This window comes from Desmodus rotundus, chromosome 3 (assembly GCF_022682495.2).
Source record: "Desmodus rotundus isolate HL8 chromosome 3, HLdesRot8A.1, whole genome shotgun sequence".
Classification (NCBI taxonomy): domain Eukaryota; kingdom Metazoa; phylum Chordata; class Mammalia; order Chiroptera; family Phyllostomidae; genus Desmodus; species Desmodus rotundus.
Window position 1 is genome coordinate 139359981 of NC_071389.1, and position 72089 is coordinate 139432069.

Sequence of the window (72089 nt, forward strand, 5' to 3'; positions counted from 1 at the left end):
TGATATTATTTGGGAAGAATAAAGAGCTATAAAGGTGCAAATTAGAATTTTATATTATTTTTATTGCTGTTATTATTATTATTACTCAAGCTTTTACCCATTTCAGAGTTTCCATCTTCCTCCTAATCTGAGACAAATTGCTCCAGGAAGAATGTAATGATAGACTAACAGTTTCTATTTCTTCTTCCTAGCTTCCCTGCCTTGTGCATTCTTCATCCCAGAGACATAAGCAAAGGTAGTTGCTATTCCCTTTCCTCAACTGAACAGCTGTTCATTGAGCAGTTACTACAGACTAGATACTAATCTAGCGGTTAGGGAAAATGTGAAGATGATAGAAACTGTTTAATCTAGCGGGGAAGACAGACTGTAACCACACAATTATGTAATTAACTAAGTGCAGTTGAGACGGTTACTCTGAACTCAGACAAGTGTTCTCAGGTTGCTGACGTGTCCAGGTCGGCCGCTCTCCCTCATTTTGGGGCCTGGTCAGTGCCTTCTGCAGCCACCCTCCGCCTTCTTGTTACATGTGTTCCTGCCATCAGCTGCTAGGTCAGCGGTTCTCTGGAACCTCAGCCAGCGCCAGCCAGCCCCCATGATGTCTCTGTGGTCACTCCACTTAAAATAGCTTCCGGGTCCTTTGGAACTTAGACAGCTGTGTGTTTCCTATGCTGCCAAAAAGCAAACTTGTTTCTGGACCTTCTAGCAGCCACAGCTATGAGTCTGCAAACGGTTTTCAGAAACTTGCTCAAAGCCCTCTCTCTCCTGTTGCATTGGGGGTGTCGGCCCGGGGAACCCCTGCAGGGTCTGCCACTGGGGATCAGGTTCTTGACCTCTTTCTTGGTTCAGGGTGAGCAGCCTGACTCCCAGAGGTGTAGAGTCTAGGCTCACTCCTCAAACTAATATGATCCAGGCCTATGACAAAACTTTATTTTAGTCTTTCACACTGGTATGCGTATATATTTTTTCCCTATTCTGCTTTCCACTTTTTCAAATCACGATGGGGACTATAAAGGCCATTTGTAGGTGCAATTTCATAGCTCATTTAAAAATATCAGCAAAGAAAACATTTACCCTTTGATCTCCTGCATTCTTTCCTCTTTCTTTGGTCTACCAAGTTTCAGTTTGGCAAGGGAGAAGCAGGGGGAGAGACGGTGGCAGATGAAAACTGTGGAGCTCCTGGGGCTGATGAAACATGCTTTGTATCCATTGCATGGGCTTCTCAAATTAAAACAGAGGTAAAAGTAATGTGCTGGGAGTTTTTCATGTGTAAAGAAAGAGTTTTCTAGCTTACATTGAATGTTTGTTGGGAAGGTAGTTAAAAGAATGTATCTCTTTTTAATAATGGATGGTTAGCTTTTTTTGGAGAGAAAGATGAGTGAAAAGATAAATGCATAGATGCCAGTTATATTCCACATTGTCTTCTCTACTTTTCCCCCATACTCTGCATTTTCTTCAGTCATTGAACTTGACTTTATACATGTTTCCTTTTTCTTTTCTAAGTCTCGATTTGTGATGTAAATACCAACCTCATATTAACAAAGGAAACTTTTTCTCAGTTTTATTTTGTGACTTTTGTAGCCTGAATTTTTAGTTTATCAAGGGAGAAAATGAGAACATTAAGCTCTCATACCAAATAAGAGTTAATTTTTTGGATATGTGAATTAGTTAAATGGCTAGTGGTGGAAGCCAGCCTGTTTAAGATAGTCACAGAGGCTGAAACTATTGTTGATATTTTTATACACATGGATATTTTCTTCCCCAAACTAAATATTAAACTGCCAGCATAATTGTAATCTCATATGAGGTGACTGTGTACAGAGGAAGAGCTGTTTCAGGGTTTGCTTTCTGAGTCAGACAATCAAACGACAGAAACCTCCCTCCACACACACACCTGCCCCATTCCAACTCATCAGAGCTCTTACTGTTGTAACAACGCCCCAACGCCCCCACACCCACACTTTACTTGTATTTTCATGTACATGCAAATGTAAAGGTATTGATTGCAGGGTGTTTTCCATATGGAAACATCTCAATCCCTTTTCCTTTGGGGCCTTTGGACAGATCAGCCCACTTATGATATAATGTCACATGTTTAACAGAGGAAATATTCTCTCACTTTCATGTGAAACGTTTATAAATGTTTCTCTCCACATTAGCATCTAAATTCTATCACCATCTATACTTCTCTCTCTTTTATTCTTTTTATATTTATTTTCTGGAATCTTCTCTGATTTACATGGCATAGCTCAAATCCAGCGACACTGAGCTGATTTCCCAGCACAGAGAGGTGGCATTTCATTCCAGGCCACATTTATCAAAAGGAAGAGCAACTTAGAACTTTGACTTTCTGGTTGATATGTAGCTGCTGAAAGGATTTCAAATCCTTATAATCTAATATTTTCTCCTTTCATCCAAGTCAGTTGACTTCTCCCCTCTACTATTCTTTGCCTTCTTTTTCATCAGCTTTCTCCTTTCTTTTAGTCACCTCTTTGCACCAGAAGCAATCTATCAGTTAAGGAATGCCTACCTGCTTCCCTGAGTTAGGATCCTGAAGTGAAGGCTGGATTCTATTCTTCAGCCAGCTGAAATCTGCTCATACATATTTTGGTCTGAGCTGAAGCTTTAGATTTTCACTGCAGCTGGGATTCAGTCATTCAGTAAATATTTATATGGCAGGCTCTGGGCCACGTACACAGTGGGGATCAAATGGACACGTTCTCATGTTCTCATGGGTCTGTGTTCTGGTGAGGGAGCCGGCCAGCAAACCAGTGCACGAACTTGTACTGTGACAGGAGGAACAACCCAGCAGGATCAGTTAGGCAAGAGGAGGCAAAGTCTATCTGAGGAGATGAGCTTTGGGCAGAGGCTGAATGAAGGGGTGGGGGGTATTCATTCAAACATCTGCAGGAGGAATATTCCAAATGAGAACACAGATTCACAGTGTCTGGGTGGGGGCTCAGCAAGAGTGTTTTAGAACCAACAAGGAGGCCGGTGTGTCTATAAGGCAGTGAGGGGGAATGTGGGCAGAAATCGGGTTCTAGACACAGCTTGGGGCCAGATCCTACCCTTGAGGAACACCATGCTTGGGGAAACAGGCAGACCGAGACAAATAAAAACAGGAAACTTTGTGTGTTAGAGAACAATATACCATCCAGAAAAAAAATAAAGTATCATACCCAAGGATGCTATTTGATAATCAAAAAGGGGTCCCCTGTGGCCTGAATATAAGTGAGGAAGGCTTACTGCAAGAGGATGACCTTGAGTGTTCTCATTCATTTATTTACTCAGCTTGTATTTATTAAGTGTCACGCTCTGTAGTAGGTGGTAGAGATATAACGACAAGCAAAACAAACCAAACACTGTGTCCATGAACTTACTAACTAGTTGAGGAGAAAGAGGCAAAGCAAAGAATCACACAGGTAATTACTACAAACTGTGAAGAATATTCTACAAGAACAGTGTAGCACGTGGTGCTGAAAGAACCTAATACTTGATGTAACCTGGTGTGGCGGTGGTAGGGGGCACAGGGAAGGTGATGCTCAGGAAGTGACTGGGTGTCTGGGAGCCGGCCAGGCAGGGGTGTGCAAGAACCATCTGGGTAGAGGCAGCAGCACATGGAGAGGGCACAGGTGGAATGGGTCAGGCCTGATCAGGGAGCCAAAATGCAATTAGTGTGAGTGGGGACAGTGAGGATAGCTTGGGGAGGTCGGGTGGGGATTCCCCAAAGGGGAATATGTGGAGCAGCAGATTTTAAATTTTATCCTGAAAACACTGAGATGCAATGGAAAATGTTAAGTAAGGGGTGTCATCATCAGATAGATGGTTAAGATGCTCGTGCTCTAAGCTTAATGGGGAGAGGTATGGGAAGGGATCAAAGAGGAAGCAGGGGCCAGTTTGGAGCCTGTTGCGGGAACCCAGGTCGGGATGGTGCTGGCTTAAACAAGAATGGCAACAGTCACTGGCGAGGTCAAGAGAAAGGGTGGGTGTGTTTTTGAAGTGTTTTCATTAGGTACCTCTCAGGTGACGTGCAGAATTTGCATTCATCTGTGTTGTGAAAAAATTAAAATGCAAGCAAACAGAAGCCACAGCTTATACTTTCTAAAATTCTAACAGTGAAGTATACTTTAGCCGGTAAACCAGGCATTCGCACTGCAGATCTTGCATGTCAGCAATACGTGTCTTTTGTTCCTGGAAGGCCTTTGGGAGTCTGATTTGCTGCTTTCATGCAAACTGCCCAGTAATGGTGCACATATTTGTATAACAAATTGAGCATCTACTATGTGATAGGAACAGTTATGGGGACTGGGGAAAAAACAGGTTAGATCGCTTTTCTCAAAGAGCTGGCTGGTATTCTAGTAAAGCTTGCATTCCTGTGTACTCTTTTAAGAAACATTCTTCTGACCAAAAGAAAATAAATGAATGATGTTTCTTAAATACTTTAGTTTGATATAGGAATTTTTAATGAGAAAGCCTCCAAAGCTTCTGTTACAAAATATTTAAAAAGGAAACAAATTAATAGGCAAATAACTTACTGGAAAATCACTTTCCATCTAACTAATCAAAGAATAATGTTATTACTATATAAATATCTTTCATAAGTCATTAAATAAAGCAGAAATCCTGACAGAAAAAAATGTGTTAAGACATAAGAAATACTGCTAAAATAAATAATACAAATGGCTTCCAAAATATTGACTTCAGTAGTAATAAAAGAAATTCAATTTAAATCAACAAGATAGTATTTGCTCCTCTAATGGCAAAGATTTTTCTTTTTTAATCATAATACTTAGTGGTCAGCTGGTGTGGCTGAACCAATGTGAATTGTCATAACTTCTCTGGAAAGCAGTTTGTCAATATGCATGATGAGGCTTAAAATGTTAAATCATTTTCCCCAATTCTGTTTATAGGGGTATAATACAAAATAATCAGTGATATATCAACAAAGATTTGTGTACATACAAGTGGGTAAAGGATTCAAGACAAGGCACAGATATTGAACTTAGGCGGTTAGAATACTGACTTTGTGACCTGCATGGTTACTAGGTTTTCAGAGCTTCTGGAGATCTCATTTTGACTCTACTGTGAGTGGACTGAGCAGCCTCTGCAAGGACTTACATCATAAGGGTTGGAGTCTCCATCTATCTCTTAGTTGGGAGAAAGCATATCCATTTAGAACCCAGACAGAACTGTGATTCTTAGAATTTCCTTACTCTCTGGTCATCAGGGAGCTGTACAAGCTTCCTATAGTCACTGATCCATCAGGTCAAAGTCTAAATATACCTTCCAGAATCTCTCCACTACATCTCTGGTCCTTTCTTTTCTCTGTTTTACCTTCCAGATCCATCACAGAGTTTAGAATTCTAACACACACACACACATACACACACACACGGTGGGAAGGTATGTAGAAATAAAACATCAGTGGATTTGAAATCAATAATAATAATAATAGGCAATGTTTATATAGTATGTATATCAGATGCTATGTTTTATATGTATTAACAAATTCGATCCTTACAATAACAATAAAATAAGCTAATATTACCATGTGGTAGACATTATGATTCCCATTTTACAGATGAAGAAACTGAGGCACAATGATTTGACCAGGGTCATTCATACAGTTAGTGTGTGGCAGAGCTGAGATTTTTGTGTAAGCAGTCTGAGCCTGGAATCTGGCTTTTTAAATCACCATGGAATCCTGCTTCGTTAATCAAATGACTGGAGTTTACATTCTCAGTCTTTCACCTACCAGCTGGTAACTAGGAGAGACACCAAACATCTTAGAGCCTGGGTTTCCTACTGTGAAACGGGCACAGGAATACCAATTGCACTGAAGTGGTGTGATGATAGAGTGAGATGATGTATGAGAAGTTTCTGACCTGTAATAAACATCCAAACACTTATGACATTACTATTCATAAGTATATTATTACTACATAAAATCCTGTTCATTGACTTTGCCATGATATTTAACTACCATTTAAAAACGCATTGCAAAGACAAAGCTGTACTCCCTCCCTTGCAACATCTTTGAGCCCATTTCTTGTGTTGCAGCAATTGGTGGTCATGCAGCTCACGAAAGAATTCTTACCCCTACTTCTTCATCAAGTTGTCCAGACCACCTGTCTGATTGGACACCTGAGGATTTTATCCCAGGCCTGTGCCCGCTGTGCAGTCCACAGCAGTGACTTTGACAAAACTGTCAGCAGTTGCCTGTCAGCTGAGGTGGGGTACAAAGGGGCTCACCAGTATGCTCTGATATAGAACACCATGGGGCTCTGAGTGCAGAATTTAGAAGTGGCTGGCCTGCTTGTTTGATTCCATCAGCTGGCTTTTAAGGAACGGCTGTGGTGTAGAATTTTATGCCAACCACAAGAATGCAGTTACACGCACATCTTGGTCCACCTTCTCACTTACGTGGTCATGACTTGCTCATTTTGATCCTGTAGAGTAAGCATTCTAAGAAAAATAAAAATAGATTCCTCATATACTCCAAAGTATAAGTGCAAATGGAAACAATTTCTCTTGGGTAACTGTACAATTTTTAATAAGTGTCTGTGTTTATTCTTGCAAAATGTACATCTGCTGGTTTTCTTCAATTTCCTCTTTTTTTAAAGACATGAATTAACTTTATTTGTAACTCTTTCCCTGATCTCCCACCTCTTGTGTTTTAGAGCTGTACAGATCTGGGTATATCTGGACCCAGATGCACATCTGTCTCTATTGCTGGCTACAGATTGTGAACAAGTTACTTATTCTGTGAGCTTAGATTTCCTTATGTGCAATTTGAAAACAATAATGCCTAGCTTATGAGTTTAGTAGGATGATTATATGAGATAATGTGTAATGCATTTTGAAAAATGACTAACTTATAGTAAGTGAGTTATAGAGTTAGGAGAACAGCATGTAAAAAGAGAAAACATATCCCTGACCAGTGTGGCTCAGTTGGTTGGGCATTACTGGTTCGGTTCCTGGTCAGGGTGCATACGAGAGGCAACCGACCACTATTTCTCTCTCACAGTGATGTTTCTCACCCCCCCTTTTTCCCTCCCTTCCCTTCTTTCTAAAAATAAATAAATAAAATCTTTAAAAAATAAAACAAAAGTGAAAACATAGATAGGCATGAAAAATAAGAGACAGGAGCCAAGAAAAGGAGCAGAAATTTTAGGAAATAACCAAATCATATATACATAAAAGAGAAATGGATTTTCTTGTGAAAAAGAGATACAGGTTGAGAGTTCAAAATAAGATTTCGTCATTTACCAAGGATTGCATAATGTCAGAAACTAGACTACAAGCACATCTAATTTCCTTAAGATCTTAGTACATCTCAGATGTCTGCTCTGCCCAGGAATCTTGCCTTGATGTCAACATGGGAGGAAGACCCTTAAGGAAGTCAGATACAAGAGTAGAAATATTTGATGCTTATTGGGGGAGGAGAAGGTGGGCATGTTAGCCAATTTTGAAAGGCTATTTGAATGGAGTATTGATAGTAAATTTTAAAAGGGAACAAGGTTATTGTCTAGTAATTATCTGTCTTTGTTGGCAAATAATATTTTTCTCTCTTGCCATACAGTTTTATATTATTATGAAGGGGAATATTTTATCATCATAAGGAATAGATGGGTAGGTTTTGCTTTAAGGAAGCACTGAAACCTCCCCCCCAATATCCGTTCTATCCAGGATGTATTTATTGGGTACCTATCCAAGTATTGTGAATATACAGGTGAATTAAATATGGATGTTGACATGGGAAACTGTTTAGGTTAATATAAAATTTTTCTTAAAAAAACAATCCTGGAGATCCAAGATGGTAGAGGACTAAGTGGAAGTGACCCTATCCTCCGCCCAGGACCAATCTGGAATTACAACTAAATTGTAGAGCAATCATCCTAAATAACCAACTGAACACTAGCTGGAGAGAAGCCTTATAACCACAGACAAAAAGAAGAAACCACTTCACCACACATGTGACTGGTAGGAAGTGTGGAGATATGAGACAGCTGGCTGGGCTCCCATGGGTGGCTGTTGAAGACACAGAGGGATATTTCAGTGCCTGGGGGAGTTTCCCCTGAGAAGTGTGGGGTCTAAACCCCAAGCTGAGCTCCCCAACCTACAACACCAGAGCTAGGAAAGGAACCCAGAAAACATCCAGCTGTGAAAAGAAGCAGGGTTTCTGTCTGCCAGGGAGAGATGGCTGGAGACTCAGAGAGTCTCTTAAAGGACCAATGCAAAAAATTTCATTTGCAACCACTTATCCTGGACTCCAGCAATGGAGGGCAGAGTGGACTAGAGATGTTTGAGGAGAGTCTGGGGTTGGTGGCTCTGGGGAGAAAACTGAAGGAACAGCCACCAGGATCCCTGTGCTGAGTCCTTCCCCATCCTACAGAAGCCATCTTTCTCAAGCAGAGACTCCTCTCCAAGTGGCATCAGCCTGAGAGGAAACAAGAGTCCTGCCCCCTAGGAATTACTGCCCCATCCTGTGCTGCTTAAACCTAGCTGCTGATTACAGCCTAGTTAGTTTAAAGATTGTTCAGCTTAAATGGCTGTTCAGTTTAATGACTAAGGAGGAAAATACAAAGAAGCAGCCAGAATGGGAAGAAAAAGAAACAGACCCCAAGTGAAAGAACAAGAGAATTCTATAGAAGAAGACCTAGATGAAATGGAGGCAAGCAATTTTTCAGATTGAGAGTTTAGAGTTATGATTATAAGGATACTCAGAAACGTGAAAAAATACATAGAAATCATAAAAATGGACCAGTCACTCAGAGGTAAAGAATTCAATATCTGAAATAAATAATGCACTGGAAGGAATAAACAGTAGGTTAGATGAAGCAGAGGATCACATCAGTGATTTGGAAGACAAGGCAGGAAAAAACACCCAAGCAGAAAAAAGAACTTAAAAAATGAGGAGAGTTTAAGAAACATTTTGAACATGAAGCATAACTACATCTGCATCATGGGCATATCAGAAAGAGAAGAGAATGAGCAAGAGATCGAGAACCCATTTGAAGAAATGATGACCAAGTATTTCCCTAATCTGGTGAAGAAAAAAAGACACATAAATCCAGGAGGCTCAGAGAGTCCCAAACAAGTTGGACCCAAAGAAGTCCACATCAAGACACATCATAATTAAAATTACAAAGTTTAAAGACAAGAAGAGAATCCTAAAGGTGCAAGAGAAAAGCAGGTAGTTACTTAAAAGGGAGCACAAATTAGACTACCATTTGATTGCTCAACAGGAACATTTCAGGCCAGAAGGAGTGATGTGAAATATTCAAGGTGATGAAAAGCAAGGACCTACAACCAAATCTACTTTACCCAGCAAGGCTATCATTTAAAATTGAAGGAGAAATAAGGAGCTTCCCAGACAAGAAAAAGCTAAGGAGTTTGTTAACACCAAACCAGTAGTGCAATAAATCTTAAAGGGGTTGCTTTAATTTAATAAGAAGAGAAAGAGAAAGCACAAAAATAAAAATAAAAACAAACCAGAGGAAAACAGTCTAAAAATAAAATGGCACTACATATGTATCTATCAATAATCACCTCAAATGTAAATGGCTTAAATTCTCCAGCCAAAAGACAGAGAGTAGCTGAATAGATAAGAAAACAAGACCCATATACATGCTGCCTATAAGAGACTCATCTCAGATTGAAAGATACACAAAGACTAATTGTAATGGGATCGGAAAAGATATTTCATGCAAATGGAAAGGGAAAAAAGTTGGAGTAGCAGTACTTATATGTGATAAAATAGACTTTAAAACCAAGGCTATATAGTAAGAGACAAAAAAGGACACAAAATAATGATAAAGGGAACAGTCCAACAAGTGGATATAACCCTAGTAAACATTTACACACCCAACATAGGGGCACCTAAATATGTAAAGCAAAACTTGATGGACATAAAGGGAAAGATGGACAGAAATACAGTCATAATTGGGGATTTTAACACAACACTGACATAATGGATAGATCTTTCAGGCAGAAAATCAACAAGGAGATGGCGCCATTTGATCTTGTTTGTTTAATGGGTTAATTGCTATCTTCAGAGCATTTCACCCCATAGCAGCAGAATATGCATACTTTTCAAATACACATGGAATGTTTTCTTGGATAGACCACATGTTAGGACACAAAACAATTCTAAATAAGTTTAAGGAGATTGAAATCATATCAAGCATCTTCTCTAACTACAATGCTATGAAACTAGAAATCAGTCACAAGGAGAACACTGAAAAACATGCAAAGACATGGGAGCTAAATAACATATTATTTAATAAACAATGAATGGGTCAACAATGAGATCAAGGAAGAAATCAAAAGATACCTTGAAAAACATGAAGATGAAGACACAACAGTCCAAAATCTGCGGGACACAGGGAAAGCAGTCCTAAGAGGGAAATTCATAGTATTACAGGCTTATCTCAAAAGCAAGAAAAATCTCAAATAAACAATTTAACTTCACACCTAAAGGAACTTGAAAAAGAACAACTAACAAAGCCCAAAGTGAGTAGAAGGGAGGAAATAATAAAGATTCGTGCAGATATAAATGAAATGGAGTCTAAAAAATACAAAAGATCAATGAATACAAGAGCTAGTTCTTTGAAAAGATAATCAAGATTGACAAATTTTTAACCAGATTCATCAAGGAAAAAAAAGGAGCCAGATAAGTAAAATAAAAAATGAAAAAGGAGAAATAACAGGTGACATCGAAGAAATACGAAAGTTTGTAAGAAAATGTTATGAACAACTGTATGCCAACAAACTGGACAACCCGGATGAAATGGATAAATTCCTAGAAACATACAATCTTCCAAAACTAAATCAGGAAGAATCACAGAATCTGAATAGACAGATTACATCCAGTGAAATTGAAGCAGTATTCAAAAAACTCCCAACAAACAAAAGCTGTGGACCAGATGGCTTCACAGGTGAATTTTACCAAACAATCTGAGAAATAACAGCTCTCCTTCTCAAACTATTTCATAAAATTCAAGAGGAGGAAAGGATTCCAAACTCATTTTACAAGACCAGAATTATCTTAATTCCAAAACCAGATAGAGACACTACAAAGAGAGAAAATTATAGGCCAATATCTCTGATGAACATAGATGCTAAAATCCTCAACAAAATATTAGCTAACTGCATACAGTAATACATCAAAAAGATCATACATCATGACCAGGTGAAATTTATTCTGGGAATGCAAGGTTTGTACAACTTTCACAAATCAATAAATTGATTTGCCACATAAACAAAATGAAGGATAAAAACCACATGATTGTATCAATAGATGCAGAAAAAGCATTTGATAAAATCCAGCACCCATTTATGATAAAAAAGAAACTCTCAGCAAAGTGGTATTAGAGGGAACATACCTAAACATAATAAAGGCCAAATATGACAAACCCACTGCCAGCATTATACTCAAAGTGCAAAATTTTAAGAATTCCCCTTAAGATCAGGAGCAAGACAGGGATGTCCGCCTTTACCTCTCTTACTCAACATAGGACTGGAAGTCCTATCCACAGCAATCAGACAAGAAGAAGAAATAAAAGGCATCCAAGTTGGAAAGGAAGTAGTAAAACTGTCTTTATTCACATGGTACTGTCATAAAAGCAGACATATAGATCATGGAACAGAATGATCCATGGAACAGAATAGAGAGCCCAGAAATAAGCCACACCTTTATAGTCAATTAATATTTGACAGAAAGCAAGCACATACAACAGGCTAAAGATAGTTTATTCAATAAATGGTGTTGGGAAAATTGGACAGATACATGCAGAAAAACAAAACTGGGCCACCTTTTTACATCACACACAAGAATAAATTCAAAATGGATCAAAGACTTAAATGTTAGATCCAAAACCATAAAAATCACAGAAAAAACGTAGGCAGCAAAATCTTGGACATTGCTCATAGCAATATTTTATCAGATATATCTCCCCAGGTAAGGGAAACAAAAGAAAAAATAAACAAATGGGACTGCATCAAACTAAAAAGTTTTTGCACAGCAAAGGAAACCATCAACAAAGTAAAAAGACAACCCACAGAATGAGAGAACATATTTGCTGATACATCTGATAAGGGGTTAATATCCAAAATTTATTAAAAAGTTATAAAACTCCACACCAAAAAATGAAAACAAGCCAATTAAAAAATTGGCAAAGAATCCGAATAGACACTTCTCCAAAGAGGACATTCAGATGGCCAATAGACATATGTAAAGATGCTCAATGTCACTAATCATCAGAGAAATGCATTTTAAAACCACGATGAGATACTATCTCACACCTGTCAGAAATACTAGCATCAATAAATCAACAAGCAAGTGCTGGTGAGGATGTGGAGAAAGAGGAACCCTCATGCACTGTTGGTGGAAATGCAGACTGGTGCATCCACTGTGGAAACCAGTATAGAGATGCCTCAAAAAATTGAAAATGTATCTGCCTTTTGACCCAGTGATTCCACTTCTGGGAATTTATCCAAAGGAACCAAAAACACTAATTTGAAAGAACATAATAACTCCTATTTTCATTGCAGCATTATTTACAACCACCAAGATATGGAAGCAGCCTAAGTGTCCATTAGTAGATGAGTGGAAAACAACTATGGAACATTTACACAGTGGAATATTATCCTGCTGAAAAAAGGAAGAACATTTTACCCTTTGCAACAGTATCGATGGACCTGGAGAACATTATGCTAAGTGAAATAAGCAAGTCAGAGAAAAACAAATACCATATGATTTCACTCATATGTGGAACCTAATGTACAAACTGAACTAACAAGGAAAATGGGGACAGACTCATAGATGGAGAACAGATGACGGCTAGTGGGCAAAGGGAGGTGAGGAAGTGCAGGGATTGAGCAAAAAGGAAATGATGTGGTCTCCAAAAAATTGGAGCTAAGACTAAAAGTATAATAAGGAGAGAAAAAATCAGTTGAAAAGTTATATTAAATTTAGTTGGTGCCAAGACCTCCCTAGTGGTGAAAAAAAAAGGAAAAAGGACTCATGGACATGGACACCAGTGAGGTGACTAGTGATTGCTGGGGGAAGGTGCTATAAGGGGACTAAAAAGTAATGTAAAAAGATACAATCAAGAATAAATAAAAAAATAAATAAGTAAAATTAAAAAACAATCCTAAATTTGGTTGCTTGAAATTATAGCAACTATTTATTATTTCTCATAATTCTATAGGTGACCTGGTTGTTCTTCTGCTGGTCTTTGCTGATGTCTCTTATGTGATTGCAGTGAAATGGTGGCTGTGGCTGGAATCACCTGAAGGCTTATTTGTGATGCTGGGATGACTGGGCTTTCCTGCTTTCCCATATAATCTCCAAGGCTTCTTCTTCTCCACATGGACATCTTCTGTGTCTGTCTATTATGTAACTGTGGCAAAATCAGCTTTCAAGAGGGAGGAAGTGGGGGCTGTTAGCTCCCTTAGAAGCTAAGCTCAGAATTGACGCAGCATCATTTCCACTGTATTCTTTTTGCTACTATAAATCCAAAGCAGAGGGGTATTGGAAAAACAGTTCTCCAAACAAACAAAAATTTTTCTTGTGCTAGTTTCCCTTGTGTAAATATTAACTTCAAGCTACTAATGTGACATCACTGAACACAGAATTGGGAAGAGATGTGCACAGTTGGCTCTCAAGAACTGCTATGAGCTGGCTATAGCTCATAACCACCAAGGTTCAACATGAGAGATGAGTAGGCAAAGTCAAGAACACCAGAAGATGTGCTGCAGGCAGCTCTTGAGATCTTACTTTTTGCCATGTTGACAGTTTGGCTCAAACAAACTCTTACAAATTTTTTTTTTTTTTAAGACATGGCTCATTGAGGGCTGTCTTTGAAGACTTCCACAGAAGCCAACAGTCTTAATGGGAAAGAAAGATTCATAAATAGATTATTACAGTGTTAGCATTCAGCAAGATAGAATAAAATATCATATTAAATGTATGATCAGAGAGCTACAGGAGCACTGAGAAAATGACTGACTGCCAGGGGGTGTCAACGAAGATGCACAGTACAGGCAATGATTCAGCTGAGTCTTGTAGAGTACATATGAATGAGTTCACCATGTAGAAAAGGGGAAGGAGACATTAATTAAAGGGGGCAACATGCACAAGTCCAAGGATTGTTACAAAAAATAATTTTGAGAATGGCAAAGCATTTCCTTTGTCATGTGGCTGTAGTGAAAATACATCTTGGCTGTTCACAAAAGCTGTTCATTGTTCATATGAAGTAATTCTTAGTATTTTGATGTCAATTTTTTATACATGTAAGCAGCACAGAGTTTTTTTTCATAACATGTGGGTTATTTTAAAAAGGAAATCTGGCTTGTATAAACAGAGCATCCTTAGAGGACAGAAACAGAAAGAGAGGCCAAAATTATCTCCAGTGGTTGACTCTGAAGGTTCTTGAATACACTATAAGAAGTCTGGAAGACTCCCTCAGACAATTCTGTAAAAAGAGTGGCATGAATGTACTAGTTTCCTATGACTGCTGTAAACATTTACCACACACTTAATGGCTTGAGATGACCCATATTTCTTGTCCACAGTGGTGGAGGTCAGAAGTCCCAAATCAAGTTCACTGGGCTGACATCAAGGTGCCAGCAGGCTACACTCCTTCTGGAGGTTCTAGGGAGGAATCTGTTTCCTGCTGTTTTCAGTTCTAGAGTCCACCTGCATTTCTTAGTTCATGTCCTCTTCCTTACATCACTGCAACCTCTTATTTCTGTAAGTACATCTCCTAGAATACACCTTGACCTTTTCACCTCCCTCTTATAAGGGACCCTTGTAATTACATTGGACCCATACAGGAATACAGGGAAATCTCCCCACATCAAGATCCTTTGGAACTCAGATCAGCGAAGTTCCTTCTCCTTGTAAAGTAACATATGCACAGGTTTCGGGGAGTAGGATGTAGGCATCTTTGGGGGGAGGGAATTATTCAGTCTACCACACATGATCAGATTTGTATTTTAGAAATATCACTCTGGAGGTTTCAGGTCAAGATGGTGGCATAGGTGAACTCAGGACTCAAATCCCCCCACACCACGTCAAAATTACAACAAAACTACAGAATAACCATCTCTCAGAATTGCCTGAAATCTAAATGACCATAGTCCTACAACTGAGGATATAAAAAATAAACCACATCAAGACTGGTAAGAGGGGCAGAGACTCAGAAGGAATTGGCCCCACACCGACCTGTGGTGAATAAAAAGTGGGGTGTTATCTTGGATACAGAGGTCCCCCTGAGGACAAAGGGGAACCAGCTCCACACCAGGCCCCTCCCCCCAGGCCCAGGGTTCCAGTATAGGAAGAGAAGTCCCCATAATTTCTGGCTGTAAAATCCAGCTTGGATTGTGGCTGAGTGAGACAGAAGGCAACTGAAGTCCCAAGTATTGCTCTTAAAGGGCCCAGGCACAGACTCACTGGATTTACTCTCTCTGAGCCCCAGTGCTGGGGCAGCAGGAACATATGAGGAGGAACTGAGTGGTCTGGCATTGGATTAAGTGCTGGAGGGGCAGCTTTCTTTCAGACAAAGTGTTGGCAAAGGCCATTGTTCCTTTTCTGGCCCTTTCCCTGACAGAGTCAACAGGTGGGCACCCTATCTGAGTCTCCATCAACCTGGTAATACAGTTTTCCCTACCTGGTGATTCCCTGAAACCAGGCTCCACCCAACTTGTGGGCCAAACCCAAGCTGTTTCCAGTGGCTTTTCCATACAAATGGCCTAACTCATGCTTTGAACTTTCCTAAAATCTCTCAAACAAGCAGCATCTAGCCTTGGTGTGTCACCTACTCCTCGCTAAGAGGCCCTGTAGCCCAGCACTAGAGGCAGCCGGCCTTGGTTTGTAGCTTGGCCTCTTCTATGTACCTCCAGGCTCAGCACAAGTAGCAAACAGCCACATATCATTTTGTAGCTTACGTCAGGTGGCCCCATATAGGACACGGGTTGTAACTGACCTTGCAGGGCACAGGTGGTGGCTGACTATGGCCTTCACCTCCTGGAAGTCCCTGGAACCAGTGCACCCAGTGGACAGCTTCAAACCACATCCAAGTACCACCCACACTCCTCCACAGGGATACACTTAAGGGACAGACATACCAGGCACCAGAGCCCTGCTAGAGTAAGTCCTGCCCTATGGTGTTGGCCCCTGCACAGCTGATCTTCCATGGTGGTGGCAGCCAGTCCTAAAAGCCAATCAGCCTGGGGATCAATCCCTTCCATTAAGGTGCCAACAGCAACCAAGGCTCAAGTACAACAGGAGAGTGCACAGAGTCCACACAGGAGTCTACATCTGGAGCACCGAGCTTGGTGATAGGGGAGGCTGTGCCAATGGCTGCTATAGAATACCCACTACATACGGCCACTCTACCGTGTCTGGGAGATGTAGCAGCTCTGCCTAATACATAGAAACAAACACAAGGAGGCAGCCATAATGAGGAGACAAAGAAACATGCCCCAAACGAAAGAACAGAACAACACTCCAGGAAAAAACAAACAAACAAACAACTAAACAAAATGGAGATGAGCAATCTACTAGATGCAGAGTTCAAAACACTGGTGATAAAGTTATTTCCTCAATAATTTTAGGGGAAGAGGAGATGAATTGATGAGAACTTCAACAAAGAGGTGGCAGAAATAAAGATGGAGATGGAAAACATGAAAAAGAGTCAGTCAAAAATCAAGAATACACTAACTGAAACAAAGAATACGTTAGAGAATCAACAGTAGAGTAGATGACGCCAAGAATCAAATCAGAGATTTAGAAGATAAGAAAGCAGAAAACACCAGAAGAGAGCGAGTAAGAAATTTAAAATAAATGTGAAAAAAATAATGATAAAAAACACTCCTAACCTGGTGAAGAAATTACACATGCAAGTCCAGGAAGTGCAGAGAATCCCAAACAAGATGAACCCAAAAAGGTCCAGACTAAGAACTGTCATAATTAAAAAGCCAAAGGTTAAACACAAAGAGAGGATCTTAAGAGCAACAAGAGAAAAGTAGTTAGTTATCAACAAGGGAGCTTCCATAAGTCAGCTGATTTCTCAATGGAAACTTTGCAGGCCAGAAGGGATTGGCACAAAATATTCAAAGTAATGTAAAGCAAGAACCTACAACCAAGATTATTCTACCCAGAAAAGCTGTTAGAATTGAAGGACAGATAAAGAGCTTCCCAGACAAGAAAAAGCTAAAGGAGTTTATCACCCCTGAAGCAGTATTACAAGAAATGTTAATGGCACTTCTTAAGAAGAAGAAGATTAAAAATATGAATAATAAAATAGCAACAAATACATATGCATCAACAATTATTTTAAAAACAAATAGATGAAATATTTGAATCAAAAGACATATAGACACTTGAATGGATAACAAAATAAGACCCTCTCCTTGCCTGGTGTGGCTCAGTGGATTGAGTGCTGGCCTGTGAACCAAAGGGTCACTCGTTCGATTCCCAGTCAGGGCACATGCCTGGGTTGCAGGCCATGCCCTGAGTCTGGGGCATATGCGAAGCAACCACACATCGATGTTTCTTTCCCTTTCTTTCTCCCTCCCTTTCTCTAAAAATAAATAAATAAAATATTTTTTTAAAAAAGGCCCTCACATAAACTGTCTACAGAAGACTTCAGATTGAAAGACACACACAGACTGAAAGTAAAGGGAGGGAAAAGATATTTCATGAAAATGGAAACAAACAAAAAATGCTGGGATAACTTTACTTACACCAGGCAAAGTAACACAAAACAAAAGAATAAACAGAACAGACTCATAGATACAGAGAATATTTTGATAGTTGCCAGATGGGAGGGCAGCGGGGGGATGGGCGAAAAAGGTGAAGGGATTAAGAAGTACACATTGGTAATTACAGAATAGTCACAGGGATGTAAAGATGTAAAGTACAACATATGGAATATAGTCAGTAATATTGTAGTAACTATGTATGGTGCCTAATGGGTACTAGATTTATCAGAGCAATCATTTAGTAAGTTGTATATATCTAATTTCTGGGTTGTATACCTGAAACTGAGATAATATTGTATGCCAACTATAATTTAAAAATAAAAATTATTTAAAGTAAAAAATATTAATAGACTTACCATATGACTCAGAAACCCCTCTTTTTGGTATATACCTGAAAAATTTGAAAACATTTATTCACAAAGATATATGCACACTTATGTTCATTGCAGCATTATTCACACTGGCCAAGACATGGAATAACCTAAATGTTCTTCAATAGATGATTGGATGAAGAAGATGTGGTACATATATACAATGGAATGCTACTCAGCCATAAGAAAAGATGAAATACTGCCATTTGCAACAACGTGGGTGGGTCTTGAGAATATCATGGGAAGCGAAATAAAAATTAATTTAGGCTATTATTCTTGAAATATGGCTGTAAATAGAATGCAAGAGATTGAATAGCCACTGGAGAGAGAAGACTGTTTCCCCCCAAAATAGCAGTGACTTTTACTTTTATAATTTAAGGAAAAGAGTCCTTGGAGAGGAAGACAGTGAAGACAAAGGTAGAAGAGAGGTTACAGAGAGAGGCCAAGAAGAGGAGATAGATCAAGAATCCATGTTCAAGGTTTAGGTTTAAAGACAGAAGTGGAGAAGGAGGAGCACACATGATAAATGAGCACATATGTAGATACACTAAAGGTGATATGAAAAAGATGAGGAAGCTTAAGATCAACAGACTAAACGTTGGCTGTAGATGGCATGAGCATCTTCCCCAACTCAGCAATCTAAACCTGGGTGCACGAGTTCCGTATGGAATAAATGTGCACAGACCCATCGCTTTCCAGCTGGGTGGCTTCTCAGTCTCAGTTTCCATACCTGCAAATTGTGGCTCTAAGATTATTTACCCCAACACAGACGTTTCATAAAGAACAAATTAGGTAATCTACATAATGTGCTTAAATAAATGTTGGCCATTATTATTATTGGCACAAACAACACTTTTGCCTTGAATAAACATTTTAAATGTTTCATTTATTTGATTATTTGCTTATTTTATTCATTAGCATTTCAATATTTTTTCCAATAAAAAGATTTTTATTTTTAATATTATCGATGTGCTCTTTGAATATATCTAATCTTTAACTACTACATAATTTATTTAAATAATTGAATCCATAAGTATAATTTTAGCTCAATGCACAAGAGTAGGCTCATGGGAATGCCATAATATTTCAGGATTAAAATCCAGTTTTAAATCCTATTTGGGAGAACATTTGATATGTTTATACCTGGAGCTCTAATAAGATGTTTTACAAATTTCCTTGTATGAGATTTTTATCCTCCCACTCCTAAATTTGCACAGCCCCAAGGCTATCTCTGACTTATGGAGGGAACTCAGGGTCTTAACTTAAATACTTCTATAAATCACTTCAGCAGGATTGCTAAATTCAGATGCATGCTGAGTTTACTCCAATCTAAGATCCTGTTGAGTCTAGGCATTGAGTATGGGTTACTTTATCTCTAGAAATAATTTTATTCCAACAAGGCACCTTGCAAAATGACATATATACAAGGTCTGTCTGGAAAAAGTCCAGCCATTGTTAGTATAATGAGAAAGGTTTGTGTGATGTGACACTGATGTAGCCTGGCAGCCAAGGAGAGTGGACTGGAATGCACATGCGTGAACAATGATGATTTCACTGCACTAGGCCATCTGTCACATTGAAAATGACTGAGTGAGTAGAGCAAAAATATGCATCAAATTTTGCATTAAGCTTGAACATTCCTCTACAGAAACTATTTGGATGATTCAGAAGGCCACTGCTTTGGGCAACTGGTGATTGGCAGCTTTGTCACGACAAAGTGCCCACTCATTCATCACATCTTGTGCAGAGATTTTTCGTGAAACATCAAACCAGGTGACTCAGCCCCCTACAGCCAGATTTGGTGCCTTGCAACTTCTGGCTTTTCCCAAAACTAAAATCACCTTTGAAAGGGAAGAGATTTCAGACCATTGATGAGACTCAGAAAAACGAGATGGGACAGCTGATGGCGGTTGGGAGAAATGTGTGAAGCCCCAACGGACCCACTTTGAAGGGGACTGATGCATCACTATGCTATGTACAATGTTTCTTGTATCTTCTTTAATAAATGTCTCTATTTTTCATATTACGTGGCTGGATACCTTCTGGACAGACCTCATATATCATCTAGGATAGTGTGTGTGTGTGTGTGTGTGTAAGAAAGAGACAGAGAGAGAAACAAGAGGAAATGAGAAAGGTAAAAGAAGAGGAAGTAAGAAGAGGAAGAGTTAATGAATTTTATCTTTTATTCTGTTGAAAAATACCTATACTCTCTCTTTTCTCAAGCTAACATGCAGCTCTTATCTTTTAAGCATCAATTCAGCATGAATACTGGATAAGAAAAAGTTGCCCAGAGTTATCAAAAATATAATTCTCATAGAAGGGATAAAACACTGGTATCAGGAGATTGGGTAGAAGGTATATTATAAACATAGGCCTGAGATTGTCCAGATAATGGTGATGGAGCCAGGCTTTGACCCCAGGTCAGCTCTGACTCCTGAGCAAATGCTCTTAGCTATTCCGCAACAGGGTATCCCTGCCCAAAGCTTTTGTTAACCTAAGGCTGAGAACAGATACAATAATTATGCAGCAACTTCTTCTCTCGCCGAGATTTGACCACGGCAGAGTGACCACAATTTGATCCCATCATCAGTGTGCATTCACAATAAGCATGGCGTTATGGAGTAGGACTATTCTTCCCTGGATCCAAAGATGTTTAGAACTTCAGGATTATGATCACGATAATCACCATCACTTTTCTGTAGTACATTACTCTTTTAATATGTCACTGAATATTTTCCAATATTCACTATTATTGGATCTTTTTCTTTATATAACAACTGTAAGTGACATTGTCTCCAGGGGTTTTGTTGTACCATTTTTGTTAGATTTGGTTTAACCCTTTTGCTGATTTTACAGAAATAATTTGAGAGCTTTTTTTTGCCTTCTCTGCTCTCTGGACTAACTTAAATATAAAATTCAAGTCACTTGCTCCTTAAAATTATTACAGAATTTATCCATAAAGTGTATGTTCTTAGTGATTTTTAAAGGTTACACTAAGGTTAAAAACTAAATGTTACAGTTTTCAAAACTTTGTCGTAGTAATTAACTTGTTTGATTGTAAGTCTCTCCTAAGATCATTTGGGAACTTTTTGGTTTCAAGAAATCACCCAATTCTTTGTCATTAAATTTATACATATAAACTTGACCAAATTCCTATCTTTTGATTCCATTCTACAACTGTGGTTACTTCTCAATTTTATTTTCTCCCCCTCTAATTGCTTAGGTAGTGCAATAATGTTTATTCATCTTTCAGAGAAATGGTTTTTAATGTGTTTGTTAGCATCATTACTTTTATGGGGGTTTTATTTGATTCACTAATTTTAGATTTTTATCTTTAGTATTTACTTTCTTCTACATCCTTAGCATTATTTTGAAGTACCTTCCTAGCTTACTTTTCATTGTCTTGTAATTTTTGTGTTTTAGGCCATAAATTTTCCTGAGTTATGGATATATTAAACTTATATTTATTGTTATATTTAAAGTACTGTGCAGTGATGGACTCAATTTCCATGTTGAGTTTCTCATGAGTTGAGAGATATAAAGTTTTCATGTGACAAAGATTTCTTTTCTATTTTTGTCATTATGATTTATACTATTCCTGCTTTTGGCACTGAGGTTTCCTATGTGATCTTTTGTGATTATTTCCTCCTAAAAATATGTTGAAATCTAGTCCCTGGAATCTGTGAATGTGACCCTTATTTGGAAATAGGGTCTTTGAAGATACTGGGTTGACCAAGAAATTCATTTTCTTCCCCATAAAGTGGATCTAGTAGTGTTTAGTTGTCTTTAACTTCATTTGAAACAATTTTGTTATATTGTGTTGTGACAGCTGTTTTACCAGCATGCATTTTAAAAAACACTTAAAAACTGTTTAAAAAGTTGTAATTTTTGTGTAGTCATTTTAATATTGAAGATGGAAGAATATAAGCAACATTTTCAGCACATTATGCTTTCTGGTTTCTTTTCTAGGATCTTCCTTTTTTACTTTTTAATATATTTTATTGATTACGCTATTATAGTTGTCCCAATTCTTCCACCTTTTCCCACTCCACCCAGCACCCTGCACTTACTCGGGCAATCCCCCACCATTGTTCATGTCCATGGGGCATATGTATAAGTTCTTTGCCTACTCCACTTCCTATACTGTACTTTATATCCCCAGGGCTATTCTGTAACTACCCATTTATACTTCTTAATCCCCTCACATCTTCACCCATTCCCCAAGACTGCCTTCCCATCTGGCAACCATCAAAATACTCTCCATATCCATGATTCTGCCTCTGTTCTTCTTATTTGTTTGGTTTATTTTTTAGAGTCAGTTGTTGATAGATGTGTATTTATTGCCATTTTATTGTTCCTAGTTTTGATCTTTTTTTGGAAATAAGTCCCTTTAACGTTTCATATAATAATGGTTTGGTAATGATGAACTCCTTTAGTTTACCTTATCTGGGAAGCACTTTATCTGACCTTCCATTCTAAATGATAACTTCACTGGGTAGAGCAATCTTGACTGTAGTCCATGCTTTTCATGGCTTTGAATATTTCTTGCCAATCCCTTCTAGCCTGCAAAGTTTCTTTTGAGAAATCAGCTGACAGTCTTATGGGAATTCCCCTGTAGTTAACTAACTTCTTTTCTCTTGCTGCTTTAAGATTGTCTCTTCACCTTTAACCTTCGGCATTTTAATTATTGATGTGTCTTGGAATGGGCCTCTTTGCATCCATCTTGTTTCTCTGTGCTTCCCATGACTTGAATGTCTGTTTTCTTCACCAATTATGGAACTTTTCTTTTATTATTTTTTCAAATAGATTTCCAATTTTTTGCTCTTTCTCTTCTCCTTCTGGCACCCCTATGATATGAATGTTGGACCTCTTGAAGTTGTCCCAGTGGCTGCTCACACTATCTTTATTTTTTTGGATTCTTTTTTCTTCTTGTTGTGATTGGTTGTGTTTTGCTTCTTTATGTTCAAAATCATTGATTTGATTATAAGCTTCATCCATTCTACTGTTGTTTCCCTGTAAATTGTTCTTTAGTTCAATTAGTGTAATCTTCATATCTGACTGGATATTTTTTATGCTGTTGAGGTCCTCACTAAGTTCCTTGAAGATCCTTATGACCAATGTTTTGAACTCTGCATCTGACAGATTGCTTATCTCCTTTTCAATTAGTTCTTTTTCTGGAGTTTTGATCTGTTCTTTCATTTGGGCCATGTTTCTTTGCCTTCTCATTTTGGCAGCCTCCCTGTGTTTATTTCTAAGTATTAGGTAGAGCTTCTATGACTCCCTGTCTTGGTAGTGTGGCCTAATGTAGTCAGTGTCCTATAGGGTCCAGTGGCACAGCCTCCCCTCTCACCCAAGCTCAGTACTCAGGAAGCATCTTTTGTGTGGGCTGAGTGCACTCTCCTCTTATAGTTGAGCTTTGGCTGCTATTGGAAAGTCAGTGGGAGGGATTTACTCAGGGCAGTCAGCTGCAAGGACTGGCTGTGACCACTGATTACCAACCTCCTCCCTCTGTGGAGGATCAGCTGTGTAGGGGCAAGTTGGTGGTGCTCTGACATGGTCTGTAGCTCCCGACTGGATGCACTGGCCCTGGGATGTCCCAGGTGGTACAAAGCAAGGTAAGCCTGACCTGTGGTCTGCCTTGGGGCCAACCTTCATGAGCTATAAAGCAATCTGAGGTGGCTGTTACTTGTGCTGGGCTTGGAGATTCCCAAGCAAAGTCAAGCTGTGAATCTAGGCTGGCTGTTGCCAGTGTCAGATCACGTAGCAAGATGTATGGGGCACTGAGGGCTTACTGAGGCCAGCTTTGCTTGTTTGATAGGATTTAAGAAGTCATGAAGCATGAGCTTAGACCAGCCATTCATGTGGAGAAGTCATGGATAACAGTTTGGGTGGTCCCGTAAGTTGGGTGGGGTGGACTTTCAGGGGCTCTCCAGGACATGGCAAACAGTGTTAGCCAGGTTGGTGGAGTCTGAGATATGGCACTTGCCTGCTGGCTTTATGGCTTTGAGAGGGGAGGGCTCAGCAAAGGGGCAATGGCCTCTGCCTGCTTTTCTGTCTGAGTGAAAGCTGTCACCCAGCTCTCACCTTGATTCCAGACACTTCAGTTCCTCCCTGTATGCCACTTGTGCCTTTCAAGCTGCTTCCTCAGTGCTCAAGCTCAGAGGGAGTGAGTCTGCATACATTCATGTGTGGGTTAAGGGGAGGTGTTTGGGACTCTAGAATTTCTTCCACCAACTCAATCCCCAGTGGCTTTTTCTGCCAGAAGTTATGGGGACTTAAGTATCTTCCTGGCACAGTGGGCGGGGGGCCTCGTGTGTTGCTGGGACTCCTTGCTCCTGGGATATCCCTCTTGAATCTTTATCCACCACATTTGGATGTGGGACCACCCTGTTCCACATCTCCACCCCTCCTACCAGTATAGATAGATGTGGTTTCTTTAATTCTGTAGTTATCAGAGTTCCATTCAACTCGATTTCTGATGGTTCTGAGAAATGGCTGTTCTATATTTTAGTTGTAATTTTGATGTGGTTGTATGAGGAGGTAAGCCATATTTACCTATGCCACCATCCTGACCCTGGATCTCTATCCTTTATTATTTCAATAAAGGTAAAAACACAACTGAAATGCAAAAAAAAAAAAAAAAAAGATTTGTGCAGGGTATGGAGAAGGTGCTGTGACCGATGGAATGTGTCAGAAGTGTTTTGAGAAGTTTTGTGTTGGAGATTTCTTGCTGGACGATGCTCCATGGTCGGATAGACCAGTTGAAGTTGATAGCAATCAAATCAAGACATTAATTGAGAACAATCAACATTCTACCATGTGGGAGATAGCCAACATACTGAAAATATCCAAATCAATAAAGTTATTGGTAAAAATGAAAAATGTGCCTTTTATTTTACAGACAAAACCATATGGACTTTGGCCAACTCTATAGAATCAAGTTGAAATGAGGTTATATTAGATTGAGGTGGGCCTAATCCAATAACTGGTGTCCTCATAAGAAGTGGGAAATTTGGTTTTTTTTAAAGATTTTATATATTTATTTTTAGAGAGAAGGGCAGGGAAGGAGAAAGAGAGAGACAGAGAAACATCAATGTGCGGTTGTCTCTTGTGTGCCCCCCTACTGAGAACCTGGCCCACAACCCAGGCATGTGCCCTGACTGGGAATTGGACCAGTGACCCTTTGGTTTCCAGGCCGGCACTCAATCCACTAAGCCACACCAGCCAGATCAAGAGGAGGGAAATTTGGACAGGAAGACATCATATGACATGGATCAGAGTTTCAAGTGATTCATCTACAAGCCAAGGAACCCTAAGGATGGCTGGCAATCATTAAGCTAGGAAGAGGCAAGAGAGGATCCTCCTCTGGAGCCTTCAGAGAAAGCATGGCCTTGCTGACATTTTGACTTTGGATTTCTACCTTCCAGAACTGTGAAAGAATAAACTTCTGTTGTTTTAAGCCACCCAGTTTATAGTATTTTGTTATGACAGCCCTAGGAAATAAATACATAGCTTAATAAAATAGGGCCAAATTTTATAAATGATTGAGGTGATTGACAAAAAGATATATTCTTTCATGTAGTTGCTATGTTCCTAATTATGTTATTAAATACTGTATATTGTTATTTTTGGTTCATTGAGTTATAAAATACTGGGAGAAATCAATAAAACTCATATGTAGATTTAAACTTTTCACCATAGAATATGTTAGCTGTGGGCCTGTCATATATGACCTTTATTATGTTGGGGTACATTTCATCTGTATCTAAATTGTTGAGAGTTTTTACATAGAAAGATGTTAAGTTTTGTCAAGTCCTTTTACTGCATTTTCTGCAATAATCATATTATTTTTATTCTTCATTTTGTTAATGAGGTATAACAAACACTACACTGAATCAACCAATTGATTGCAAATGTGTCAGCCAACATCTGCAAACCAATTATAGTTATTTTTAATATTTTTGCCTTTTAACCTCTGTTCTAAAGTTACAAGTGACTTGCCATTTACCATTACAACATTAGAGTGTTCTGAATTGAACTATATACTTACCCTTACTGGTGAGCTTTATACTTTTCAAGTTACTAATTGGGGTCCTTTTATTGCATTGGGACACAGGGCCTAGGAGGAGGAGCAAGTTTGAAGGAAGACATGGTTAGTTCAGTCACGAACATGAGAAATTACAAGTGCCTGTGAGATGCCCAATTATGACCAACAAGCAGGTGGAAATCAAGCTGGAGTACAAGGCTGGGGATCCTTTTCGTACGGGTGGCTAAGGTCATGGGCTGGTAAGAGAAACCGTACGGCTGCACTGTTCAGTACAGTAGCCACTAGTCACCTGTGATCATTTAATTTAACTATGAATTAATTAAAATTAAATAAAATGAAAAATTCAGCTTGTCAGTTGTACTAGCCACATTTCACTTGCTCAGAGTGCACGTGGCTTGTGGCTACTATATTGGACAAACACAGATTATAGAACATGTCCATCATTGTAGGCAGCCTTATTGGATATTACTGATGTACAGAGTGAAAAGAGCTGAGGTTTGAAATATATTCAAACCCTGATATTCTTGATATTTGTGTCATCACTGAAAGAGCCCAAGAAAACCAGGCCATCCACTGAGTGACTTTTAATGGAAATAATGTGTCTTGCTTACCTAACAGGGATGTTTAAGCATCAAATGAAACAACAGGTGAGCTGTGAAGTGAAATACAATATAATATGCTATTCTGAACTGATCAGACTAAAACAATATTAAAACTCCACAGATTTACCCACAAAGTGTTATGTCTTTAGAGGACATTTTTACTTAAAGTTATCAGTTCAGTATCTCTGGAGAAGAATAGAGAAATGTCAAGCCTTCCAGCTTGACACGACTTTTTACAGCTGAGGTGCATGGGTTTCTGTAGGTAGTTCTGATTTACTCTTTACGTCGTGGCCTTCATGCCATCAAAACGGGAAGAAGGAGAAGAGACAATTTTCCCTCTTTCCAACATGTTTAAAAGAAAAGAAAAGTCATTTAAATTGCACTTCCCAGGAAAACTCAGAGTTTACAATAGATGTTTTAAATTATCTTGTTAACTAGATGTGTGTCTATGTCTAGAATCTGGTGAGTTTGTGGAAAAACTTAACATTAGTTCCTGAAGAAGCACGTACCATCCATTACATCAACTGGCAGACTCCTAGAATTCTGTTTTTTGAACTTTGAATTTGAACTCTGCTGACGACTGGAGGGCAGTGTTGCCAGGAACCACTTTGGTTTTACTAAAGTGAGGATGAGCATGAGGGGGCGTGTGTGTTTGTCCCCAGGTTATGGAAAACCTAAAAGGACTCTCAAGTGCTTCTCTGGATCTGAACTCAGCAGCTGAAAACATTTTCCACCGAATAAAAAGAACAGTGAGCTCCTAGCTCCCCGGGTTTAAACACTCAGGTCTTACCATATCTTTCCTGCTATGTCTAAAGCAACTTCAGGGAGAATCCTTAATGCTTTGGGTCAGAATAAATCAAGAAGAGTGTAAATTATTTGTCAATAGGTACTTCTTAGGATCCTCTGAAACTTTTCTGATGGGCCTCAAGGCATAGTGAACCCACAGCAAGCTTACTGGAAATGTCAGTTATTAAATAGACATTTTACCGTAATTGAACGTTAGTGTCACACAGTTCAGACCACAGGCCCTGGCAGCCCAGAGAAAGGGCTGCTCAGAGCAAACTCTGCACAGACAGGAAGCAAGCACTTCAGTGGGTCCCACCACAGTGCTCCGGCCTTAAGTTGCAAGAGGGAAAAATTACCAACCACTGCCCCAGCTATTGCCGCTGAGTTGCTATCATTGGAACAGTATTATGAGGGTGAAGTAAAATATGAAGAAGAAAGTCTTGATGGGATTTTTAAAAAAAACAGTTGAAAAAATATTTTTGGTTGAGGTTTATTATGTTACTGAAGAATGGGCAAAGGAAGGTGCAGAGGGAAATCCCTAACCCCAGTTGTTGGAGTTAGGCCATTGATTTACTGACCTTTTCACAGAAATGACATGCATTTTCTATGTTTTTTTAAAATGTGGATTTAAGTTACCATATCAATTTGAGTTTTAGCCTCCTGAATTTCAATAAATAAGAGAAACTGTTATCATCTGTGCTCAAGACAGAATGCCACTATTGTTTAACCCTATTGCAATTCTTGATCAGCTATGACCACATCCCTAGTCCTAGCGGCAAGATTAATTTATGAAGCAATGTGTAATTAGCCCCTGTGACGGCGGAGCTCCTTCCCTTCCATGTAGGGCTCGTCCTCCTGTCTGTGTGCTTGGCTCTATCTCTGGCTTCCTCAGGACCCTCTGCAGATCACCGCTCTGACCTGGCAAACCTGCTCCAGTCTCCTCCAACTTAGAGCACGTCAACACATGATCCTCCTACGAATTTTCCCTCATCTCCACTAATAACATCGTAAATGTCAAACTGAAGTAGCATCATTATCTACAGAGAGGGATGTTTCTAGTTCACTAACCAGATACTGTGTCTGCTGTGTTGGTGTAGCTCTATATCAACTGAGCCCTGCTTGCTGTCAAAGCGTTTGTCTCACAGATTAACTTGACTTCATGTTAAGTGAGCTCAGAATGCCAACTTAGGCTTCTTCATTGATCCTAGTCTGCCCTTCCTTCCAGTCTGGTGGTTCAGGGTCCCTTCTATGACTGATGGCCCACTATAAACCCATAGGGAAGAGAACTCCAGCACCTTGATTAGCTCTTGCAAGCTCTCGTTCAATAGGTCTGGATTTGGGTTTTGGCTTTGGTGTGAATTCCTATGACATATGGACAGATTTCGTGGGGCATACTGTTGTCAGACTGATTGTCACACACGCCATACATAGTGTAATTTCATATGATGTGTCACATCATGTATATCATCAAAATATAGAGCAACCGCTATACATATAAGGTTATTACTAAAAAGAAAATAGTGTTAGGGCTCCATTAACCAGTTTCTGTTTCTGAGTCAAATGCTAAGCAAGGGAATGACAAGCTTTGGCGTTCACAGAAGCTACAGTCTTTCTTTACCTCCACTAGGATTGCTAGATCTGAATGGCTGAGCAATTGCCGTTTTAAAGAAAAAATGGTACTCTGTCTTCTTTTTTTAGAGCTCTACTTCGAACCCAATCCTTACTGGAAGGGAGCTTGGCAAACTGCCTGTCCATTACCAGTGCGTAACACTGGACAGAGCACCCCTTTAAATCAGACACCCCTTAGCACAGCAATGCCACCACTCTTCAGGTTCTTAGCATTAGGAATGCCACCCTGCTTCTGGTGACCCGTGGGTTTTTGTTGGCTTCTCTTGTTTGCTGAAGTCAGCTTGGACTGCATCTACATTTGTCATGTTTGTCCTCTTTGTGACTATGATTTTTGTTGCCTGCATACCAGGGGTCATTCACAAACCAGCTAAGTCTCCATATCCTGTGGCCACCTCTTCCCAGCCTCCTCTCTTCACCACCTATTCAGTATGGGAGACAAGTCATCTGGAGAGTGAATGTTTCCTCTTCCAGATTAAGCTCAGCATTAAAAAATGTGCAGAAAATATTTTAATAAGCAAAAAAGAGTTAAATGTAGGCATAAAAATGGCATACACTCAGAGAATATGGACCATGCATTATGTATTTGTTTTTAATGTGTCAATAGTAGGAATAAATGCTATTAAATCACAAGTGCTACATAGCTTACATGTACTGTCTCATTTACTCTTCTGAACATGCTATGCTGTGAGTATTCATATTTTCCTTGTCTCATAGAAGAGGAACCAAGAGGACTAAGTCACTCTGTCTAAGCCATAAACTAGGGCTTGACTCTTAATTTTGTTTAGATTCTATTAACTAAGTGAGTTCTTCTCTTCTGCACTGTATTTCTGTCCTAAGTAAACAAGTGGCATAGATCCTTGCAAGACTTGATGCTGGCTGGCTAGACAGAGCTGTTTAAATCTCAGCCTGAGAAGTTTGTATTTGATTCCATAGGCAATAGGCAGTTACCACAGATTTTTGAGCTTGGAATTAATCTGAGAAAATTCAAATACTTCAGAAAGTTTGATGGGATACTAATGAACAGGAAATATCAAGGAAATGAAAGTCAGAGATCTGAAGACCATCTGAAAGTTTATTATAAAAAGATACATAAAGCCTGCTTGAAAAAGTTATAAAACTTTACATTAAAAGACTTAAATAAATGGAGAGATATACTGTACCTTTAAAATTTATAGACAAGAAGAGTCATCACTTTAAAGATGTCAATCCTTCTCAAATTAATCTATAGAATCAATGAAATTCCAGTCAATAGCTCACAGATTTTTAAAAATGGATCTTGACAAAGAAATTTTAAAATGAATATGGCAAGTTAAGGCCAAGGAAAATCAAAACACTATTGAAAAGAAACTAGATTGGTTGTAAGATATCATGACTTACAAATATATAATAATTAAGACAAGTGTGGTATTTGTGCATGGCAAAGAAAGACCAATGGCAGAACCAAAGTGCATACGGAAACTTGGTATGTTACAGAGTTGGCATTTCAGATCATGGGGGAGAGGAGGGACTGTTCAAAAAATGGTTCAGGGACAATTGCTTATGTAAGAAGTTGGATTTACAGCTACGGCACATAAAATTCTCTTCCATATGTACAATATCAAGGGCTTAAGTGTGAAAACAATGCTTTAAGCATTTCAAAAAATATATGAAAAGCATTGTGGGATATGAAAATGTTTCTTAAATTGAATCCTAAATTTATAAAATAAAAGCATTAGATATTAAAGAAAAGAATAGTATTTATTTTTGACTACACTAAAATTAAGAACTTCTATTCATCAGAGTCTATGAGAAGGTAAAGGACAGACTAACTGGGTAAAAGCTGCTAGTATCTCAAACATACAAAGCAGCAAAACTGATAAGGAAATAACTATTCACTTAGTAAATAAGCACAAGGAGAAAGTAGGTATTTTACAAAAGAAGAAATATTTATTGTGAACAAGCTTATTTAAAAAATGAATGTTTAACCTCATTCATAATCTGAAAAGGCAAGTTAGAACCACAGTGAGATATCATTTTACATCTACTAATTTAGAAAAAATAAAGTCTGATGGTACTACATGTTAGAGAGAATGTGTATTAACACTTTATTGGAGGAAGTAGCTTAATCACTTTGGAAAACATACAGCATTATTTTGCGAAGCTATGCTTGTTTCATGGCCCAGGAATTATAGCCATATATCTCAGAGAAGTGCTTCTCAAATTTTAACGCTCGTATGAATCATCTGCTGATCCTGATAAAATACAGAATGGCATTCAGTAATCCTGAAAATAGATTTAAAGATCCATAATTGGACACATTGTAGAAAAACTGCAACATACCACTTACTAATTCATTGAATAAAACATAGGAGCTTAGCTGTTACTACAGAAGTCCCCCTGATCCTTGGTTTAGCTTTCCAGGGTTACAGTTATCAGCTGTCAACCATGATCATAAAATATTAAATGAAAAATTCCAGAAATAAACAATTCATAAATTTTAAGTTGTGTGCTGTCTGAGTAGCATCATGAAATCTCATGCTGTCCTGCTTCATCCAGCCCTGGACATAAATCATCATTTTACCCAGCATCTCCATACTGTATACCCTCCCTGCTCATTAGTCACTTAGTGGCCGACTCAGCTATCATATCACCTGGTATCACAGTGCTTCTGTCCAAGTAACCCTTATTTTGCTTGGCCCCACAGAGCAAGAGTAGTGATGCTGGGAATTCATATGTGCAAAGAGAAGATGTAAAGTGCTTCCTTTAAGCAAAAAGGTAAAAGTTCTGGACTTAATAGGGAAAGAAAAAAAAATGTATGCTGAGTCGATAAGATCTATAAGAAGAGTGAACTTTTTTATTCATGAAATTGCATGAAAGAAAACATAAATCCATGCTAGTTTTGATGTCACACCTCAGATGGCAAAAGTAATGGCCTCAGTTTATGATAAGTGCTTAGTTAAGATGGAAAAGGTGTTAAACTTGTGGTTGGAAGACATAGAGAGAAAATGTTTTCACACTGATGGCAACGTGTTGTGTCAGAAAGCATTGAGCCTACAGGAAAACTTCAGCAAGAGATCCCCTGAAACAAGTGACACCAAGCTATTTACTGCAAATAAGGGGTGGTTACACAGATTCAGAAATAGCTTTGAACTGAAAATTATAAAAATTACTGGGTAGGCTGAATCTACAAATGAAGAAGGTGATGCCACTTTTCTGGCAGAGTTGAAGAAGATGATTAGGGTCTGGTACTATCCAAGATTTCAGGCATCCTTTGGGGGTCTTGGACTATATCTCTGCAGATAAAGGGGGACTGCTGTATGTGCCAGGCAATTTTATAGCATTAAGGATACAACAATGATGAAACAGAAGAAAAAACAATACAAAACTCTGTCTACATGGAGTTTGCATTTTAGTGTGTGTGTAGTAGGGGAGGGGGCATTAGGCACTAAATAAGTAAATAATTAAAGAATATACTATGTTTGTTGGTGCCTTGAAATACTATGCAAAATATTTAGCAGAGAAAGCAGTAGGGAATGCTGAAGGGCTAATAGTTGTAATTTTAAATATAGTTACCAAAAAACTCTTTCTGAGAACCTAAAAATTGAGAAAAGACCTCAAAGAGTTGAAGGAGTGAGCCATTTGATTATCTCAGGGACAAATGCACGTGCAAAGGTCCTGAGGAATAAACATTCTTTGTGTGCTGAATGAATATCAAGGTCATTTGTGTGGCTAGATCTGAATGATTAAGGTGAAGAGAAATAAGAGATAAAATCAGAGAGGTAGAGGGGGGCAGATTATGACTGAGTCTTATAGACTATTGAAATGATTTTGGCTTTTACTCAGAGACAAATGAAAAACCATTAAAGCCTTTTAACCAGTTGAGTGATGTTGTCTGATTGGCAAATTACAGCATTGTTCTGGTTAATATGTTGAAAATATGACTAATTGAAGGGAGGCCAAGTATAAAAGCAAGGAGAACAGCTAGAAAGCTATTGTAATAAGCTAAGCAAAAGATGATGGCAACTTGGAGCAGTGGGGATGGCAAGAAGTGGCTGAATTTTGTAAAAATTTTTAATGTAGAGCTAATAGAATTTCTCAAGATTTAAATGTGGGGTCTAAAAAAATGAGTACTTTTTTTGTCCTAAGATAATGGAAAAATGGTATTGCCATTTATTGAAATGAAGAAGACTGCTGAGGAAACATGTTTGGGGAAAGGGAAGAAAATTATGTGATCAGACTTGGGCATGTTGCATTTGAGTGTGTTAAGAGGACCTGTTTAGTAGACAGTTGGGTATACCAGCCTGGAGCTAGGGAAAGAGGTATGGGTTGGAGATACAATTATGGGAGTCATCATGATGCAGTTGGTACTTACAGTTACAAGACTGGTTGAGACTGGTGAGGGAGACCCCTTAAAGAAAGGGGGTGACAAGAAAATGGGTCCAAGGCCTGAGCCCTGAGCATTCCAATGTTTTAAGTAAATATCTTAAAGGCAAATAGAGAGAAAAGACAAATTACCTATAAATGATCAATAATTAGACTTACTGATGACTTTTCAAAGCAACAGTGGAAGCCATAAGCAATGGAGTAATATCTTTAAAGTACTGCAAGAATGAAAGCAAAAAAAAAAAGTAAAATAAAGACATTTTCCAGAAAAGCTGAGTTTACTGCCTTAAGTGAACCACTCTTAAGTAAATGTCTAAAGGATGCATTTCAGGAGTAAAGAAGTATTTCTCAGAAAAAGAATCTGAAATGAAAGAACATTAGGCTGAGGAATAAAGGAAGACCCCAGTTTAGCTGAAAGGTGTCTGAAAAATGATATTTCAGACACCAATGTATTTGCATGAAATTGGAAATCTTAGTCAAGTATAAGAATTGTTTATTTCAATGACCCCGAAGAGCCACAGCAATTTTGAGAAAGAACAAAGTAGGAGGGATCACAATACCTGATATAAAACTACATTACAGGACCACTGTAATCAAAACAGTATGGTACTAGCATAAGAACAGACACATAGACCAATGGAAGAGAATAGAGAGCCCAGAAATAAACCCAAGTCTGTATGGTCAATTATATTTGACAGAGGGGGCAGAAGCATAAAATGGAGGAACAATAGCCTCTTCAACAAATGGTTTTGGGAAATATGGACAGTTATATGCAAAAAAAAAAAATGAAACTTGATCACCAACATACACCAAATACAAAAATAAATTCAAGGTGGATAAAAGACTTAAATATAAGTCATGATGCCATAAAAGTCCTAGAGGAAAACATAGACAGGAAAATCTCAGATATTCCACACAGCAATATTTTCTCTGATATGTTCCCTAGAGCAAGGATCATAAAGGAAAGAATAAACAAATGGGACTTCATCATATTAAAAAGCTTCTGCACAGCTAAAGAAAACATCAACAAAATGAAAAGGGAAACAACTGTATTGGAAAATATATTTGCTAATGATACCTCAGATAAGGGTTTGATCTCCAAAGTATATAAAGAACTCACATGATTCCACACCATAAAGACAAACAAGACAATTAAAACATGGGCAAAGGACTTGAACAGACACTTCTCCAAGGAGGACATACAGAGGGCCCAGAAACATATGAAAGGATGTTCAACATCACTAGCCATCAGAGAGATGCAAATTAAAACCACAATGAGATATCACTTCACACTGGTCAGAAGGGCCATCACAAACAAATCAACAAACAACAAGTGCTGGAGAGGCTGTGGAGAAAAAGGAACCCTAGTGCACTGTTGGTGGGAAGGCAGACTGGTAAAGCCACTGTAGAAAGTAGTATGGATGGAATTTCTCAGACAACTAAAAATGGAACTGCCTTTTGACCTGGTAATACCACTAGTGGCTGGGATTATACCTTAAGAATCCTGAAACACCATTTCAAAATAATATGTGCATCCCTCTGTTCATAGCAGCACAATTTACAATAGCCAAGTGCTAGAAGAACCTAAGTGCCCAGCAGTAAATGGTGGATCACAAAACTGTGGAACATTTACACAATGGAATACTACGCAGCAGAAAGAAAGAAGGAGCTCCTACCCTTTGTGACAGCATGGACGGATATGGAGAGGATTATGCTAAGTGAAATAAGCCAGGCAGTGAAAGACAAATACCATATGATCTCACCTGTAAGAGGAACCTAATCAACAAAACAAAGAAGCAAGCAAAACAGAACCAGAGACATGGAAATAAAGAACAAACTGACAGTAACTAGAGGGGAGTGGGGAGAGGGATAATGGGGCAAAATAGGGAAATATCCATAAAGGAACATGTATAAAGGACACATGAACAAAGCCAAAGGGGGGTAGGTTTGAGGGTGGGACATGGGAATGGGTGGGACAGGTGGCCATGGTGGAGTGAAAATGGAGACAACTGTACCTGAACAACAATAATAAATAAATAAACAAATAAATAAAAAGAATTGTTTATTTCTAGAGGCTAAAGGACTCAGAATACAGATTTCTAATTAATCTTGAAATAGATTTTTTACTTAGCATAAGTAAAATGTTTAATCTAGGTGTTATTACTCATTAGCTTTACTTAAGAAAGTGAATATAATTTACAAAGTGTTTAAAAACAAATTGATGGAAAGTTTAAAAATAAAAAATTTAAGTTAAGACATTAACTAATTGGGCCTTCTTTTCTAATTTCTTGACTGCAGGGAGAGAATTTCTTATGATAAACTGTGTTTATTCCAGAGGAGGGATTTGGAATAGACAAAAATTCCTGTAGGGCAATACAGAAGAAAAAGGCAGGTAATGATCCACACATAATTATCTACATGGACTAGATAATTACTTACCATTTTGGGAGTGCAATGTTTTGGACCATCAATGCCGTGTTAAGAGTTTGAAAAAATTGCAGATGGATTAATAAATTATATTAACTCTTGTCAAAATAATTGACTAGTGAAATTTCTTACATTAACTAGATGAAAGGGGGGAAACCATTTTAATCAATATGGAATATGTATTTGTTAAACTTCAACATTTGTTCATTTTTGTAAGCAAAACTTCTTAGCAAGCTGGAAACATAAGAAAATTCTTAAAGAGTACACTAAGAACTTACATTAGCAATATACGTAATGATGCCACATTTAAAGCATTTCTATTACTGTTAGAAACAATTCGAGATGACTTATATCACAGTTACTACTGACACTGTACTAGAGGGCCTATACAATGTCATACCAAAATAAAAATATGCAAGAGATGTAATTGTTACTAAGAAAAGCATAAGCTTTTTTTATTTACAGAACATGTATGACAATCTAGGTAGAAATTCCACGAGAACCAATAAAAAATTATTATAACTAATTGGAGAGATTAAGAAGGGGTATGGACCAGCACATAAAAGAAATTAGTTTTAACAATACCAGCAATGAGCACTGGCTGGTGTGTCTCAGTGGACTGAGTGCCACCCTGTGAACTGATAAGTTGCTGGTTTAATTGCCAGTCAGGGCACATGCCTGGGTTGTGGCCACGTCCCCAGTGAGAGTAAGTGGCAGGCAACTGATGTTTTTTTCTTTCTCTCTCCCTTCCTCTCTCTCTCTAAAAATAAAGTCTTAAAAAATACCAGTAATGACAAATTAAAAGTATATTTTAAAATATTTTATTCACAAATGCAGAAAGAAATGGAATATCTGGAAGTAAACCCACTAAGGAAAATGTAAGATATTATGGAAAAACTTATAAAAATTTCCTGAAAAATATAAAAGAAGATCTTTAGCTTTATATCCTGAAGAAGATATTAAAAATGAACATGTATAATGTTTGAACATGGAAAAGCTCAGTATTTTACAGTTGTCATGGCTACCAGAATTATATTATGAATTCAATACAATCCCAATCAAAATCCTAAAAAATATTTCATGGAATTTTTATAAGTCAATTTAAAAATTAATATGGAAGAGCAAATGCACAAGAATAGCCAAGAAAATTTTAAAAAATGAATGCAAAGGAGATCATGTCCTACCAGGAATCAAACTATTCCACAAACCTGTGGTGATAAAAATAATATGGTATTCAAGTAGAAAAACACCAAAAAGATAAATACAATGCATTGAGAGTCCAGGGGCGAGCCTGTGTATATATGGGACAATTAGCTGTTATAGAAAATACCATAAAATTATACGAACACCTAATGCCATTCAAAAAAATTCACATGGATTAACTGAATAACTCTAACAACTCTAAAATATTAGAAGAAAATATAGGGGGATATATTTATGACTCTATGGTAGAGCAATCTTTTTAAAGTAAACATGTAAATGTATTAAGAATAAAATATATGTTTTCCAACAAATTACCAAACTTCTGAATAACAGAACACACTCAAATATAAAAGAATGATAACTAGAAAAAAACACAACATACCACGACAAATCAACAATAATCAGAATTTATAAAGAATCAAAGATAACATATAAAGAAAAGACAAACAATCCTATTGAAAAATAGGCAAAGGATATGAAAAGGATCACAGAGGAGTTACAAGCGGACTGTGAAGGCACAAGATGACTGTGCTTCTGGTAATCAAGGAAATGTAACCAACAGTGGTGACATTTGATTACCGTATTGGAACATTTTTTAAGTTTGATAAATCCTCTCATTTTCCCTACAACGTAATATTGTACTGCAGTTAAAAACAATGGAATAACATCTATGCATATCGATACAAAGGTTTTCCAAGAAAATTGTAACTTAAGAAAACTACCTAATGATATCACGTTATGTTTACATTTATGTAAAACTTGGTCTCACTCACATATATGGATATAAGTACATTGCCTTAGTTGGGTTTCATAGAAGCAGAGCCTGAGATGGTGATTCTTTTTCAAGAGTTGCTGGGATAGTGCTCTTAGGAGAAGTGGAGGGAAGCAGGGTAGGACGGGGCAAGAAGACGAAGCAGGAATGTGGTCCTGGGTGGAGAGACTAGCTCAGTCTGATTCTGTAGGGGTGCTCTGGGGCACAAATTGCACCAGAGCGGGTCCCAACTTGAAGCCATTGTTTTATCCATGCCCAGTCCATCACTGACCACGTAGAGCCTGCACGTGTGCCTTGGGGTGTGGGGAGTAGTCATGGTGCCCGTTTGGCCAAGGACAATTCCGCAGAGAAAGGGGAATCTCTGAGTTAGTATCGGCTAACTCTAGCAGCCTCCCCCAAAAAGGGGATCTAGCATGGCAGCACCTGCTACATGCACGTGCACACAGGCACTTGCACACGTGTGTGCACACATTTGCATGCACACATGTGCAGTAACACACACTCATGTAGGCAAAAGACTGAAGGAATTCACATAAAACTGTAAAATGTCTACTTTTAGGGACAGGTTCAAGATGAGGGGTGTCAAAGTGGGCTTTACTTTCATATTTGCTTTTTTTTCAGTAATCACAATTTGCTATATTACTCATGTAATTAGAAAGTAAACTTCTCAAAAAGAAGCATTTTACTTTCTCACACAGGAAAGGACTCCATTATCCCACCCCATCGAGTCTTCCTTGACTTTCTTATACTTATCACAAGTAAAATGTATTCAAGAGAACTGCATTAAGATTCCAGTGAGCATTTTTTCTTGTATTTTATAGGTCAAGACAATTACAGGACAGTTTTTTGGGGGCAGATGTCATCTCAATTTTCTATTGAATTATAATGTGATGATTATCCATAGTTCAATTTGTGAAATATGAGACACATACACATATATTTACTAAGAAGTCCACTGAATATATAATGTTCATTCTTCCAGTACTCAGTGGCTGTGATCAGTGTTCTTTTGCTGATGTCTCAGTGAAGACAGCAAACCATCACTTATTAATCAGTGTCCTTTCTATGCTAAAAGGGGAAGGGAATCTGATACTCATTCTCTACCTTTTGATATCAATGTTGTGAAAAACCATTGCTCTGCCCTCTTATTTCTTTTGCCTGTTCCTCTGCTAATAATTAATGTAAATAGGAAGGGACCTCTCAGCCTCTGAACAGGCTGCTTTCACTTCTCCATCTAACCACTGGTGTAATCTCATCCAGTCCCATGGTGTTTAAATACCACATGTGGAGTGATGAGTCCTAGATCTGTAACTTTACTGTGACCTTTTTCAAGAACCAACTCCATTGTTAACCTATCAACATGGATGTCTTCAATTAGTACCTCAAACTAAAGAGAACTCTTGATTTCCTTTCTGCCTTCACCTCCTACGCACCTGTTCCTCATCCATCTCAGTAAAACTCATCATCTTTAATTCAGTTGCTGAAGCCAAAAATCTGAGTCATCCTTGATTTCCTTCTTTTCATCATTCCCCCACATCCTACTCATCAGAAAATCCTCCTGACGGTACCCCGCAAACATATCCTCAATCCATATTTCTCCATCTTTGTTAGTTCTGCCTTCGTTCAAGCAACATAATCTTTCTCATGGACTACTGCAATAATCTAATTACTCCTCCTGTTTCATTTCTGCTTTATAATGCACACAATAGCTAGAGCAATCTTTAAAAATGTAGATCAGATTATGTAATTTTCATGTGTTAAAATTCACACACCAAACTGTGGGTTCCAAAATCCTAGCAATACTTCCCTGCTATTCTACCACCCCATTTTACATCATATTACTCCTCTCTCGCTGTGCTCTGGACAATTGAGCTTCTGCAGGTTCCTTTGTGCATGACAACCCAGTTCATCGTTAGGCCCTTGGTCATTCAGGTCTCTGTTTAGATATCACTTTCTCAGAGAGGTCTTTTACCACCCAAGTCAATGTAGCCACCCAGTTCCTCTCTATCATACCACCCTGTTTTAATTCTATCATATTTGTCACCTCTGATATTTTTCTTGTTTTTTTGCTCTCTCATCGCATTCAAATGTGAGCCGTTTGAAAGTAGAGACCTTGTACCTTTATTTCCTCAGCATATATGTAGAATGGGTTCTGGTGCATAATGACCTCCCAATACACATTAGTTGACTGGATGGATGAATGAATGCATACAAGCACAGTCACTTCTGTAAAACAGTGTGAGAAGGTCATGGTAAATATAGCAATGCCCCTGTTGCATCTGGAGCTTCCAACCTGCTTGGGGCCCAAACAATAGAGCAGTACGTGACCAAGCAGTAAACTGTGGTATTGACCATAAGTGAGACAGGAGTTCAGAGAAGAGTGTGGGAAATGCAAGAGACCTAAGCCAGAGGCCTCTGTTCCAGTATTTGCATACGGCTGCAGTATGCAAATCATTTAACTGAATGTATAGAATTTCCATTCCCATCAGTGTGGTTGCAGCAAGGAGTCTAAAACTGTCCGGTGCTAGTTTATTCCCCAAACATCCTGTCCAGACAACTTCTTTTTCCAGAGCCTTCTTGTTCGAGTATACCTTCCACAGAAGTATTCTCAGTAGGTTTTAAGCCTTATCCAAACTGGGTAAATAATTGAGCAAACGTTTGCCTTTTCTGAACAAGACACAGGTTTGGGATGACCTTAAAGATGTTTTTTCATTAATTCTTAGGCAATAAGTAAGGAGACACTGTTACCAACATTCCAAAAAACATTTGGATTTTTCTGTTTTGTTTTCGTTTTTGTTTTTTCACTTAATGGGCTCATTTTGTGGGGGGAGGTGTCTTAATTGATTATCCTTGGCTTTCTGAGGCATAATCTAATTCTTTTTATGATCTCTTATTACTCATTTATTTTAGAATCTTAGAATTAAATCCTTACTTCTATGATTAGCCAATTAATTCTCTTGTCATTTCTCTTTGTGGAGCTGGCAATCTCTTCCCAGGGAATTCTTCCTATTTTAATAATAGACAAAACAGTGAACATATTAGTTAAGCGAATACTGCTTAAGGTTAAAAATGATTGCCTCAATTTTATAGTTTTCTGTTGAAAAGTAAAGGCATTGAAGACCCTGCCTGGGAGAAACAAGTGAGCAAGGGCGACAGTGGAAGGGGAAGCTGAGTGTTTATCTTCCGCTTTCTGCTGGAGTGACCCTAAGGTGATGAAGACCAAGAATTTACTGCCTTTGCTTTTCAAGTAAATGACTTGGGTGTGAAAAGCAGCACATCCGCCCTGTGGTTGAGCATTTCTTTTTCTGTGAGTAGCTTAGCTTTGAACTTCTCTGTAGGGGTGGGCTGGTGACACTCCTTGGCCTCCCTTGGAGATTCCTTTCTCACTCTGTTACTTTCAGTTTACTGAAAGACCCCTGGATGATCTGAGGAAGCCTCTGCAGTCTTCTCATTTCCTGACTTCCGGCTGCAGTGATCATATCTTCAAAAATAGAATTCTATACTTAGGAAAGTATACCCATGTCCTATTCTACCAGGAGAGCAAGATCCCAATTTATTGCATTTCTGACCTAATACAATGAAAACTCCAATAACAAAACCCACCTAGCCCAAATCTTTATTAACCAGTATTTTCCCTCTTAAATTCAATTTTTAGGAAAAGAGCAGACTAGCTGTGGTTTCAAGAATATATTTATTTACTTTTTTATTTTTAATTTTTTTATTGTTGTTTACTTACAGTTGTCTCCATTTCCCTCCTTTACTCTCCCATGCCTTACCCAGCCCCACCTCCCACATTCAGTCCTCCTCCCCCCCCCCCCCCGCCCCATTGTCTTTATCCACGGGTCCTTTATACATGTTCTTTGACTTGGCCCTTCCTCTTCTTTTCCCCATTATCCCCCTCCCTTCTGGTTACTGTCAGTTTGTTCTTTATTTCCATGTCTCTGGTTCTATTTTGCTTGCTTGTTTGCTTTGTTGATTAGGCTCCACTCATAGGTGAGATCATATGGTATTTGTCTTTCAGCACCTGGCTTATTTCACTTAGCATAATGCTCTCCAGTTCCATCCATGCTGGAGATCCATCCATGAAGGGTAGGAGCTCCTTCTTTCTTTCTGCTGCGTAGGATTCCATTGTGTAAATGTACCACAGTTTTGTGATCCACCATTTACTGCTGGGCACTTAGGTTGCTTCTAGTACTTGGCTATTGTAAATTGTGCTGCTATGAACAATGGGGTGCATAGGTTCTTTTGAACTGGTGTTTCAGGATTCTAGAGTATAATCCCAGCAGTGGTATTGCCGGGTCAAAAGGCAGTTCCATTTTTAGTTTTTTGAGGAGATTCCATACTGTTTTCTATAGCGGCTTCACCAGCCTGCATTCCCACCAATAGTGCACTAGGGTTCCTTTTGTCTACAACCTCACCAACATTTATTGTTTGTTGATTTGTTTATGATGGCCCTTCTGACCGGTGTGAAGTGATACCTCATTGTGGTTTTAATTTGCATCTCTCTGATGGCTAGTGATGGTGAACATCCTTTCATATGTTTCTGGGCCCTCTGTATGTCTTCCTTGGAGAAGTGTCTGTTCAAGTCCTTTGCCCATGTTTTAATTGTCTTGTTTGTCTTCATGGTGTGAATTCATGTGAGGTCTTTATATATTTTTTTGGAGATCAAACCCTTGTCCAAGGTATCACTGGCAAATATATTTTCCCATACCGTTGGTTCCCTTTTCATTTTGTTGATGTTTTCTTTAGCTGTGCAGAAGCTTTTTAATTTGATGAAGTCCCATTTGTTTATTCTTTCCTTTATGTCCCTTGCTTTAGGGGACATATCAGAGAAAATATTGCTGCGTGGAATATCTGAGACTTTCCTGTCTATGTTTTCCTCTAGGACTTTTATGGTGTCATGACTAATATTTAAGTCTTTTATCCATCTTGGGTTTATTTTTGTTTCTTTATTTTCTTTGAAAATATTCTATTATGATATAGTCATAAAATAAAATAATTAATTAAAAAAAATAAAAGTCCAAACTTAGTTCCTTTTATTTATAATAAAATGTTGTTATTAGCTATTTCCTACAATCCTTTAGAGTTTGAAATAAGGAAACATGCATACAAGGATCATACTCAGATGAAAATTAAAGTATTACTGTATTAATATTAGCAAAAATTCTCTAACACCTAAAATGGATAGCTTTTAGTAAATAAGTGTGGATGTTAAAAACTAATGTTTAATATATACTATCCTTCATACAAATTGAAGAAAATAGGCCTGCAGTGTGTGTGAATTTCCTGTCTTAGCCATCCAGTTATAAGACATGAAAAAGTGGAGGCTTCTTCCCATTTCTGCTCCTAATCAGCAAAGGCCCTGACCAGGTATGCAGAAACTTGAAGAGGGTTTATTGCCCTTGAGTGGAAAAAGGGCCTCCAACAAATGGACAGTGACCTAACTTCTCTAGTAAAATTTGCAGCAGTAAATATTAGGTTCCAAGTGATTAGAGCAGGGAAGGCAGTATTACAAAATTTTAATGAGTGCAGAAGGAGGAGACAGGTTCACCGGATATCATTCATGATGGTTCAAGTCATGCACTACATCACTGTGAGGTGTACAAGGGGGTTACTTACATAGAATGTAATGTCTCTGAGGCTTGGGCAGCAGCAGAAGAGAGTCGTGAAGACCTACATAAGGATCTAATTAGTTGCATTACCCTGGACAAGTTGTTTAATCCCAACTAGCCTTGATTTCCTTGATTAGAGACTACTATTTTCTTTCTCAATAATCATTCTCTCCTACTTCCTTATTTTTAGACCCTTATGTGGACAGGGTTAGATTTTTGTCCAGATTTTTAAAAAATTCAAAGTACGTTTTCCAGTCTTCCTTGCATGTGGCCAATGGAAAATCTCTAAATGAACGTAACTCACTTGAGAGATAATACTTTTCTCTTTTTTCTCCCTCCTCTTACCCAGAGCAAGATTGTGATAGCTGGAATTTCTGCAACTATATGTTATCATAAGGTTACCTTGAGGATGGAAACCACCCGTGGAAAATGATGAAGCAGAAAGCGAGAAGCAGTCTGGGTCCCTGATGTCCACAGAGCCACCAGATCAGCCTTGCCTCCTAGGCTTCCTGTTTACATCAGACAAAAATGAAATCCTACTTTGATTAAGCTGTTGTTGGTTGAGTTTTTCCTTATATATATCTAACCAAATCATAACTGATGGATACTTTGTAATAATACTTGTGTGAGAAAAGAGGAATAAGGGAGGAAATACAGGGAAACACTTGGCGAACAATAAAATGTCACATTAATGTAGGGCTCCGTGAGAATCTGGGCCCAAGCAGTGTTGCTTTGGAGGACTGATGACAAAGATGAACACAGAGTTGTGCCCTCATTCCATGCCCAGATCACAGGTCAGCTTCCTGGGAGCTCAGGGTGGTCCTTTCCTGAGGACAGCTGTGTCTGGCCTGGCAGCATTCTCTGCACCCACAGAAGAGTCACTTGTGGCATCCTTGGCAGGAGCTGGATTGGGGGGCAGGCTGTACCCTCAGATTGTGCCCAGCCATCGAGGATGAGAATAAGTCTACCAAGCCACGAATGATCTGCTTGGGGAGGAGAGGTGGCTGATCTCTCAAAGGAGAAGGGCCTTGAGCCTATTCCTCAATGGGCTTTTATTGGGTTCAACTTGCACAGGAATACAGCTAAAGCTCATCAATCATTGTCAGGCAGTAATGATCAAACAATAGATAACATTCAAAGAACTGGGAGGGTTTATTCTGAGTCAAGGTCAGTTAGCTAAAGGGCCATGAAACTTTGGGAAACAAACCTATTTTATGCTTGGACCCTTGTCATTTAAATTGAGGGCATTCTTAGCAAGGCAGATTTCACAGGATTTTATGCATTCTTTCTTAGGCCTGATTGCCCAGGGGAACCACCTATTCCTGCCCAAGCCTGCACCATCCTCTGGTGTTGTTTCAGGCTTAAGTCAGGTGGGGGAAGTAAGGCAGCCAAGAGATTAGGAGACTTCTTACAGACAGAATGAGGACTCAGGCTATGTCAAAGTCAAGGGGTAAGGGTCCATCACCTTCTTTTTCTATAGCCCCCCAAGTCCTTCCCTGATGGCCTCATCGTGATCATGCCTGTCTTATGTCATCCCTCCCTTGAGGAATCTTACCAGTCATGGGCTAATCAGTCATCTGCCTGGGCCAAGTGGGGTGAAGTAAATGGGGCAGAGGTGGCACCCCTGCTGGGAAGATCTGCTTTGTCTCCTTAGTGGCTTATGGTCCCAAGGTCTTTCACTCAGCCTAGCCAAAGGGGGTTTACAGCTTCTGAAACCAGGCAGGGTTTTTCCCAGCAGCTGGAAAGAGAGCAAAGTATAGGAATAGACTGGTCCCAAGATCTGGGGATTCTTTCTCCTAGGGTTCTTAATAATAAGAGTCAAAGGAAACAGTTGGTGCAAAACAAAAAAGGTCCTGAAGCTGTGCTAATGAGACTAGAGCCATAAAGAATTCTACACGTGAATTAAAGGATCCTTGGACATTTTGATATAATAACTCAGTCACCTGATAAATGATATGGAAAAATGATCTAAAACTGAGAAAGGGAGAAAGACTTAGTTCTTCCTGGAGAGGCCAGGGAAGCTTCACTCATCCTTGGTCCTGGATACTGGCCAAGAAGTCTACCTGCTCTTGAAACAGGGGACAAAAGGTATATTGGTGGGTAAAACGTTTGTCCCCACAGTATTGCTGAGGGCAGGGAAACAGGCGCTCTGGAGGCAGTGGTGTGAATTTCTTCTGCAATATCCTCAACACGGTGCCATCTACGCTATCGCAAGAGAGATTAAGAGGTGAAGGAAGTACATAGTAGGACTTACTATCCTTTTAAAGAGACCAATCTGCTTTAACATCTTTCCTTTTAGTAAAATGTTTTTCCTTATAATAAGCCCAAAAGAGCTTCTCTGCAGCTTCTACTCATTGAAGGCAACAGAGAAACTCTAGTCCTACCCATCTGCGGGCCTATCCTTGGAGCATCTGGAAAAACCTTCCCCATCTTCCCGCAAGTCTTCTTTTAAGGAAGCTTCAAGTAAAGAGAAGAATAATACAAAAATAGAAAACCTGAATTCTGAAATCGGATTTGGCATAAAATATTAGCCTTACCTTCCCTAATGAGTATATGACTTTATTAGTTTTTAAAAAACTTTTCTGAGCCTATTCCCTCTTCTACAAGTGGGAATACTGATCTCCAGCTCCTGGAATTGTAGGAATAATGATGATGATGAAAACAATAGCCAACACTTTCTGGTTATGGACTGTATGTCAGACTACATGTTACTATATTATTTCACTTACTCCCAACAAGAACCCCATAACATGGGTACCTTTGTTAGCTTCACTTTTCAGATGAAGAAATTGAGGCAGATATGTTGAGTAACTTACTGATGGCCACACAGCTGCGCTTAACCACTAACACCATATAGCCTTCCCATAAGGCTAAGTTCCCACCAGGGGCCGGGTGGGACTAATTCTGCTGAGCTTCAGAGCCCAGAGAAGATGAGGCATTTTGGGGAGATAAGGTCATACAAAATAAATGAGGTAACAAAATCAGTGCCTGTTATAGAGTTCAACACATCAATACAATTGGGCTCATTCGGCTTTCCATCTCCTCTAGCTTAAGCAGCCACAATTCTGCTGGGTCAACTTAAACAGTGAGTAAAAATTAATTTCAGTTATCTTGGGTGGGGGGAGGGGTACCAGGAAAATACTTCTTCTCTCAAGCCCTCATGACTACTCCTGAGGAACTTCAACTAACTTCATGGAGCCCCAATTATGTGCCAAGCTCAGTGTGGTTTGCATATATTAACTAGTTTAATTGTTACCCCAACCTTATGAGGTGGGTAGTATCATTACCCTCACCTGCTACAGGCTCAAGAGGCACATCAACTTTTCCATCTTTGAAGGAGACCACCATTCGCTGGGGCTCCTGAGCTTCATCTGCCCCCTCAGGCTCTTCTAACCATGCCATGAAATGGGGACATAAATGCTCCAATGGAACTCTTGCTTCATTGTTAAGGGTTATTCTAATCACAAGAAAAACGTTGGAGAGTAACAAATACAATACCGGACAATTGCAAAGCTGTAGAAGTCTTGTCAAACTTCTTCAGTTCTGGAGTCTAAAAGGATCCTGGTCTAAAAGGATCTGAGTGTATAACGGAAGCTCTATGGGATCGCGGCTCTTTGCTTTGACTCTGGAGGTTGGAGGTCTCTAAACTGGGTCTGGCTAAGACAGCGTTCATGGAGTTCCCCTGAGCAACAGAGGCTGAGCTACACACAGGTGTTCCCCACCCACCACGCCCCTGCCCCCACCCCCATCCCTTCTCAAGAGGCGACTTTTATTTCTGAAAACCTCCAAACCATCCCCCTTTCAGAGACTGCCTTTTCACAGAGTAATGGTCCTCTTTGGGTGTTTCCTTCTTGTAAAAGAGAGGTTTTCTTTGTGGGCTACCCAGGAACTCAGTTAACATTTATATAATATCTTTTTTCGGAACAAAAATTTTGATGTCTAATAAATCAATTTGCAAATGACTATTTGTAAATCAAATTTATGTCAGGTGTTTATGTGTGTTGACTCACTGTGGACATGAAATTTCTAGATATTCAATAGAATAATACCCCTTCTCAGTTCACGTCTTATATGAACACCATTATTTTATTTTCTTTATTTTGTAAAATTCCCCAGCACTTTAGATATTGACTCAGTCTTAAAAAGATGTGTTTTATGAAATATATTTAAGATTCTAATCCATTTAATGTATACTAGTACGTGTATAATGAAATCACTGAAGAAAACTTTATTAAATGTCACAATAAGTAAATAGTAATATGGGAAAAATTTAGAGCTATGTGCCAAAATAATACATAGAGAGTAAAACATTAATTTTTTTAAAGTAGAAAGTGTAATTCCCAGATTTATCAGAGATGGAAATAGAAGAAATCACAAGGGAAAAAATAAAGTTTTGATTATGTAATATTATTTATAAAATTAAAATGAACAGAAACAGAAGGTTCAATATGATGAAAATGGCAGCCCATGATGGGGAGGAGAGAGTCAAAGAGTGGTGGTTAAATTATGGGCTTTGGAGTAGGACCAATAGGTCCAAGTCCTGCATCTGTCATGTGTGAATGAACACATTTAAGTTACTAACTCATCTGTACCTCAGTTTCTCCTTTTGTAAAGGCAGACTAATTGTATCTAAATGTAGCATTGTGGTATATATGAGATACATGAATATGAGGGGAATCCCCCCAAAACTGGAATTATCTTCCAGGGCCCCTTGTGGTACAGTCATCCTCTAGGTGAGTATTCTAGGAACCCATCAGCATCAGTGTACCAGCTGGTGGTGTTGTGAGAGGCTGCGTTTGGCTTCAGTGACTTAGATTTTTTTTGAAGACTCTTTTAAGGCATTTGCCCATTTTATGATGAGTGATTTACAAGTGCACCTGCCTACACTGAGCTAAATGTTCAGCCGTTTTTGACAAAAATGGCATGACCCTCATGCCCCACCCTCTCTATTCACCCAATCTCATCCTGAGTGACTTTTTTTGTTTCCTCAAATGAAAAAAGTCCTCAAAGGGAAACATTTTGCTGATGTGGAAGTAGTGAAACAAAGAACAGCAGAGACACTAAAAGGCATCAAAATCGACGAGTTTAAGAATTGTTTTTGAGAAGTAGAAAAAACCATCTTGGTAGGTGTATTGCATCAAATGGAGAGTACTTTGAAGGTGACTGAAATTTAAAAATTTAAGAATACATTCAATTTTCATAAATATATTCCGAGTTTTTCTGGGGTCCCTTCTTCTATACAGAAAGCACTCACAGCAGTGTCATACATGAGGTGACTGTCAGGTGATTGATAACTACTGCTGTTATGATATATGGCGGTGCTTCTACCCTGGGGCAATTTTGCCACCAGGGAACATTTGGCAATTTCTGAGACAGTTTTGTTTGTCGCGAGTGGGGGGCCAGTAAGAGTGTGCTACTGGCATCTAGCAGATAGGGAGCTACAATCATAGAACAGATGCACAACAAAGAATTATCCGGCCCAAAATAACAGTAGTGCCAACGGTGAGAATCTCTTCTTTGTAGTATGCGAAAAGCTCATACAACTGAACGAGAACTCCAACAATATCCAAAAAAGAACTTGGAAAAAAAGGCTTGGGTCATTTACTTAAAGTTTGGAAAATAAGTATTTGGGAGAGCATTCAGATTTGCCAGTAATAAAAGTAACAATTCAGATCTTGAAGAATTATTTGAAAATTTTGAAAGTTATAATTAAAATCCAAAGTCAGTGATTTACCAAAGAAATGGGTAGATTCATACCTTGTTGGTTGCTATATAAATAGTATCCGTCCTTGAGAAGTAATTTGGTGCTGAGAGCCATGAGGATGTGCAAAATTTCTGACCCATTGATACGAGTTCTGAAAATGTATTCTAAATTAATTATTGAAAAAGTGACGTATATGGGCAAACATGCTTAATGCATACTGGAACATTTCTTATATTAGCAAAATCTGAGAACAATTTAAATAAACACAAAAGGGAAAATGTAAGCAAGTTACATGTTGTGAAGAAATAAACTATTTTATCACACCGACTTTATAATAAAATAAATAATATAAGTACATGGAAAATGTAATGTTCAATGTAGTGCTAAAGGAAAATAAGTAAAACATTTTTTAATATTCTAGAATTACAATTATATAAATTATATGTCCATAAATAAATAGGAAACACAAAGCAAATGTTCAATGACACTGAATTAATTAAAAACAAATACACAGAGACATTGAAGTTAAGAACAATCTAACAATAGCCAGGGGGGAGTGGGGAGGGGAAAGTGAGGAGAGGGGATTACAGGAACTACTATAAAGGACACATGGACAAAATCAAGAGGGAGGGTGGAGGTGGGGGAGGGAGGGAGGTTTAGCTGGGGTGGGGTGGAGGGATGGGGAGGAAAGGCATACAACTGTAACTGAAAAACAATAAAAATTAAACAAAACAAAACAACAAAAACCCAAATACAGTTTACCTTAAACAACAGGGGTTTGAACTGCATGGGTCCACTTACACTGAGTTTTTTCAATAGATGCAGTCATATTCTGTAAGGAGTCTCCCAACCATGGATTCCCAATCACTGATCAAAAATACTGTTTTGATCCATAGTTGGTTGAATCTGCAGATGTTAAGGGATGACTCTGGAGTCAAAAGATATAAGTGGATTTTTTAATGGTTTTAAAAAAATTTTTCAATTATAATTTACTTTCAATGTTAGTTTATATCAATTTCAGGTGCACAACTTAGTGGTTAGGCAATCATATACTTTACATAGTGTTCCCCTCAATATTTCTGATACTCAATGGGCACCATACATAGTTATCGCAATACTATTGACTATGTTCCCTATGCTGTACTTCACACCCTGTGACTATTTTGTAACTACGAATTTGTACTTCCTAATCCCTTCACCTGTATGGGGATTTTTGAACTGCAGAAGTGCCCCTAACCCCTACATTGTTCAAGAGTCAACAGCATAATGTCATAAAATTGGTTTGTACGCACTTTTTTCTTTTTTTTTTTAGTGTTGTTGTATTGTTGACTGAACAAATAGAAAAAGAAAGCAACAACTCACCATGCATGCCTACATTCTGTGAATTAAAGTTAAGTTGGCAGGATAGAATCAGAAATGGACGGTGGTCTCCACACAATAACTCATAGTGCCCATGACCTTCAACAGGGTGTGGTATTTCTAAGTACAGATTCTGCTTCGTTGGCATCCCCTACAGACTGTGCGTTCATCTTGGAGCAGAAAAAGTTTCAAGGTGCTTTCTTTCCATTTTAATTGGAATCTAAGTATATCCTTAAAGAAAAGATGTAAACAACTCATCTGACCTGTTAAACACATTTATTTATCTTTGAAAAGATTTTACTTACTTATTTTTCAGAGAGACGGGAAGGGAGGGAGAAAGAGGGAGAGAAACATTGATGTGTGAGAGGTAAACACATTTTAAAGTATTAAAAATAAAAAATAGAGATAGTGTTTTTGATTACATGGAGTTAGTCACAGGAAAAATTTCATTTTCTTAGGGAGTTTTAAATAACAGTCTTTGGAAAAAATAACTCATAGGTTAATTATTTCTTATATGGCTTAGCTTTTCATATAAAGTCAAAGCTTCTGTTTTTGGCAGCAGTTTTCTTCTTTAATCAAGTAATTATCATAGTTTATTTACATATTCACAAATTTTTCCATTTTTGCCATTGGAAGAGACAACTAATAGGTAGAAAAATGTACAAAGTCACTTTGGGATTGGTTCTGAGTATCTGCAGCGAGGAGACATTGCTACTGATACTGTGTTTTCCTCTAAGACTGTTGTTCAAGGCTACGTGTCACACTATTCCATCATCTTCCAAACATTTTTTCCCTTGGAGACTATTTCTAGGTACAATAAGCAACTGGTTGCTAGAAAGAAACTATGGAAATATTCCTTAAAAAAAAAACCCAAAACCTCTAGTCCTGGCCACCATTGTTTCTTGGTAATCTTAAATCCTTTTAACCTCTTTTTTTTAAAACATGTAATTCTGCAACATAACAATATCATACTCAAGCACTCCATATGACATTTTAGGTGAAATGTTCAAATTAAAGCTATAAATTATTATACCCATATTATTACCCTACCAACCACACTCAAGCAGGCGTTACTTCTGCCAAACCCTGTATAATTTTACTTAAGACAAATACATTCTTCGATTAAATATCAGAACTCCTCAAAATACTCAGAAGAAAATTTGAACATCACTGATATACCATTTTTCATCACCTAATAAAATTTTGAGTCCAAGTATGCTACAGAAACTCTGATAGATGATTGTGGAATAATATAAAACATAAATTTAAGGATATTAAATCTGAGTGAGTAAGAGTAATATATTTTTCTGAGGTTTAGTTTAGAGTTATATTGTAACAACCACTGGAAAAAAACTATACTAAATATCTGTGGGGGGTTTTTAAATTTTAATTTTTTATTGTTATTCAATTACAGTTGTGTGCCCTTTCTCCCCATCCCTCCACCCCACCCCAGCTGACCCCCCTCCCTCCCCCACCTCCACAATAGCCAAGTACTGGAAGCAACCTAAGTGCCCATCAGCAAATGAGTGGATCCAAAAACTATGGTATATTTACACAATGGAGTTTTATGCAGCAGAGAGAAAGAAGGAGCTTATACCCTTTGCAACATCATGGATGGAACTGGAGAGCATTATGTTAAGTAAAACAAGCCAGACGGTGAGGGACAAATACCATATGATCTCACCTTTAACTGGAACATAATAAATAGAAGAAAAAAGGAAGCGAAATATAACCAGAGACATTGAAGTTAAGAACAATCTAACAATGGGAAGGGGGGAGTGGGGAAGGGACAGTGAGGAGAGGGGATTACAGGAACTTTTAACCTCTTAGTGATTGGATTTTCTAATTATAAAATAGAAATAAAATGTTTCTGCCTATACTTCCCCTCCCACTGAGATTTCAAATCACAGAGAAAAAGTTGCTTGCTTCTCAAAATGGGCTAATGGCAGCTGGAGAGCCATTTGTGAGCAAAAACTAAACCATCTCACTCCATCCATACACCAAATAAAAGACAGGTGAATTGACATGTAAATGTATGAAACAAAACTATGAATCAGCAGAAGACGGACTATTTTTATCATTTTGGAGTGGCTGTTAGGTTTTTAATGTTCATCTTTCTTACTTTAAACCTGAACATTCATGAGGTATTCTGGTGAAGGGATAGATTTCTTACCATTACCTTACTGTCAATAAAAGTGAGATAGCTCATTTATTGCAGACCTTCCCCCTGGGCTGATGTGATGAAGGCCAGGTCAAATGTGTGGCGAGAGTGCCCCATCCCCCCAACATGTGTCTCTGTGCCCACAAACCTACCCTGTGCTCTCAATCCCTCTTGCTGACTGAGTGATATGCTCCAGCCCTTGTCTCATCATCCTCCTTCATCCACAACTTTTTCTTCAATAATGGATTATTTTCATTAGCATATAAACAAATTGTCTTTTTACCATCTTAAAAAATTCTTAACCCTATCTCTCCCCTCAGCTCTTCCCCCAATTCTTTGTTCCCCTTGAAAGCAAAACCTAGCAAAAAAGTTGTATTCAATGTTCCCCAATTGTTTTCTTCCCATTTCTTCTTGAACCCGGTCTAGTCAGGACTTTGCCCGTACTGCTCCGTAGAAGTCTCTGAAAACTGACAGTTACTCCAGATTCAATGGTCATTTCTCCATCCTCATCCTGTTTACCCATCAGCAGCATTTAACACGATTGATCATTCCTTTCTGCTTGAATTTTCTTCACTCCCCTGCCAGACATCATTATCCTGGCTTTCCTCCTGCCTCAGTGGTCACCTTAGATTCCTTTGCTGGATCCTCTGTATTTCCCCAATCTCCAAATCTCCATATGTCCGAATTCTCCCTTGAATTCAAACTCCACATGGGAGTCTAATCTGTATCTCAAAATCAACATGTTCCAAACAGAACTCCTCTAACCTGCTCCCATCCTGTCTTTCCAATTTGCTCAGGGAAAGGTTTGACTCTCATACACCACGTGCAGTTGCTTAGCAAATCTTGACAGCGTTAATTTCAAAATATACACAGGATCTGCCCACCTTCCTCCGCCTCCACCACCACCTTTTTTTTTCTTTTCTGTTGTTCTTTTTTCCCTTCCCTTCCCTTTCCTTCCCTCCTTCCTTTTTTTCTTTCTCTCTTTCTCTTTCTTTCTGGTAAGCAAGAACAACATCTTTTCTTATCATCCTACTCCAAGCCACCAAAATCTCTTACAAAAACTTCTTAACTGTTCTCTTCAACACCATCTCTGCTTCTTCTCAATCCTGCAAACCAGAGTGATCCTTTAAAATGCAAGTTAAGACAGGACTTCTCAATTATCTGTGATTAAGAACTATTTAAAAATTTTGCATTGTATCATGGATTGATGCCTTTGTAAAATACAGTACAAAATAAATTACTAGAAAAATTAAATTTAAAAAGACAAAAAATACAAGTCATTTTTATTACTTGATTCAACAAGTATAAAATTATATTTCAGTGATGAGATGAAACATAAGAAAATTTCTATAACCAGTTCTGAGTGTTTAAACTTAATTTCTGTGCTTGTTTGTCACGAACCTGTAACACACTCTGCTTGCAGCCTAGCACAGACCCTGGACCCACTCGGGTAGCTCTAGCTTAGACCATGTTATTTCCCTGCTCAAACCTACCAATGGCTTTCCCACTATCCACAGCAATTGCCAAAGGCCTGCAGTGGCCTGAAACGCCTGCATGATCTGACCTTCTATCACCTCTTTGACTTCTCTGGCCCCTTGCCTCTTGGACATTCCTACTGGCCTCCTGCTCCACCCAGGACAGGCCAAGTATCTTTCCACCCCAGGGCTTTGTATTTGCTGTTTCCTCTGCCGGGAGTAAGTGCTCCACAAAGAGTCACATGCTTTCCCTCATCTCCTTCAGGTCTCTGGGTCACTGGTTAAATGTCTCTTTCAAATGTTGTCTTCTCTCACCACTTTACTTAAAAATGGCAATCCTCAGCCCTCCCCAGCATATTTTATGTTATGTATTCATTGTCTGTCTTCCCACACTAGAATGTCAGTTTCCCAAAGGTAGGGGGTTTTCTATTTTGTTCACTGCTGTTTCCCTAATGCCCAGAATAAAACCTGGCGCATAGTAGATATTAAAAAGATTTACTGTGAATAAACAAATTGAGTAAATGCAAATGTTAGTAATATAGCATAAGGATATTATCAGACATGTGCTAAAAATTAAATGTATGAGAATGTTCATAGCAGCTTAAAATATTTATTAAGCATTGTTTTCAATAATAAAAATTGTAAACCTCCTATATGTCCATTTATAGGGTATTGATTTACTGAATTAAGGTGAACATCTATAATTTTGTCAGCTCAGAAGCTGTGACTCATAGGACTAGCCTTTGACCGTTCACACGTGTCCTGTGGGTTGCCATATTCTAATGGAATTGGCACAGGGCTGTAAATTAAATAACAAGCCCCCTTCCTGAGATTATCCTCCGTACGGTTAGAGCAAAGTTTCCTGCTGTGTGGAGAAATCCATGCAGTATCGAAAGACCATGAACCGGACCCAAGGAAGAAAACAGATCAGGAAAACAGAAGTCGGAACATTGTTTGAGTCCTTGGTTCTAGTTTGCCTCAAGGTTCCACTGCATCCTTGCCCTTTCCTCAATTATTCACCCTCTCCTGGGATTTTACAATCCGATTAGCTTCCTCTTTTGTTAGAGTCCATTTATATTTGGGTTCTGTCAATTGAAACCAAATGCAATATGTACAATATAGGTATTAGAAAGAATGATTTATGGGTATAGAAAAAACTCCATAATATATTACTGGGTAGAGAAGCAAGCTGTAAAAAGAAAACCCTGTGTGTAAAAGTACAGTATTTTTCAGACTTATAAGACACACCATTTCCCTCCAAATTTGGGAGGAAAATGGGGGTGTGCCTTATAGTCCGAATGTAGCTTACCTGGCTCACTGTGGGGCAGGGGGCAGGGGGTGGTGGCGGTGGAAAATTGTTTTCCTATTTTCCTTCTCTAAAACCTAGGTGTGTCTTATGGTCTGGTGCATCTTATAGTATGAAAAATACTGTGTGTATTTCAGATACACACATGCATTTAGAAAAGAATGGAAGGATGTATCCCAAACCGTAGTTATCTTTGGATGGTGAGATTTCTGAGGACTCCTGTTCTGTTGTATTTTTCCCTATCTTTTCTGTATTTTAAAATATTCTGTAGTGAATATTATAAAGATCTTAAATCTTTTCTATAAAAAAGAATAAGCATAACTGCTCCTTACCTAATTTATTATCCTGATATTTGCATTCAAAATACATTATATGTTGGAGAGAAAACAGAGAAATTATGTAAAAATTTTCTGGGACTTATCCCATTTATCCTCTTGAGTTCTTTAATAAATGTGATGTCCACTACACAACACCCCTCCCCAAACACCACCACCAATTTACTAATGAAAAACTTAAAAATGCAATCAGAACATATATCCTCTGAAGTGTTGTACTTTGTTTACTCATTTATTCTCTTTTTAAAGAGAAAGAATATGTGGGACTTATAATTAAAGACATTCATTTTTTCCATGTTTCCTGTTGGATATTAACAACAGGAAAAATCAATCAATAGTTATCCATTGAGCATCTATAATATGAGAAGCCATGTTAGTTTTGTAGGGAATCCAAGGAAGTATATAGTCCTGCTCTCAAGAAGCTTAAAAACCACATGGATTATAACACAGAATACTTGAAAATACAACGAGCCATGCTGGATCATGAATGCAAGTGACATGTAAATTTCAGAAGGGAAACAACAGTTTTGACAGGGATGGTCAGGGAAGCTTTATGGAAGAGTCTGAAGTCAAGCAGGGCAGAGAAGAAAGGAAGGACATGCCAGGTTGGTGTGTGTATGTGTGGAGGCGTGTAGGGGGCACTTACTTGCGTGAGCACAAATGCGCATGTGGGAACAGTACAGAGCATTGCGGGGGCCAGTGAGATCACTCCAAATGAGCCAACGGAGTCTGTAGTTTGTGGCCATATTGTAGAAGGCCTTTTATGGCAGTATAAATGATTTTTTTTTAGCTGTTGGTCTAGAATTGCAAACAATATCATTTAGTTCATGTGCCAACCCAACTGATAATGGCTGTCCAGAATGCTTCGAGAAGGATCCTTAGGTAATTCCCAGAAAAAACATCACCATCAGTGAAAGGTGTCTGCCCAGGACATGAGAAGTAATAGTTGGCACTGTGTGTGCTGGGGTATACTGGACTCCACCGAAGGAAATGGGAAGCCCAGCTTTGCTTACTTTTACTCCCATTTTGACTAATCCTTTCATTGTGACCCATATTCCTGAAGCAAATGTTTGATCCCCATGCAGGTTTGTTGGCACAGATATGAGTGTGAAACTAGCTTTTTGTGTTACTTATGTTTCTAAGACATATTCATTTGTTCTATGTAGCTGCAGTTTACTTTCACTGCTGTATGATGTGTTGCTTAAACCAGTAAGCCAGGCCATCTGACCAAGAATTTGTTTGAAATGTCAGTGAGGAGGCTTCTGATTATAATTTGCTGTCCTTTGTAGTCTGACTACAGAGAGAAGATGTACTAGTCATGATAGATGTCTGTATCCAATGTGTGAAAGTCATCTTTCTCATTATAAACTTATCCATTGGCATTCTGATGCCCTCCTCTGGCTCATGCACGTTTTAGTCAGTATGAGTCAATCTCTCTTGACAAGTCAAGAGCAAATCTCTATCCTTTTGCAACCTGGGGAAGTGAAAGGCTGTATCCAGTCAGCCTTCCCTAAGAGAACATAGAATCTGTGCAATTTTCAGAGGGTTGTATGTTCCCTACTGATTTCAGTGACATACTCTGCTCTATTGGCCACTCTTTAAATATTTTTATCATGTAATATATGGCATATACAAAATATACAAAAGTAATAATAAAATATTCACCTATTTCCCTTCCTTCCAACTAACAAATAACATTTTAGCAATGTCTTACTTGTATTGTGTGCTTCCCTGATGTCTCTCCCCAAGAGACAACCATTTCCCTATAAGTTGTGGTTATCATTCCTTTGACAGTTTTAGCACACATGCATATACAGCCATGCAGTTGTGCTTGTTAAAGGGGAGATAAAAGGTGATGGTAGGAAACTTGACTTGAAGTGGTAAACACACCATACAATATACAGATGATGTACTGTAGAATTGTATACCTGAAACCTATATAATTTTATTAACCAATGTCACCCCAATAAATTCAATAAAAATAAATTTAAAAAATGGTGGTATATTGTTTGTAGGCTTTTGGAAAGTGCTTTTTCCATATATTACTTTTCTAACTCATATTCATGTCGTCCCTATAGCTGCCATGTATTTTTACCACTACATGATATGTCCTTTTGTGACTATAACACTTTTATTTTTTATTCTATTTGTGCACATTCATATTAGTTGAGGTTTTGTTCTTTTTTTTTCCTTTACAAAAATGCACCTATAAGTGTTCTTCTGTTTCTCTCCTGTGCCCTTTGCAAAAGTTTCTCTAGCACCTAAGTCCAGGAATAGGAATGCTCGACCATAGGGTATTTGGATATTCACCTTTACAAGACAAAATTGCTTTCCAGAGTGGATGTTACCATTTCCTTGGCCCACCACTGTTTGTAAAGCTTTGTGTCTTCCTCAAAGTTTGGGCAGGGGCATGACCTAACAAAATGGCATTTTGAGAAGAGACAGCTGATTTTAAATGCGGGTTGGATTTGAAGGAGTAGAAACTTAAACTGGGAAATCCAGTAAGAAGGCTATTCAAGCAGTGCAAATTTGAATTAAGATCCTAATTGAGAGGGTAAAAGATGGATTTTTGTTGACCAACTCATTGTATTCTGTTATTAAGGAGAAAGAGAACATTAAAAATAATCCCGCCATTATTAGCCTGAGCTGGAGTCCATTTAATCAAACAATAAAAATATATTAAAATCTGACTGTATATCAAATGCTATATCTAGGTTAAGCAACAGAAATATAAAGATGAAACACAGAGTCCTCTCTTCAATGAAGGGACAAACATCCGGTTACTGACAGCTGCAGCTACAGTTTCATCAGCACAGTAACAAGGATTTGCACAAAGGCGCTTAGAAGTACAGAGAAGGGACACCTCATCCAGTCTGGTGGGGGCCTTCTGGCGGAGGGAACGCCTGGGCATCCCTATTTTGAGAAACAGGAGTTATCTAGGAGAAGAAACAGTGTAGGGGTCTCTAGGGGCCCTCCAGCGACATGATAGGAGCTGCAAGTCTCAACCAACGCAGTTCACTTTTATCTTGTTCATAAGGGGTTTGTTTCTGTGTGGATTTCATTAAAGAAAAACTCAAATTTCTAATCATAGTTTTGTGACAGAATAGTAAAAATAAAAAGCTAAGAAAATTCCTAGGCAATTGGAATAGGGAAACGGAGACAAGAAAATTAAACAAGGCCAAACAATTTGAGCAACTTATAGCCAGCTGCTGAATCGCAAGACCTTATCTCCCCTAACCAAGGACACTTGAGAGCAAATGGTTTAGATCTCTTCTCCCTAACCAGAGAATGCATAGCTCAAATTACCCTGGTCCAGGGAGATAGAGGACAGTGGCCCAGTTGATGTCTTTTGTGCCGGCTAAACCCGAGGAAAGATGAAGTCAGAGGAACAAATACAAAAACCCCATAAGAGCCAGACAGATACAAGATAAAAGTAAAACAGTAAAGCATACCAAAGAATAATTCCCCACCCCCATACACTCATTCTGCTGCATCAATATATTAAAAAATGTACCTGGAAAGCAATGAATATTCTGCTGAAACCCTCCCCTAAGATTCTCACCCACAGAAGAGAGATAAAAACCCTCAAGATAAAGAACAGGTGGCAGGCTCTCTCTAGAGCATGCCCATGTGCCTTCCTGGGCATGAACTTTTTACTTCCTCCTGAACTTTAAGTGTCCCCATGAGACTTGCAACCAGGGTAGCAGTGGGCAGCAGCAGCTCATCCTGGGCTAACCCCAGACCCTGTCTCCAAGGCACCCCTTTTCTGTGACTTCCCAGTGAGCCAAAAGCAGCTTTGTCTTGGCTCACTTCTTTCCTATCACATTTCTAGGGAGCAAAAGCAGAGTACTGCCTAGACTCCCGCCTGTTACTTCTTCTACCCTAAGTCCTTCCTTTGCTTCACTGTTCTCAGATTTAATAAACATACTCTCAAAATCACCTGGACTTGTACTGTGAAATCTTTCCTGTATGAAGTCAAGAACCCCTCACTCTGGAAATGGGATATACCTAATGTCATCCTCACCAAAGCAGATGCCAAGTGGCACTTATTTTCCTACAACACATGCTTCTGATTCAAAACCTTGCTTGGATGTATGTGATCATTAGGCCCTGGGTCAAAGCCCAGTGTCCTAGCTGCAAAGTAGGTGGTGAATTCTCCAAATGTAGGGGGCATGTTTGTGTGATTGCGCTGAAAAGCCCAAAAGAGTGACAATATGTTCACCCAGCCATAACTACCCTCAGATTCCTTTTCTCTCCTCACTTCTTATCTCTCCCACCCACCACAACCACAGTCTCCTTCTCTTTATATTGAAAACCAAAAACTTCATTAGAATTGAACTCTTTGAGGTCAGTCACCACCAACTCACCAGATGTGCCCAGACATGACACCCCCAGCAGTGCAACACCCAGGCTCAAGCTAAAACTTCCTTAGTGTACACGTTGGAAGACCTCTGGTCAAGATGGTGGCTTAGGCAAATACGGCTCACCTCTTCACAAAACCACATCAAAATTACAGCTAAAATATAAAACTACCATCTCTCAGAACCATCAGAAACCAAGTGGAATGGAAGCCTGACAACTACAGAATTAAAGAAACCACATCCATCTAGACTGGTAGGACAGGTGCAGTTACAGAATGAGCTGGTCCTACATCCTCCAAGTGTGGTGGATAAAAATTCTCAAGGGATATTTAAGGAACAGGGAGTCCAAGCCCCATACGAGTCCCCCAGCCCAGGGTTCCAGTGCTAGGAAGATAAGTCCCCACAACTTCTGGCTTCTAAAACCAGCAGGGATTGAGTCGGTGGAAGAAACTTCTGGAGCTCCAAGCAGTTACTCTTAAAGAACCCACAAATGGACTCACCTACTCAGACTCACTTCCTCTGAGCTCCAGCACTGAGGTAGCAGCTTGAAAGGCACCAGTGGCATACAGGGAGAACCTGAAGTGTCTGGCATCAAGGCGAGCAGAGGCCATTGTCCCTTTACTAAAACCTTCCCCAACAGACCTGGCAAGCTGGTGCTATATCTGAGACTCCATCAACCTGGCTAACACTGTTTGACCCACCTTGGAGATCCCCAGAGACTCTGCCCCACCCAACTTACAGGCCCACCTAAGCTTATTTTCCATATGAATGGCTGGTCTTGGCTTATGCTGCACAATTTCCTAAATCCTATCAAACAAGCGACAGCTGCCTTCAGTGAGCCCCAGGCCTGGCACTAGCAGCAGCCAGCCTGGATTCACAGCTTGACTTTGCCTGGGAATCTCCAAGCCCAGCACAAATAGCAACCATCTCAGATTGTTTTATAGCGCAGGCAGGGTGCCCCAGGCAAAACACAAGGGCTGATCTTGGCCTGTACCACCCAGGAAACCCCAGGGTCAGTGCATCCAGTGGACAGCTACAGACCATGTCAGAGCACCACCACCCTGTCCCTGTACAGCTGATCCTCCACGGAGGGTGGAGGTTGGTGGTCAGTGGTCACAGAAAGTCACTGTAGGGGACTGGCCTGGGTAAATCCCTCTCACTGATCTGCCAATAGCAGTGAAGGCTCAACTACAAGAGGAGGATGTACTCAGCCCACTAGAAGGGCACACCTCAAGGTAATAAGGGGAAGCTGTTCACTGGACCCTACAGGACACCTACTACATTAGGCCAAACTACCAAGACATGGAGTCAAAGCAGCTCTACCTAATACACAGAAACAAACACAAGCTGCCAAAATAAGGAGACCAAGAAACATGGTCCAAATGAAAGATCAGATCAAAACTCCAGAAAAAGAGCTAAATGAAATGGAGATAAGAAATCTGTCAGATGCAGAGTTCAAAATACTGGTTTTAAGGATGCTCAAGGAACTTAGTGAGGATCTCAACAGCATTAAGAAGATCCAGTCAGAAATGAAGGATACACTAATTGAAATAGAACAATTTATAGGGAAAAAACAGTAGAGTGGATGAAGCCAACAATCAAATCAAGGATTTGGAACATAAGGAAGTAAAAAACAACTAATCAGAACAAGAAGAAGAAAAAACAATCCAAAAAAATGAGGATAGCATAAGCGGCCTCTAGGACAACTTCAAGAGGTCCAACATTTGCATCATAAGGGTGCCAAGAGGAGAAGGATCAAGAAATTGGAAATCTATTTGAAAAAATAGTGAAAGAAAACTTCCCTAATTTGGTTAAGGGAATAGACACACAAGTCTGGGAAGCGAAGAGAGTCCCAGACAAGACAGGAGCAAAGAGGCCCACTCTAGAACACGTAATCAAAATGCTAAAGGTTAAAGATAAAGAGAGAATCTTAAAAGCAGCAAGAGAAAAGAAGCCAGTTACCTACAGGGGAGTTCCCATTAGACTATCAGCTGATTTCTCAAAAGAAACTTTGCAGGCTAGAAGGGATTGGCAAGAAATATTCAAAGTCATGAAAAGCAGGAACCTACAGTCAAGAAAGCTCTACACAGCAAAGCTATCATTTAGAATCGAAGGTCAGATAAACAGCTTCCCAGACAAAGTAAAGCTAAAGGAGTTCATCATCAACAAACCATTATTATATGAAATGTTAAAAAGACATATAAGAAAAAGAAGATCAAAACTATTAACAAGTACATATCTATCAACAATTGAATCTTAAAAACAAAGTAAGCAAACAAGAAGAACAGAGACAGGATCATGGATATGGAGAATGTTTTGATAGTTGCCACATGGTAGGGGGATGTGGGGGAGTGGGTGAAGAGACGAGGGGATTAAGAAGTACAAATAGACATGGGGACATAAAGTACAGTACAGGAAATGGAGTAGCCAAAGAACTTATACAAGACCCATGGACATGAACAAAGGTGTGGGGATTGCCTGAGGAAGTGGGGAATCCTGGGTGGAGGAGGGCAAAGGAAAAAACATCAGGAGAACTATAATAGCAGAGTCATAAAATATAATTTTTTTAAAAAGAGTACACATTGAAAAAGTCTACCATCCTCCAGCTAAAGTCTATAAAAACACCGGCTACTAGGAAAGCCTACTATAACTAAGAGAGAGCACAGACATGCTTTCATTACAGTGAAAGTATTATTTTGGGCTTCTACCAATCAGAAAGGCCATAAAATGTCTGTTTAATTGTTTTATTTTTCTCTTTTATTCTTTATTTAATATTCAACTTAGCTACTCATTAAATGGAGCTAAGCAATGTTAATAAAAGCAATAAACAGAACTAAAACCCTGTCCAAAAAGTGCTTATATTCTAGATGAACAAGGAATCCTATACATAAATGTCAAAGCTGGGTTAAGGGATAGAAAGTGCTTATTTATATTGGGTGATTTGGGAAGGTGATATTTGAGCAGAGTTCTGAATAATGGGACAGAGCATGTTTGAAGAGATTTGGGGACAAGGCCCTAAGACAAAAACACACTCAGGTGTTGGAATTAGAGAAAGAAGTCACGTTTGCATGTGGTAGAAAGAAGGCCAAAGACAAAATGAAAAAGATAGATGGGTCATACATGGAGGGTCTTGTTGGCCACCATTAGAGTTCAGGCTTTTATTCTAAGCATAATAGACAGCCATTGAATGATTTTCAGATGAATAGTGTGACATGATCAGATTTATATTTTTAAAAAGTCTTCACTGCAGTATAAATAATAGTTTACACATAGTTAAACTGGAAATGAGTAAGAGTTTTAGGGGGTTATGCTGTAATTCAGGCAGAGAAACAGGTGGCCTTTGCATGTATAAATGAGAGATGGAAAGAATCCAGTATGGATTTCTGAGGATTTACTTTGTGGTTGTTTCTTTTACAAAAATGGATGTAAGAATATTTCCTATTCCACATGCTTTTCTAGAACCTGGATACTTCCCCATCAGGAGGTGGCATCTATGTCTTGTAACTGAACCTGGGTGGGCTTTTGTTACAGCTTTGATATTAAAATATGGTAGAGGTGACACATGTGTCTTCTGAGGCTAGTTCATAAGAAGTGATGCCACTTCTGCCTATTTTTCTCCCCTTGATATCCCAGCCACCATACTGTGGGGAAGCACAGGCCACATGAGAATAACCATAAACCCCTGAAACTCAGCCTCAGCTGGTTCCCAGCCAACATTCAGTACCTGCTCCTTAGCCATGTGAGTGAGACATCTTGGAAGTGTATTCACAGATGAATACCTGCATTCTTCTTGTTACTAGAATTGCTTGAGTCATTGATTTGGTCTACACTAGTGTCTCGAACTATTAGCGAGAATAAAATTACAGGCTATAAATGGCCCTGAGCTCAGCCTCTATTTTGCATGATTCCCAGGACCTTTCTCCTTATTTTTTCTTTTTCTCATCAAACATCTTACACATCTTTGATAGGTAATGTGAATCTGGTCTTGTGGGCTTCCACCCTGTTCTTGTTCCTCTGCTGCCCTCTAGGGGCCACAAGCCACATTGCTCTATTTATCTTCCGGGCACCAACATCCCCCACGCCGCCCCCCCCCCAAAACCCCAACAAAACAATTGGCACTTAGTGCCTGGTAGGAACTACTCTAAACACTTCACATATAATTACTCTCTTAGTTTTGACAATCCTGTGAGGTAGCTACTACTTTTAACCTCCTTTTAAAGTTGAAAAAACAGAGATACAAGAATCAAGTAACCTGTCCAAGGTCCTACAATAGCCAAAGCTGGATTTGAACCAATACATTCTTGTTCTAGAGTCTGTGTGTTGCAATACCCCACCTCCTTCATTACGACAAAGTAGATCCATGAGGTATTCATGTGAGACTTGTTCACTGACATAACTTGTAAAAGTAAATTTGCTTTGCAATGTGGATTTTTACCTCCTATCTGGATTATGGCATTAGCTGCCTAAGTTAGTCTCCCCATTGCTAATTTTTCCCCCGCCTAATCTTTTCCCAGAGTAACCAGAGTGATCTTTTACAAAAAGTGATAAATGAATGCATGACCTAAAGAGTACTTTATCTTTTCACCTCTTCTCTGTACAAGAAAAACTTAAGAACCACTTTTACAAAAGGGATAGATTAATCAGCTAAGCCAATGGGATTCATATCTCCTTACACCCTGAAACCACAACCTAAAATACAGTCTATTGGTGTGTGGTTATCACACTTACAATATGCGGTGTTTATCTCTGAGTGCCTTTAGCCTTTCTATTGCTCACCGTCACATTTTTCCTGCAGGGAAGAAAGCACGACTTCTCCATTTTGTGAGAAGACTTCCTACCTTACAAAATAGTGCTCTGGTTTAAAGGCACACAATAAACATGGCAGGGGGGTGGCACTGTCTCTTAGAGTAGAACTGTGCCTCCTGAAACATAAATGGTTTTCAAAACCTGAACCAGGTGCGTGCAGGGGAACCTCTTAAAGAGAACCTGAAATAGAAAGTGAGTATGTGAAACAGATAGAGCTGCTCAAGCTGAACAGGGGGCAATAAATGTAGGGGGCATGTGCTTGGCCATCTGCAAAGACTTTGGAAGCATAGCTGGGCAAGCTCTGGGGCTCAGGTTCGAAAGCATTTCTGGACGTTTCTGCACAGTGTGTGATGAAGAGCCTTCCAGAAACAGAAACGGGGGTGGGGGAGGGAAGTTGCCAGTCCCAAATCTGTAGTCAGTGTTTGTGCTCGTTTCTAACATTCTCCAGTTCCTTTATCTCTGGGCATTCTACTTTTTTATGGCATTTCAAAGAAAAATAAAAATAAGAAATGGCAAAATCCACAAAAAGTTACCCCGTGACCTTACCAGGGAGGAGCTCCAGAGCTTTGGCACCTTCCAGACATAGCCTCCAGTTTTGCTCCTTGGGTTCTTACTGTGTATTGAGCATCAAGAAACCCCACTGAGGTTTAAGCTCCTTTGCCTGATGGGTGGGAATGGGGAGAAAAGATGCAAATGAGTAGGAAGCTTATCAAGAGCATGCTCAGAGGGTCTTTTCTGGAATCAGAGTTGTGCATCTGCAGACTTGTCAGCTGATATGTAGAAAGGAACCTAAAAAATCAAAAGAGGCAGGAAGAAAGTCAATAAAGGTCCTTAAAATACCATTCTCTAAGTTCATGTCTTTCCAGGCCTTGTTACTGAGAGCAAAAATCACTGTTTTCACTTCAGTGTGAAGCTAGATCATTCAGGGGAGATGATTTTAGATGAAGATTCCTTTATGATTAAACAGATATTTGACTGCTTGCTTTTGTATTTTAAGAAGGGTAGATAGAGGTGGAGGAGGGAGGTGGGATTGGCTGGGATGGGGTGGAGGGATGGGGAGAACATGCAGACAATTGTAACTGAATAACAATAAAAAAGAAAAAAATGATTCTCTAAGTTTTTTTTAAAAATAAAGAAAACCTGGAACAACAACAACAAAAAAAGAAGCTCCTGTGTGATTCCGATGCAAGCAAGACTCATGTGTGCACTGCTGGCATATAAGTTGACTAGAGAAATTGGAATTTATTAAAAGGTATTAACCTTATTTCCTGTATTATTCTTTTAACATTGGTCATTTGGGTCCCTCGTGTGTGTGTGTGTGTGTGTGTGTGTGTGTGTGTGTGTTTAAACATAGGCTTGATGGAACTGGAGAGTATTATGCTAAGTGAAATAAGCCAGGCAGTGAGGGACAAATACCATATGATCTCACCTATGAGTGGAACCTAATCAACAAAACAAACAAGCAAGCAAAATAGAACTAGAGATATGGAAATAAAGAACACACTGACAGTAACTAGAGGGGAGGGGGATAACAGGGGAAAGAAGGGGAAGGGTCAAATCAAGGAATATGTATAAAGGACCCATGGACAAAGACAACGGGGGGGGGGGGAGCGGGGGGAGGACTGAATGTGGGAGGTGGGGCTGGGTAGGGCACGGGAGAGTAATGGGGGGAAATTGGGACAACCGTTATAGAACAACAATAAAAAAATTTAAAAGAAAAACATAGGCTTGAAACATGTGGGAAAAACAAATAACTATGATCACATTGGCCTGAGGATTGAACTATTTCCATATTCATCTGTTTTGACAGACATAAGTGATTTATTCTTGCTTCACTCTGTAATACACCCCAAATGCATTTACCTGCTATGCCATTTCCTCCTCTTCATTTTCTACTATGAGCTTTAAAAAACTGTTGTTATAAGTCTCGTGTCTCTCAGACTGAGGCTGTGGCTCATTTTTGTCTCTGCCTTCCAGCATTAGAAGAAAAAATTGATATTTTTGTGATAATTACTTCTACCACTGACATCCCTACTCCATGGTGACATCTGTAAGGAAATAACTTGAAAGGGGAAAATACACATGTTCTTGGATTAAAAGCATAATAGGCATATACTCAAAGTCTCAGAAATTTGAGGTGCTGAAGCAGTTGAAGACAAGGTTACTACCTTAAGAATGTAGTGCCATTAGGAATTTTCGAAAAACTTATGAAGCAATTGTTTTCAGTTGTTCCACTACATTTCTAAATCTGCCGCTCATTGGTGGAAAACACGATGCGCTGAGAGCCAACCCTAAAGGTACCAGGATGGAGTGATGCATCAGCTCTAAAGACCCTCGGCTCCACTCATAATATACTGCTCCTCCAAGCCTCTGCACTTCATTTCTTCTCTCCAGACCACAGGGCTCCAGATATTTAGTTTGACCTAGAGGCAGCCCTTCAGGGGGTCATTGAGACTCTCGAAATTCAAACAGTAGGGCCTCATTTGGTAGCTTGCTGGAGAGAAAACCAGGTTGAGTTATCAACGTTAACAGGTGAACACTTTCATTAATGGCACCCAGTGGACCATAGCATAACATAATCTAAACTTTGAAAATCATATTCTCTGTGTTCAGTTAAGTTTTTTCCACTTGGTCAGGTTTGACATAGTTGTCCATTCATCATTCTTATCTGTCATGTGAAGGCTTACTTCAAGGCCAGAAGGATGGCCCAGAAATTTCCAACCCATCCAGAGTTTGGTATATTTATGAATCTGTTGTTGATCCTAGCCCACCCACCTGAAAGGTGAGGTAGCAAAACATTATCAGCATTCAGGTCAAAAATCTCCTGATAGAGATATGCGTTCTGCTTTGGGAAAGAGCAAACAACAGACTCCTAGCTTGGAAAACTCACTCTCCTATTTAGATCCTGAAGTCCTTAGATATAGTATTTTTTTTGAAAAATATTTATTTAGCATGTTCCACATGCCAGGCATCAAGACTGAGTGGCATTACTATTAAAGACGTAGAATGGTGACTTTCACAAAGATTGAAAAGGGTACAGCCTGTGTCCTCTCATGTCTGACTCTTCTCTGAAGGGTAACTTTGTGGAAAGTTAGAATGGATGGCCCTAGAGTGACACAGTCAAATGCCTCCCTGGTAGAGGCAGCCTTTGGCAGTTCCTTTTGGAAAACTACTGATATTTAAGTAGTTGATTCCTGTTCTGTCTGGAATTTGCCTTCTGTTGAAGCTGGCTTAGTGTTCCAATCTTAATGTACTGGATCTTAAAATGGGAATAATAACAGCCACCTTGAAGAGTCTTTGTAAAGATTAGAAGTTGTTAGGTGTGATAAACAGACATAGGACCAGAATCTCAATCCCCTTTGTCTTAGGTTGGGTTCAGAATAAGCGACTCACCACGGGAGTGCTCTTCGGGAAAACCCTCTAACAGAGGGAGGGAGGCAACACAGGAACCAGCACATTGCTCATCCAGGATATAGTTGCAGGAAAAGTCAGTCTTGGCCTGACCAATTGGGACTCTGGACATAAACGATACAGCAGAGTTATCCTGCTTTGAGTCCATCTGAGTCAGCCATTGGCTCCTGGGGAGCTGTAGGGGCAGCTGGTAGTGGTATTGGTGGTAGGGTAACCTCCTAGGCAATTCTACGTATGGTGACTTCTATCAGCTACTCTGCTCCTCAAATGAAAACTTCTGATCGTTAGGACTGTGTCCCTGAAGACTCATTTTGTTCTTAGCACTTCCTGCTTTGGGATCTAGTTAAAAGGCATCTTTGAGCTCCTCTTAGAGTACCAGGTGTGTATGAAACAGAAGCAGTGTGCTTCAAGAGTCCAGCACAGTCCCAGGCAGGTTGTGGGGGCTTTCTAGATGCTAGGTTTTCTGTTTTAATCTTCTGCCTTTAAAACAAACTCTCTCTCAGTTCAGAGAATTGCTGACAAAGTGTCCCCCTTCCAAGTTGTGCCAGAAGTAAAAAGGAGACTGTAACCAAAGCACCTGGCACGTGGTACATGGTCAGTAAGTCTTGGGTACATCTTTTCCTCCCTTCTCATTAGCTTTGTCTCAGGATCATTCATGTGTTTTAAACTTTTTTTGATAGTGTAGAAGAACTTAGTTCAGTCAATCAATTATCATGGACATTGTTAATAATCATTATAAATATTAACATCCAAATGGGCTTGGAGTCATAATTATTTGGGGGGACTATATTTGCAAAAATTAGATAATTTTATCTCTTAAAAATCTTTAATCTATTTTATCTGATTTTTTAAAAACATGTTTATAGACATTATCATTCAGTTTGGTACTTAAATATCTCTATTTTTTTACCCTGGCTGGTGTGGCTCAGTGGATTGAGTGCCAGCTTGAAAACCAAAGGGTTGCTGGTTCAATTCCCAGTCAGGACACATGCCTGGGTTGTGGGCCAGGTCCCCAGTAGGGGGCATGTGAGAGACAACCACACATTGATGTTTCTCTCCCTCTCTTTCTCCCTCCCTCTCCCTCTCTCTAAAAAATAAAAAACAAAAATAAAATCTTTTAAAAAATTTCTATTTTTCTTTACTCTTTTCTTTTTTTGAACAGCCCTAAGGGTAAGGACTTTTTATGGTATCCCTTGATCCTCTCCACACTTCCTGTCACAGTCCTTAGTTCACTGTCAGGAGGAAAGCAAGTGCTCAATTAATATTTGTTATCATGCTCAAGCACAATAGCGGGCAAATTAAGATACCTATGAATGAACTGAAATAATCCCTATAAAAGTAAACCACATGAAAAATTTATTCTAGAATTTTGTGCCAAGAATTTAACAATAGCTACTAATATTTTAAATACTCATTTTTCACCCTGGCTGGTGTGGCTCAGTAGATTGAGCATCAGACTGTGAAGCAAAGGTTCACTGGTTCAATTCCCAGTCAGGACACATGCCTGTATTGAGAGCCGGGTCCCCAGTAGAGGGTGCGTGAGAGGCAACCACACACTGATGTTTCTCTCCCTCTCTTTCTCCTTCCCTTTTCCCCTCCCTTCCCCTCTCTCTAAAAATAAATAAATAAAATCTTTAAAGGACTTCTGGCCAAGATGGAGGCATAGGTAGATACTGTGCCTCCTCACACAACCAAAAGAAGGACAATGAATTTAAAAACAAAAAACAACCAGAACTGCCAGACGGGCTGTATGGAAGTCAGATAACCAAGGACTTAAAGAAGAAACATTCATCTAGACTGGTGGGAGAGGTGGAGACAGGCAGCCGGGTAGAGAGGACTTGCAGCAAGGTGGTGGCAGGAGGACCAGGCAGTTCCACATTCGTGTGCAGATAAACCAGGAGGAACAACTGGGGAGTGAGACAGACCTCGCAACCCAGGGTTCCAGTACCAGGAAATAAAGCCTCAATACCTCTGATTGAAAACACTGGTGGGGGTTGAGGCGGCAGCAGGAGAAACTCCCAGCCTCACAGGAGAGTTCATTGGAGAGACCCACAGGGTCCTAGAATGCACACAAACCCACCCACCCAGGAATCAGCACCAGAAGTGCCCAGTTTGCTTGTGGGTAGTGAGGAAAGTGACTGAAAACTGTCAGAGAGAGGAGCGAGTGGCATTGTTCCCTCTCGGACCCCTCCCCTCCCAGTGTCACAACGAGTTGACGTGGGTTGCCTTTGAATGTTCAAGAATGAAGAAACAAGAATTGAAAAAAAATGAGGAGAGGCTTAGGAACCTCTGGGACATCTTTAAACGTTCCAACATCTGAATCATAAGGGTGCCAGAAGGAAAAGAAGAAGACCAAGAAATTGAAAAACTTATTTGAACAAATAATGAAGGAGAACTTCCCTACTCTGGCAAAGGAAATAGACTTCCAGGAACTCCAGGAAGCTCAGAGAATCCCAAAGAAGCTGGACCCAAGGAGGAACACACCAATGCACATCATAATTATATTAGCCAAGATCAAAGAGAAGGAGAGAATCTTAGAAGCAGCAAGAAAAAAGGAGAGTTATCTACGAAGGAGTTCCCAGTAGACTATCAGCTGATTTCTCAAAAGAGACCTTACAGGCAAGAAGGGGCTGGAAAGAAGTATTCCAAGTCATGAAAGGTAAGGACCTACATCCAAGATTACTGTATCCAGCAAAGCTATTATTTATAATAGAAGGGCAGGTAAAGTGCTTCCCAGATAAGGTCAAGTTAAAGGAGTTCATCATCACCAAGCCCTTACTATATGAAATGTTAAAAGGACTTATCTAAGAAAAAGAAGATAAAAAATATGAACAGTAAAATAGCAACAAACTCACAGCTATTAACAACTGAACCTAAAATACAACCCAAACTAAGCCAACAACTAGAACAGGAACAGAATCACAGAAATGGAGATCACATGGAGGGTTATTATTAGGGGATTGGGTGGGGGAGCGGAGAGGGAGAGAGGGAGAAAAGGTACAGAGAATAAGTAGCATAAATGGTAGGTAGAAAATAGACAGGGGGAGGGTAAGAATAGTATAGGAAATGTAGAAGCCAAAGAACTTATATGTACGACCCATGGACATGAACTAAAGGGGAGGAATGTGGGTGGAAGGGGGTGTGCAGGGCAGAAGGGAATAAAGGGGGAAAAATGGGACAACTGTAATAGCATAATCAATAAAATATATTAAAAAAATAAAATAAAATATTTAAAACAAATACTAATTTTTCCTAGTAATTGTGCTTCCTAGTAATTGGAATGCATCCTTTAAAACTTGGAATCAAGCCCTACATTCATCAAAATATTAGTTAAATAAATTGTTCCATTCAAGGGCCATTAAACTAGCAAGAAATAGATCCATAGATACTGATGAGAAAAGTCTAACATGCATGTGAAAAAAACAAATTACATTCATAAATACTTTATACACATATACACATATATACATGTGATATATGTTTGTGTGTGTATGTATATATTATATATAAATTTTAGTATTTACTTGTAAGAGTTACGAGGTAGAGATTAAACAATTAAACCTTGTTTTCTTCTAGCTGAATCAATAATCA

General features: G+C 39.1%; 1 long non-coding RNA gene across 1 annotated transcript; it reads right to left on the bottom strand.

Annotated features, from left to right (window-relative positions):
- Positions 1–18125: 18125 nt before the first annotated feature.
- LOC123478266 (uncharacterized) lies at positions 18126–50348 on the bottom strand. The gene is made up of 4 exons (XR_006653434.3): positions 50086–50348; positions 45136–45318; positions 43983–44089; positions 18126–18160 (listed from the first exon to the last, which is right to left on the bottom strand). It is a non-coding gene; the product is annotated as an uncharacterized lncRNA (long non-coding RNA).
- Between the last annotated feature and the right edge of the window lie 21741 nt (positions 50349–72089).